The sequence below is a fragment of the Vigna unguiculata genome, chromosome 1 (genome assembly GCF_037176805.1).
Source record: "Vigna unguiculata cultivar grain cowpea cultivar isolate G323 ecotype 2 chromosome 1, ASM3717680v1, whole genome shotgun sequence".
In the NCBI taxonomy this organism is placed as follows: domain Eukaryota; kingdom Viridiplantae; phylum Streptophyta; class Magnoliopsida; order Fabales; family Fabaceae; genus Vigna; species Vigna unguiculata.
The window spans coordinates 29,084,191-29,156,279 of NC_140792.1; the positions used below are offsets into that span (position 1 = coordinate 29,084,191).

Consider the following 72,089-nt stretch of genomic DNA (forward strand, 5'->3'; position numbering starts at 1 on the left):
TAGAGTAACTGAAATTTTGTATGACAAGAATTTACTAAAGTAGAAAGAAGAAAGTGAGTGAATCTCTAGAATTAGAAGTTACAAATTATGTTAGTGGTAAGAATGCAAAACCATATATAAGTCATTATAAGAAACGTGAAACTAAAAAAAAAACTTGAATTTTTCAAAATATAAAATATGTCAGTAAGTATAAAAATTGAACGAAAATTATTGATAATTTCTTTTTTATTGATAAAATTTGTCAATAAATATCACGATTTGATTTTTTTCTTTATTCTCTTATTATTTTTTTCTTCTTTCTCTTCTTTCATTTTTTTTCTTCTTTTTCCTCTTCCGCCACTATTTAATTATCGACGAATTTAATTGAAGATTTTACGTCCATTTTACCAACAAAATTGTCTAACAAAAATATCCATTGGTAATAAAAACTACACATTAGCGATGATTTTTATTGACAAATCTATTATCAATAAAGCTATTCTAAAATTTGTAATAAAATTCATCACCAAATTCTATTTTATGAACAACTATTTCTATCAAGAAAACTCATTAGTAAATATTATTTTGTTAATGAATTCTTTTCATCAATAAAATTTTGTCGATAATATTATATTATTTTGGTAGTGTGATAAACTATTGGTTAAGAGATTACAATGTTTAAACCTGTTAGGAAATCATGGAATTTGTTAGGACAATATCAAACATTAATGAAGACACTTCACATAATTACCTCCACTAGATAAACCTCTTGAATGATCAAGTAATTTACTCCAAAAAGTAAGTAATTTTTGAGTTACCAGATTTTGCTTTGATATCAATTTGAACTACATAGAAGTGGGATGGAATATTATTCAAGTGATTAGCCATGTTCTTGCCCCCGATAAGAATTGAATTATTTTCCATGTTAGATTCTGGAAACATTAATTTAGAAAAATGTTGAGCATTCATGAACCACAATTAATTCTAGAATTTTTTTTCTATAAGTTGATTTTTCCAGAAGAGAAACGTTCCACTAATTACATTTGAACAAGTAATTTTTGAAAGTTTTGCTACGTACTTGTTTGACTTTAAATTTGAGTTACACATAAGCTATTTTTATAACTAGTGGCATAGTGGTTATGGAATGAATGGAAGTATTTGAGTATTTAGATACATTGGATAATAAAATCATTTTAGGAATATTTATATATACATAAATTGGTCTGCCTATAAAAAAATAAAATAAATTGGTCAAAACTAGTTCATACCTTTTCAAAAATTTTGGTAAAATAATAACGGATGAGATCTCATTTCTCATTCATTGAATATATTTGTATTAACATTAATCTTTAAATACATAACTATGGTGATATCTCTTCTTTATTCAATCACTACCACAAATTCAAAAGAGTGAATAACTTTTATCCTTCTCTTTGTGTTATGGCATCATCATCATCATCATTATCATTACACAATTTGGAAGAATGTTCTTTTGAAGGCTCTAGTATCTCTGTCCCCTCCCAAGACATTTTTCACAAACCAAGTGTTGAAGAACAAAAGAATGAAGAAGTAACAACAATGGAGGAGAAGGTTGACAAATCTAAACAAGATCAAGCTTCCAATTCTAAATCCTATATGGTAGTGGATTATCTTAAACTTTTGAATGATGAACCAGTTCGTGAGTCAAAGGTATTTGATTTTTTCAATGTGATAAACACAGGGAATTCATCTTCTTCTAGGGAAAATTACACCACCAAAAGAAAATATGAGAATAACAATGAAGTGAAACCATCAAAGACTAAGACTTTTTCTTGTAATTTTTGTAAGAAAGAGTTTTCTTCTTCACAAGCTTTGGGAGGGCATCAAAATGCCCATAAACAAGAACGTGCCCTTGCAAAGGGTCATCAAGGGATTGAAGTTGGTACTTTTGGATACCCTCATTTTCTCTACTATCCTTATCTCACAAACTCCTTTTATGGATCTTATAGTAGAACACTTGGGGTTCGAATGGAATCTATGATTCATAAGCCTTCGTACCTTTCATTCTCGTTAGGGTTTAGGTTTGGTCATTCTTCTCTTGATGGATTGAGGAAGAAAGATTTGAATGCAAATAATGAAATTGTGAGTATGGAAAATGACAAAACTTTGAGAAAACAAGGTCATAATCTTACTATTAGACCAAACACTCATTTTCTTAGTAAATCCTATACAAATGTTGCAACCAAATCAAACCCAACCTTGTCTCCTCCGTTCAATACTGTGAACTTTGGTGGTCAATCCAAACAAGAAGGAACCTCTAATCCTAATTCTTCATTTGGGATTGATTTATCACTTAAGCTTTAGTTTTTTATTTGTTTTAATTTAAATAATTATCAATGTTATTATTTGATTGCTTGCTACTTTCTTTGTTTTAGTTATTGGGGATTTGATATTTTTAGTGTAAAATTATATTTTTTTAATTAATAATTATTGTTGCCGATTGAGTTTTGTTTTTAAATTCAAATTGAGTTTATTAGCTCGTTAGATATGATTTTTTGTATTCTCCAAATAACTAAGAAGGTGAACACTCTCCATTAATTTAATGGTTAAGAAAGCGTTATAAGCTGAATTGTTCATTAATAATTTTGCTGTCAATGTTTCGTTATATTATTTATCCCAACCCCTAATATTCTTTTCAAATAATAGTTTGAGAGTTCAAATAAATAGTTTAAGTATTGTGAATCTATATTAAATAAAGATAAAAAAGTGAACCCCTACGAAGAAAGACTTGTAAAAATTGTTAAAGAACAAACATGATTACTAATCTTCTAACATTGAAAATAGTTAAATGTAACCTTTTGTTGAACCAGACAAAAAGAAAGATAAATGTTTGAGTATTTCCTGAACATATTTTTATCGAAATGCCATGATATAAAATACTCCTTTTTAATTCAATAGTTTGTTAATTTAAAGAACGGAATAGTATTTTAAGAGTTAAATGTCATGTGTTGTAGTATAGTATTTTAAGTACGTAAATATCTATCTCACTTTTGTTCTAATTCCTATCATTTTAAAATTTATATAATTATAATTTTTCATTATAATTTGACATTAAGAAAATAAAATATGTGTTCTGAAAACATTGAATTATTAATATTATAATTTTTTAATACTTGTTATAAAAAAAATATTTTATACATATTTTGTATATCTATATTTAACATAAATATAAATATGAGTCACAAATTTTATACTCATTATATATCAAGGACAACAACAAGATTGAGTTTTCATTTTAAAAACAAGAATAAGTACAATTAAAGATTAAGTTTTCATTTTGGAAACAAGAATAAGTACAATTAAGCCTAAATCTATCTCTGATTGTTATCCCTATATATAAAATAATCAATTTAAATAATCTTAAATATATAACTTTTGTAATTCTTAAATATGTCAGATTTTTATTTATCCATTGTTCAAATGTTATTAGACTACAATTCCATATTTATATTTAGTATATTCTATAACCAGAAATATTTCGCCTTTTGAATATGTATTGAGATGAATGGTTATTAAATAAATTAATTCTCAGTTTCTAAACAGATAAGTATATAATCAGTAATTTCTATTGTAAATCAAAATTTTCAGGATATAAACATTTTTTATAAAAATGATTTCAAAAATATTATACGTACAAAAGAAGAATAAATAATATGAGTTAAGTTTTAAGGTTATAAAATAGAAAGTTCAACTATTTTATTATATATCTATAACAATATATAAAAGAGGATCTTTCTTTTGTATCCACATTTTAAAATTCTAATTTTATCTTTCAAAATATAATTATTTATTAAATTTTTAAACATTGACCGTTATTTTTACAAACTTTTTATAAAATTGTCTATCTCTGTTTTTTCTCTTTTTTCCTACTTATCAACAACTATTCTCTCATCTTTATTCATATATTTCACTTTATTTTTAATTTATAACAATATATAAAGAGGATTCCCTCTTTTGTGTCCACATTTTAAAATTCCAATTTCACCCTTCAAAATATAATTATTTATTAAATTTTTAAAAATTGACCGTTATTTTTACAAGTTTTCTATAAAATTGTCTATCTATGATTTTTCTCTTTTTTCCTATTTATCAACAATTATTCTCTCATCTTTATTGATATATTTCACTTTATTTTTAATAAATATAGTTTTATTTTATATATTAACTTAATAACATTACAATATCATCACCTACTAATATAATATCATGCATGTTTAAAAAATACATACACACATGCGCGGTAGCGTCTGTGTTCGCGCTAGTTATCTTTAATAATCATTCTTCTAAAACTACTTTCATTTTATTTTTTTAGGTCTTTTATAGAATTAGTAGGTTTTACTTTTCCACTTGTATAAATATTATTTTTCTTAGCAAGGATGAGAAAGATGAGGAATGATTTCACTATCCCACATTCATTCTTAGAGAAAAAAAAAAGTATCACATTTCTCATATCCAAATTTAACTGCTATCAAATTTTTGTCTCATCTATGTCTCTACCAGTTAATAGGTATATGTTTGTACCCATACTCATACTCATTCTCTTACTATTTGAATATCAATTAATTAATTTTTATATAATAATAAAAAATTATAAAAAAACATAATATTATTAAATATTTAATATCAAAAAGGAAAAAGTTCTCGTTTTTTCAATGTCAAATATTTAGAAAGAAATTATAATTGTATACTTTCAAATTAGAATACCAAATAAAATTTTCTGAGAACCAAAACATGTATTAAATTTGAAAACATTGATGTAACCTAGTTGATAAAATTTAAAAATATTTATAAAAGGAAAACAAATATTTAAATTAAAAAAATATTTTAAATGTCTCTTTAATTCAATTTTTTTGAATTTTAATGATTTTTTTTATACACTAATAAAGAGTATTATACATCACTTGATCAAAATCATCCAAAGAACAAAGATTAAACAAATAATAATTGAAATTTAACATAGATATTTCATCTTTTGAACTTCAATATATGGTGGGTGATGATAAAAAAGATTCATGGTAATTATATTAAATTATTATATTATAGTAAATAAAATTTATTTATATAATTATAGTGATAAAATTACACTTATGATAATGAGTTAGAAAATAAAAATAATTATATAAAAAATATCAAAATAGTATTCTACATTATAAAAATAAACAACAAATAAAAATATTGAAAAAAATCAAATATGTGTCTTAGAAACAATGTGATAAACCATTGAATAAAATCACATAAAAGAAAAACAAATGTGTAATTAAGGATAATATAAGATGAAAAATACCTTAGAAATCTAAGAAGACTTTTTAAATATCAACCTAATCGAACGGTTGAGAGATAACAAAAAAAAATTTAGTGAAAGAAAAGAATTCTTCAAATGAAACAAAAATTAATAATAAGATAATAAAGAAGATAAGTTATATATATATATTACCTAGTAAATGAAAATCACATAAAAGAAAAACAAATATATAATTAAGGGTATGATAAGATAAAAAATACATTAGAGATCTAAGAAGACTTTGCAAATATCAACCTAGTCGAACAATTGAGAGATAACGAAAATTGTTTTAGTAAAACAAAATAATTTTTCAAATGAAACAAAAATAAATAATATGATAATAAAGAAGATAAGTTTTTGTATACTACCTAGTAAATGAAAGATTTATGTTATTGAATACTTAAATTGAGAGTTAAACATTCTAGATAAAAAAATATTAGAAAAGAGTATAAATATTCAAATTTGAGACTTTAAAAATATTTAATTGACATACATCATTTAAACGTAATTGCACAAATGTTGTAATAAGAAAAATATCTTGAAGATATGAATGCCTTTCACGAGAGGTCAAAAAACTAGAAGAAATAAACAAATAGAAACTGTGTAGTGTGTGTGTGTGTGTGTATATATATATATATATATATATATATATATATATATATATATATATATATATATATATATATAAAAGGTTACTAATTAGATTATGAATGTTTAATAATGGGTTAAATATGTTTTTGGTCCTTTAACTTTAAGTGATAGTCCCTCTTCGAAACTTTGACCAAATTTTGTCTCCCAACATCAAAACTACGTGAATTTAGTTCATTTAACCAAATTTTGTTAAGTTTAATTGAAGTTTCAAATGTGTTTCATGATAGTTTCTTAGCTAAAATTGAAGCAAAAATGTGTGAAACAATATAAGTAACTCAAATGCTATCATGAAATGCGTTTGAAATGTTAAATAAACTTAACAAAATTTGGTTAAAAGGATTAAATCCATGCAGCTCTAAAGTTGGGGGACTAAATTGTGCCAAAGTTTTGAAGAATGACTAATTCCAATTTTCGCCGAAAGTTAAGGGACCCAAAACATATTTAACCCTTTAATAATTTAAACGAGGACGAGGATGAGAGTGAGGATGAATATTATGACGAGTATAGAAATGGGGATGAGGCGAATTTGTATATACTCATCCCCATTGAAAAAATCGGGTATTACTTATACCCTTACCCTGTCAATGTGGGGATTCTTCGTAAAAAAGAGAACGAGTTCAAACAATACCTACATGGGCGAGTTTATTTGTTATCCCTACTTTATAGGCTTCACATACAGGACTTTTAAACTTGGTATGTCTAATCAGGGGAGGAATATAGAATCTTCATTACTCTAGATTTGTCTAGGATGTCAATGATAGTTAACAAAATACTACTACTTAACTATGTTATCCTCGTCTTAAAAACGTAACTAAAACTTTATTTATTAAATATATTGAAACATCAAAACTTAATATTCTTAACCTGAAATCAATTATAAAATAAGAAGCTCACTTTTAAATTACAACTACTAAAGTAATGAAAGACTCTCCCTAACATATTGTTGTAAAAGTTGACAAAAACACGAACTAGATGGACTTCCTGAGGCGTGTAGATTCATCGTCCTTAATGATTTATTCGTAGTGTATTGCGCAAGTCCTCCATAATACAATAGGAACTTCTTGAATTTTCCGAGGACCTCAGAACTAGCAAAGTACTTTAAAAAGAGTAAATGATCAAACCCAGGATAATAAAACAAAGAGAGGAGAAAAAAATATTGAGAGAAAAAGGTGAAAGAGATTGAAGCACACTTGAAGATGATTTTGGAGAGGCATAAGAACACCTATTTATAGGTGATGGATGAAGTTAGAAACCTATCACGCGTAGCCAAAAAACACGAGCAGAAAAATAACATAACTGAGTTAGGTGGAGAAGATCTCGGAGGCCTAAACATGCAGAAGAGGAAACTAATTATTCCGTTGATGAAGCCCACCTTTTGCGGATTGAAGAGTTGTTAAAGCTCCACGCATCCACAACAACATTAAATCCCTGTTAAATCTAACCACACTCCCTCAACCAAGATTCTAACCACACTCGTGATCATATTCTACTGTTCATAACACATGTTATCTTACACAATAGCTCAAAACACATTATCAAAGCAACAATGCAACCACTCACGATCTTACACACTAGGTCAACACACAAATAAACTCAAACACCAATTAAAAATACAAGTGAACTCAAACACCAATTCAACATACAAATGGTCTTAGTGTAAAGTGTTGACTCATACAAAACCACCTGATAAACTACTTTCACACTCTCTTATAGAGTTTCTATCCTTTCGCTCTCCAAGAACTAAGCAAATATCAGGTTCTCAACTGCAATTCACACACGTAGCTTATGAGTCATTCACTCACCATTGGAGCTAAAACTCCTCACTACTCTAGATTTATATCTTAAAGTAGATTATTTGTAGATTAAGTTAGGACTAAGTATATTTTTAGTCCTTGTACTTACATGCAAAATTGAAATATGTCCTTCTCTCAAAGTTCATATCAAATTCATCTTTATATTTTGGCAATGCATGGAATACGTCCTCCAAAACCAACAACGTTAGCTTTTAGGTGATGTGTTTAATGACTATGTTGACCAAATTAAAAGGTCCGAATACATGAATTTATATATATATATATATATATATATATATATATATATATATATATATATATATATATATATATAGGGATGTCAACGGGGCAGGTAGGGTACGGGTAGTAGCTCTCCCATATCCTACCCACTGGATAAATATTCGCCTCGCCTATTTTTTTCATATCCGCGGGTATCCACGGGTACCCGCAAATATTTACAAAAATATTTTAAAAAATATATATTTAACCATAACTAGTGTTTAGATCAACAAACACACTCTCTCCAATTGATTTCTGAAAAACAAACAAATAAAAAATCACTAACAATTTATATTGTAGTTTATTTTTGAATGAAATATTAAAGAAATTATTAACTTCATCAATGTCCACCTCTTGCAACATTGTATAAAGTTTCATGTTGTCCAATTTTAATCTAAAAGAGCCTGAAAACATAAGAAGTTCATTAAAAAATTCTAACAATCACTTAATTAAAATATCTAAGTAAAAATGTTAATTTCATTACCTTCCATGTTGGTCTATAACCAGTCTTGGAGACACATCAATGCCTCTACATTATCTTGAAGTAATCTACTTTGATGTGGGATCCGAGCACCATTACTGAATAAAGAATCAAAATATTTTTTACTAATATATATATATATATATATATATATATATATATATATATTAGGAGAAAATAATATAAATGAAATAAAATTTTCCATGAGTTAACATTAAACATAAATTAGTTTGTAAAATTTTTCTCATAAATTTTTCTAAATTCTTACATTTAACTTGTACATAAACTAATTATAATTTGTTGAAAATATTGGTTATTGATTTATTTTCTTGGGGATAAGCTAGTCCATAATAAATTTGACACATATATTTCACTTTCACAATTTTCCAACAAAACACATTAAACAAAAAAAAAATGAGGTAGATTTTTTGAGAAATGTACTAGTGGTGACTCCATGATTTAACAAGGAGATTCGAAGACACATGGACAAAAAACAAAGTTGGAACGTTGCTAAGTTGGGAAGCAAGTTAGGGGACCATTGTTTTGAACTTTCGTTCGGGGTCCATTCTTGGAAAATTATATATGTCTTGTTCTCTTCTGTTATTTGTTTCTTCCTATTATTGTCCCATTGAACTTCCTCACTCCATATTTAAAGCCAATGCCACAATTTCAGTGGAAAATAGGTGCAGGGTCCCACTATTCCATGTTAGGTGATCAACTCAAGAATCAAAATCTCTTCATTCTCACATTTTTAAATGCAAAACCTATACCGTTATGAACGCTCCTTTTTGAAAAATTTAAAGTTGCAAAAGCAATAGTTAGCGCTATTAAGGTTTGAATTTGGTGTGGGGTGGCACGTATTCATGCTCTCTTTATAAATAACATGAAGCAACCGTTAGGGCCATAGATTTGACACAACACTATGTAAGTAACTTTGTGCTTCTCAATTATTTTGGGTATATGGTTAGTAAACCACCGTTTCTAGTTAAGCACAAAGTGTACAATTCACGTTTTCTTCTCCATCATTGTTAAAATCACTTTTGTTTCGATATGTGGGGTTTAATGTTTGGTTAACATTCATTTAAAGCCAATGTTAACATTACAAGTTATTTATTAATCAGGCTTATTTAAGTTTCATTTCTATGATAAATTTGATATTTTTAAATTGAGTTTATTTGAGTCCAATGTTAGATCTTCTTCCTTTGGAGTATTTAAAATTTTATACTTTTTAATTTAGTTTTTGTTATTTAGCTTTTTTTGTTAATTGATGACTTATATGTTATATTGTTTCACGTCTTGTTTATTTGTTTTCATATTTTAATACATATGATGTTTTTCTGTTAATATCAAAATGGTACTAGTGGAGTTAATATAAAATGATAAGTGATTTTTATTGTTTTAATTGAAAACATGTTGGATGATGAAATTATCATGATTTATGACAATCAAGACATTGTTCTCCTAACTACCATTAATCAAATCAATGTTATCATCTAACAAATTTTCAATGAAAATAATACAAATTGTGTGATAATATCATTTTATATTAATCACATAATCTCATAATTTTTTAACATAAATAGATAAATAAGCAAGATGACGAGATATAATAATATCTATGTCACCCAATTAGAAAAAAAAGAATTGATCGACAAAGAATTGGATAAAGAATTCATTAAAAATACTCAAAATCATCAAACTTAGTTATCTCTATAAATTATGGTATTCTTAGTTTAAGTCATCGTACAAACTTTTCATGACGAGAAGATTGGTTGGGAAAAGTACTTTGGCAAATGAGCCAATGTCAATTTAGTGATAATATTATAAAATATTATAAAATAAATAAGAACATTTCTTGAAGATGGCAATGGATAATATGGAAATCACAAATTCTCTTTCTCTTCTCTAGTGTCTATAAGTGTGAAGTTCAAGACTACATTTCCTTGCTAATGATACATTTGCTTTTGTGAAACAACTAATAATTACTAATTACTTCATAGTATTCTTAGTATTACACGAAATTGGTTTCTTTCCATAATTTGTTTTCTTAAAAAATTCATATTTTAGACATCAAATTGCTAATACACGCTTAAAGAACAAATTATTCTGCGTTGATAAAACATATTTTGAATTTAAATGAGTTATATGGTCCATATGGAGATGATCGATTCAATCATTAGATGTATTTTTGAATACTCAAATGAGTAGATAAACACAAAGCACACTCAGGATATTCAGAAGTAAAATAATTTATTTGAGTTTGAGAAAAGTGAGAAAAGAAGAAAAATATTACCTAAAAAATAGAGCAAGATGTTGATGTTATGAGGCTCACCCATAGAATTATGATGGGTATTCATTCGTACAAGGGTAAGGGAAATGGTGAATGTGAGGTTCTTATGCAACTCTCATTTAGAGGTGTACAATGCAATGCCATTAATGATGCATATACAAAATATCTCTCTCATCATTTTATCATTTTATTTATACCCCTTTGTCTCTAAAATGAATAACTACTAAATAAATTATATATTATATACACACACTTTTCAATAGATGTTTTTTTTTTTTTAAATAAAGATTTGAGTTGTATTACATTATTGAACATTTTCTTTATTACAATTGTAGTATTAGGTTTTTAACCACTGTATTTATTTTCTGATAATTACCAATTTTTCCATAATTTTGAAGAGTTTAATTTCTCAAAAATTTATAAACAACTAAACTATGCATTACACTGTAAACATGATTAACAAAAATTTGATTCTAGAAAATATACCTCATCCGTTTAATACTATATTAAAATGCTTAGAAGTGATATAATATTATTTTTTAGAAAAAAAGCTAATGTGTTTTTAGAAAGAACATTTACGATAATGATGAACACATGGGTTGAGAGAATAAGTTAATTAATCTGTTGACTTCGAAATAATCAATGTCCAAATCATAACATACACAACCAAATATTCCATTGTTTCTTTCAAATTTTGATTACTACCTCTCCAAATAGAGTGTGAACAAATCAGACTATTTAAAAATTACTAACCCTTAATTTGTTAATTAATTAATTAATTATATATATATATATATATATATATATATATATATAATATGAAAGATAAATATGTTATATGTTATTGGTATGTTACTAGATTTGTTTAAATTCAAGAATAGTTTATTTATTGTATTTGTGAAAAACCATACCTTCTTTTAAATATTCTAAAACAATAGTATTATAAAATAAAATTATATTTCCATGATTTTCATTTATTCCCACGTGTTTTCAAAGAGATACCATCACATTTTTTGCAAAAATAGAATTATTTCTAACATATATGCAAAAGAATACTAAACTAATGAGATTAGTTATAACTATTACAACGAATAAATCTTAATAATTATAGTACATACAACTCATGCTATTATCCCTCCTCAAGTTAAAGCATAGCTATTTATTATGCTCAACATGTTGATTGCACAGAAAAATAATACATTTATTGAAACAACTATTATAAGTCTATTAACTAGTTGACATTTGACCAAAAAGAAGTTACATAATCCTTTTCTTAAATTCTCCTAATACAATGAATACCAACTTCATAGTTTTGATACTTTATTTACATTATTACCCCCAAACTTCTACTAGAAATGGTGGCCAACCACAACCACAAAGCGAATTTTAAAAAAGTAGCATAATTTTTTAATGTGTAAAAAGAAAAAATCAATTTAATTTTTTATTATTTTATATAAAAAAAGTTAGCCCCACAAACCGTTGGCGACAGCTGTATCGCAGCGAGAAATCGAATGGAGACACTCTGTCCAACAAACCGGGCAGGTGCGGCTGCCCGCAACCTCGAACCTGTCGCCAGCAAGAAAGTGTGGGCAGCTGCCCGTCTTTTTTCGCTGCCCGCATCTATATAAGACCACCCAATCCCCCACCATGTTTTCCAACTGCCACTCCATAACCTTCTTTTCCACTTGCAACAAACAAAAGAAGAGAACACAAAAAAAGGTAACAACTTTGAGCAATGGAGGCACTGAAGATGAAGGTTTTTTTGACTTTGGTTATTGCCATGTTGGTGATGGCAGCAACTAGGGTTTCAGCTGCTGATGCACCTGCCCCAGGTCCTTCATCTGATGCTACAACAACTATTTCCACCGTCTTTTCTTCTCTCTTTGTTCTTGCATTTGCTCTTCTCTTCTGATTCTCCGACAATTGTTACATGTGTGGAGTTGAGGTGGTTGTGTTTCGTGTTTTCTTCTCTCTTTTTTTCCAATCTTCTTCGGTCGTGTTTGGTCACTGTACTCTTCTGTGACTAAGGTTTTTTGTTTTCTTGGGATATGCATGGGTGGGGTGACTTGGAGTGAGGGAGAAGAGAATATCAAATATTTAGATTTTTTTTTTATCATCATTCTTATTCTTATGTAACAAATTCATTGTTCCTCACTGTACTTTTTTATGGGTTGTTGTGACAATGTAATCTTACTGTGATTTGTTTGGTTCCCCTCCTTTGACTTGGAACTGTTTTTTTTTTTTTTTCTCTGTGGGTAATCATTATTGCTTGTTGAACTGATATTAATTATTACGTGACACATTATTAATTCGATAAGTTAAAATTAAAACAATCGTGGTTATTTTTAAATTAGTTGGTTAATGCCATTATTTATTTTTGCTCAAAGTAATGGAAGAGAATGTGAATCTAAGTTTTTTTGGGAGATAATCTAATTATTGATTAATGCAAAAATTCATGGTTAAACTTAATTTAAACATATATTTGAATTACATCAACCATTTCAAATCATGTTTATCAAAATTAATTGTACTAATGTTTAAGAAAATTTTTACTTTTGAAAAGTGTCGGCAAGTCTATCAAATGAATAGAAAAGGTATTAAGGGAACAAAAGTTCAGTTTTTGTCCTCTTCATCATTCATAGTAGTTTTCCGGGCCTTGCACTTTCAGGATTAGAATTTAGTTTATTTAATAATTTTAAATTTCATTGTATTTTAAATAATTTTGTCCGCATTAAGCACAACGGCAAAAAAAATGTTATTATTTTGAAATAAGATTGAAGGAATATAATTTACAGGTTAATATATAATATCGTTTCAATAGACACTTATACTATTTAGATTTAATTATGTTTTGTATTTTTGATAAATTTAAAATTTTTAATTGAATTTTATTAAATTTTTGTAATTTATTAAATTTTTAAATTTTTAAAATTTTTTAATTGAATATTTATTGTTAATATTTTTCATTTAAATATCATCACATCATAAATTATCATAATAACAAATTCTATCTCGAGAATTTATTGTTGTATATACTTAAAATTAATCCTGAAGCTAATAAAAGTTATAAATTTATAAAATTTAAAATTTAAAAATTTAAAAAATATAATATTACGAAAAAATATAAATTATAAAATTATGAAATATAAAATATGAATATAAATTTTATGATTTTAAAAATTTATAATTTTTTAAATTTATAGTTTAATAATTTTATAATTTAATATTTTTTAATTTTTTAATTTTATGACTTATAATCATATCATTTTATAATTTTATACTTTATAAAATTATAAAGTTATAAATTTTTTAAATATTTTATAAAAATTATATTTTTACATAAAGTACAAAAATTATATTTAACATTTTTATATATTTTATTAAATATAAATTATATAATTAATTTTACTGTATTAAACAAAAACACTAAATTATTTATAATAATAATTGAACTGTATTAAAAAAAAAGTTCAATTTTGAAAAGTTAAACTCCTAACAAGTTTGTCATTGATGTGAAAGAAAAAACCAAGGCAAAGTATCAAGTTATATTAGAATTAGCATTAAATGTTAAGGTCATGGGTACCAGTGGCAAAACAAGTTGGGTTTAACATATCAGTCCGTTAGTCCATGTTAAAAGGAATTGATTGGATTAAAATTTCAACCCGTCAATCTGTTCTGATCTATTTTGTCCAGTCCGTCAATTTGACGAGCCAAAGTACAGGCCAGTTCGTCTTGATCCGTTGATCCGTTTCAAAAAAATAAAATAAAAATAATTAAAAAGATTAATTTTTGATATTATATATTTTAAATGTATAAATATATAATAATATTGTAATTTAAATCATTAACACCTACAAATTAAGTTTGAATTATTAGTTATAATTGAATAATTTAATATGAAAATTTAATAACTATTTTAAGTTTAATATGATTAAATATGAATTTAATAATAATTTATATGTATATATAAACAAAATTTAAAAAAATTTAAAAAATTTGAAAACAAATTAAAAAACTTTTAAAAAATTAAAAAAAAGAAAAAAAAAACTAGATGGGCCAGCCTGACACGGCCCGTTAGCCCATTCTATATTGGAAATATTGTGATTATTGACCCGTTTTTGTTTGATAGGCCAGCTCGGCCCAACTCTTTTTTGACAGGCCATATACGGGTAGGGCCAAAACGTGAGCTGACCCGTTTTGCCACCCATAGTCATGAGTTTTGTGTTTTACATTCTGCTTTTTCGTTCAAAAGTCTTTCTTTTTCTTCTTTTTTTGTTTTAACTTTTTTTTTTATTTTTTTATTTTCTTTATTTTCTTTTCACAATAAATATAAATATTTATATTTAATTTATTAAAAGAAATTATAAATTCATGTAGATTTTATTTTATTTTGAATGAATTTTATTACCTAATTTTATGTTTATGTTATAATTTTAAAAAATCGATTTAGCAGTTAAGTTTTGTGACCAATAACTAACATTTTTATAATTTTTTATTTTTGTTAAAGTTTTCTATAACTTAAAAAGTAATTAAAATATTGAAATTAATATAATAAATATAAATATTTCTGTTAGCATATTTTATTTTAATATCTTATGTAATGTTATTTTTTCAAATTTTTTTAAGGAGAATTTGTTTAAAAAAATTTTAATATTGTTTTTACATTTATATTCAGAAATGATATTTTCTTTAAAATATTTTGAAACGTTTTAGAAATCTTATGAAGTTTTAAAATATATTTTGGAAAACATTGAACCAATAATATTTTGCTAAGAGGATAGAAATGTGTATCTACGATGAGTTAAATTAGTTTAAAATTTATGAAGTGTTTTAATTCAAAATTGAATGTCATTGTTTTTGAAGTGTTTGGTATCATGTCAATTGAATAACTGAATAAATAATTTGCTTTGTACGGTAAATATAAATTAATCTCTAAATTTTGTTGCTCAATGTCAATATATTTATAAAAATACATTTTAATCTTAATTATGCAGAACACATAATTGTTTCATTTTTACGTGTTCAACAACTAAATTAGAGTAAAGTTTAGTTCTATTTTATAATGCAACTTATATTTCAAGATATATTTTTAATAGAGACACCTTTATTATCTACTTTGTTTTCTGCCTTTTTATTTAGTTTAAGAGAAACTTATATTATGAATGAAGTGGGTAATACTATCTTTTCAGGTATTTTAATTGAAATGCAATTAAATAATTCAGTTAAATAATTCAAAAACAGTTTACATTTAGTTCAATTTATAAATATTGCAGTTTAATTTAAAATAGTCCAGTTTGGTTTAAAAATAGTATAATTTGAAAAAAATGTCAGTTCATATAAGTTTAGTTTAATTCATATTACAATTCAATTCAGTTTATTAGAATAAAAATAGTTCAATTTATTAGAACAAAAAATAGTTCAGTTAAGTTTGTCTGAACCATTTTTCAGTCTAGTTCAAACAAACTAGTTTCCAGTTCACTATAGTTTTTAATATCAATGTAGTTTAGTAAACTATGTTCAATCCTACATCTAACTATATAAGTAAAATTAATCAATATCAATAAAAATAAATTTAACTAATATTATTGACTCAGCTATTATGATTCATTTGCTAAAATTAAATCAAGACTTCTAAATTAAGAACAAATACTAAATGGATATCTTTAATGGATATTAACGAATAATAGTATGGAGTATATAATTACCGACTTGTTAATAGGATAAGTACAAGTATCATAATATCCAATTTGCAGATGGTCATTACCCTCTAATAATTATTAATAAATTTTATTTGAGTATTTTTTTTTTATATTCAATTGACCAAAATAAAATTATTAGTGAAAGAATTATTAATCATGAAATAATCATTTAAAATTTGACTTCATATATTTTTATGTTTTTTATTTAGACATAAGAAATAGGAATTATTTTACAAGAGATTCATTTTTTAAAAATTATATTTTGCTACAATTTATTTAAATTTATTTTTTAATTAGACCAAATTTATAAGTATTAATATATTAATTAGTAATATGATTTAACTTTCCTTAAAAATTATTTTTTTCATCATAACTTATATTTTAAAGATTTATTTTGAAATAGTTTTATCTAAATTTAAAAAAAAAATAAAAATAATATATGTGAATATCCCTGAATATCCAATGAAAAATGAAATGATTTTTTTAGACAAAATAGATACTAAATAAACAATATTTATATTCCAATAGATCTAATGATGACATCCTAAAGAATTAATGGATTGAAAATGTTTTTTTAACAAAGTTGACAAAGTTACAAGATAGAGTAATTTTTTACTTTTTTTTTATAGAAGTTACAAAGTTAAAGTATAAAGTTTTAGTTTTTTTTTTTACCAAAATGGTGTTTTGTCAAAGTTTATCAAAGTATCACTTTTTTTACATCTCATTTAATAAAGAATTCTAATAAATAAAACATCACATATTATAAAAAAATAGAGCACGCGACATAAAGTATATGAGGATTTACCATATAGTTATCTCAAAATATACTAAAAAAAGAATACCAAAGGCACAAAACAATGCTTTAAACATATCTTAAAATGTAAAACTGTTTATCAAAAGATTTGCCCAACCGAGCCAAAAATTACATAAGATCAGTTTGTTCCAAAGGTGCTAAAAAAAGAAATAACTAAAACATACTATAAACAACATCATCTCCACCATCTGGGCGATCACCATGAGTCTCCTCATTTGTTCACACCAACATTGGTGATCATCGCGAAAAGAAAAACACCAGAAGAAAACACAACACAAACAAGAAAAAGGTAAGCTAGAGAAAAATAATTTTTGACATATAAATAAGCAAGTAAATTATTAAACACAAGTAACATGTGATAACAAACCATGACAGAGTCATTGCCAATGAGTTTCACCCTACCACATACAAGGTTAGTCCATGATCATCTACAATCATTATCTTGCCAGAGACTAGGACCTCCTACTATTCCCTCCACACGAACAATCTACTATATGTGAGTCTAATTGATTCTTTAGAGTGTCAGGATGTAACCTTACTTGAATTCTTAAGTCACTACACACACTACTTTATCATCAAAAGGAATTTCTCCATGAAATTCCAACATATAATCCACATGTTATCTCAAAACATTATCATCTCATGCCAAACATATGAAATACAGTCCCAAGTACTACATCATATATCATAACATTAAGGAATAAAACAACCAATCATAAAAGAGAGCAAGTAATGAAACCTGTCCCTGCACCAGTCTCGCATAAGCTAAAAGACTTCACTTAAGCGACAAAAGTTCTCTCACTTAAGCTAGTCATTCTCGCCAGCTCGCATAGTGGGCACTGTGAGGTTCTGCGGGTTCTCGCTTAAGCGAGACCTTTCGCCTGAGCGAGATTTCTCGTTGCTCAAAACTGAAGCTTCTCGTCTGAGTGACAACTCGAGCAGAAGTTTGGGTGAGTTTTCTGCTATTCTTTCTTAGGCGAGGGTTGCTCACTTGAGCGAGAACAATAGGTTTCTCACTTGCTCACACATGCAAACCTAGAAATCCATATCAAACCACAAACAATTCATTCTCATATAAACACAAACATCATCCAAGCATAAAAGCATGATCACATGGATGAAAATAAGGCTCTAATGAAGATCCCAAGATTGAACCAAAGACAACCAAATTGGAAAAAAGAGAAAGAAATAGATATTTGGAATTCACTTACATGAACGGAACGAAAGTTCTGCTTGTTTCGACAAGAACTCCACTACAATCTCAATCTTAACCTATGTTTGAATGAGTGGAAGCAACTGTGTTAAAGAGGGAAAAAACAGAAGCTGTGAAGAATAAAGAAAGTTGGGAGAAGAAAACTAAAGTGGAAAAGGATTTATGAAAATGAGAAAACAAGTGGCTGGCTTGGACGCTTTAATAAAATGGGCCTAAAACTTTAAAATAGAAAGAGTCCTTTACAATTTTCCTTCATGAATATAACTATGATATTATATTTGTCAATTTTAACAGGTTATCACCCCAACTTCTCTGCATACAAAAACACGAGAGCCATAATGTTCCTCACAAAACCAAAATCAGTAAGACAAAATGACATTATTAGGAATAATCAACCAATCTTGGATCTGCACTAAAGGAGTCAATAGAAACACTAATTCGTATGCATCATCATATTGAAACATTCTCAAACATTTCCTCAATATTGGGACTTGGCCACCTCATAAAACATAAGAACAAATCAGGGTTATGATTCCGAATAATGTATCATGTGTCTTATACATGAAACAATGAATCACTTGTGTTGTATACAAAGAACAAATCAGGCTTTGTGACTGTGAACAAGTTCATACGTACATGCCAGGTTCACGATTTAAGAAAGAAACTCTTTAATCTTGAAACCCATTCATAATCCTCAATCATTATAGGTTGGAAAAGAAAACCAACAAATCAAGGAAAAAAAGTGAATGAGAAAATAGAAAAACAAGTGAAGAATATAAAACACGTGAAAGTATTGAGGAAGCAATTTAAGAAAGATAAAGATTCTCTCATACAATGTTCCAAACTAAATTATTTTGTTTATCCATATGTTTTGAATGTTGAATTATTGGAATCCTTGGCCATCCCACACGTCATGAACCACATGACAAAAACCCTTCAACATGGGTTGAATTAGTTGCTGTGGTTCCCTCCTTTCATTTCCAAACGTAGCAATCACATTATTTAGTTTCTCTTATTCGTGTAAACCACACCACATCACACAAAATAAACACTGCCTCTTTTTGTGCTCCTTCCGACTCTCATTTTTCAATCTGTCACTTTCTCTCTTTGCACCCTCATAATCATAACATAAATATCTTAACTGGAGAAACCTCATCCTTTTGGTCATTTCACACTTTAAGGTAGCCATAAGAAACACGAATAACCAACTTTATTAGATATTATTATTCTATTAAAATAAGTTTCTACAAATATTTTAAAATTTTTAAAAACTAATTATTCTATTAAAAAAGTACTTTTTTCTTATAGACTATGAGGGTATAGAGAACTAAGAAGTAGTTCAAACTCTCAAAGATCATCCAAGAACTCTGCATAATAAATTTGGAAACCTGCATAAACTAAATGCTTTTCCCTCGGAACATAAAATGAAAAGATGTGCATCACTGTTTTGATTCAAATATTCAGAAACATTGAATTTGTCCAAAAGTGTCTGTCATCACAAAATAGAGGAGGGATTGTTTGTAAGAGTAAAAACCCCTGTATGTTTATGAATGTGTCAAAGAATAGGTTTCTGAGAAAACACAAAGGGCTTGATATCATGATTACGAAAGCTACAACCTTCATCATGATGCCAGATGAAGAATAGAAACTCAAATGAAGAAGATAAGCTCAGAAGGTCAGGAACAATAGCTTAGAAAGTTGGTCCCTCAACCAGAATTTTGGCACATCACTGGTTTATTGAACCCTGAAGATCTCTGACAGGAGCCTTTAAACAAACATTTTGGAGTCATGACACACCTCAAAATGGAGGAACCAAAGTATCTACACAAGAAGAATCATTTGAAGCTCTAAGATTTACTTTCTGAATGAATTTGAGACCATCTCATCATCCAAAGAAGTTTGTTTGGAGTTAAAAAGAACATGTGAATGAAAATACGATTTTTACCAAGCAACACATGTGACAATTAGAAAGAATAATCATAACGTTTCTTGAATCCTTGGTCAAAAGGAACCTTGAAAAGTTAATAGGATTTCATAATTGAACAATTTTTTGGTTTCTGGCGGAAGAAATGAAGTCCTCAAAGGGCTTTCATATCAGTGTTTCAGCAACAATTAGAAGGAGGAACACCAAATCCTCAAAAAGTGTAAGTTTTGTGAGTAACCAATACTAGAAATAACTTTACAACTGAAAACTCAAAATTCAAATTTTAAATCCAAGTCACCTTCAATCCTCAAGAAAAATTCTTTGCCTATGCAATTACACGCTAAAATGAAGTTACTCATTGTGAGATTGAAGAATTTGATCTCAAGAGTTCATTTTCCTCGGCTACTTTTGTTTTCTAACCTTATACATCTTTGTCCTTGTTATCCTAGTATTCGTATTTGAATCCCTCTTAGGGGGTGTCCCCAAAATAAGAACAAAATCTGTTAAATTAGTTTTCTTATACGGTTTTATGCGTATCATTTTTAATTTCTTTTAGTTTCTACGCTATTTTTTGTTTTTCTTAAATTTCTCTCTCATGAATTAAAAATGTTAAGAAAAATTATATACGTAGAAACTAAAAAAGATATTTTTCAAATATATTAACTAAAAGAAACGTAAATTAATAATTAAACTAAAAGATATTCAATTTCTTATAACTAGCATCCCAAATGCTAACTATTAATTAAATACTTAATTTTGCAAACAAAATACTTATTGTCAAAACATAAAACAAACTTCACAAACTTTATATAACATCTCTCATAATATATTCTTTCTATGTAATTTCTTCAATTTCCAACATTATTTACTCAAATGGTGTTATAATAAAACAATAACTATATATAATATTTAATTATATTTTTAATATATATGAAACTCAATCATAACAACCAAACTATAAAACAAAATATATTAAAGATAAATTAACATAACAAAAACAAGAATATGAGATATACAATGTGGAGTTTATATATTTATAAACCCATTCATTGTTTTAACAAAAAATTGTAGTCACATAAACATTTTCAAATACATTTATTACTTTAGTGAGATTACCAAAGAATCATAAGACATGAAAACTTTCTAATGATTAGTATTGATTAAGTTTACATGAGATTAATACTTGACTTATAATCAAAGCTTATTTAAAATCAATGGTAACTCATATGGTGTGAAACCTTAATCTACACAACTTATGTTGACAGAGGATTATCTCAAGATTCAATACAAGAAGAACTTAAAGATGAACCTTTACAATTTAAAGGACCTATGACAAGGATAAGGAGAAAGAGATAGGAAGATCAAATATATTCAAGACTCTTGATGCTATATACAATTGGAAATTCAAAGGATATGAAGATCATGGATTAGAGCACATTTGAAGGATAATTTTTAGAAAAATTAGTTTATGTTTTTAGACATTGAGTTTTCTTTTAGAAATTAGTTATGTTTTATGTTTTTGGACTTTGGGACTTTCCTTTATAAATTAGTTTATGTTTTTATGTTTTTGAGCTTGGGCCTTCTTGTAAGGTTCTCAGATTTTCTTAAACTTATGTACCTATATATAGAGGTGCCAAAACCTACTTTGAGTCATATATTGAATTTGATTTAATTAAAGAAAGGATTCTCTTTCTTCTTGGCTTAAACATCTGGTTCTTACCAAAGATTAATATTTGTGACGAATCTTCACTTGACTTATCAATCTGCTAGATTGTGGCGTCATCCATCTCTGTCTTATTCTACATTCTTCTAAAAATAGTCTAGTCCATACAATCTTGCTCAATCTTGATAAGATGATCCTCTTTTTTTTATCATAACAATAACAATAAGTTTTGATTACCTAAACAAATCATTATACAACCATTTGCTCACTAAAATGTCAAACATTAGACCACATGCATTTCAACCAGCCTCAGACAATTGTTTCATAAGAAGCTTCATGAATTGAAGTCTCAAATTTAACTTGAATTTATTATACCATATAGTGTGAACAAAAGTTAACTCATGAATCCCAATGAAGATGTTGACGCAAAAGACCAATTTTTTTTCTTTCTAAAATTGTATGCTAAAATTATTTTTTTCAATACAAAAAAAAGGATGTGGAGAATAAAATGTACTTTATGACTAACAATTTGGATACCACAAATTATGTTGTCGACTAACAGACTACCAACCCTTGTTAAAGTTCTAGCATAAGAAAAAAAAATATCTGAACATAATCTTCAATGGCCTTATTCAAAACATTTATAAATATAAATTTCACCATGTAGAAACAACTAAAGATCTTATGTAGACTCACAATGTGTTACACATGTGGTATTGCTTCTCAATTTTTTAAGTGCTAGGTTAGTAGAACATCTGATCGATGAAAAACCAAGAGTGTACTATACTTGTAAATCCTTCACATTTTTTTAAGTTCTCTTTAGAAGGAGTGTTCATATTTCATATTCTTTCTTGGAGAGTTTTCCATGTATCTTTAAAGAACTTTTTTTTTTTGTAGACAATAAAGTACTTGAGAAAGCCAAAAGTGATTTAAGGAAAAAAAATCATTGCCTTCTTTATCTCAATGAGAGATGAGTTTAGAAATGAATTTGCCTAAACCCTATCAATAACTTTTAACTATGGTAGAACATTTTAAGAGTTTCATAAAGGAGAACTAGAAATAACTCAAATTGGAGTGGATCAATATATATAATAAAGAAAGCCTTATTCTTGAAGTTCCTTTTCTCTTTCTCCATTAGATTCTTTTTTTCAATCATATTTACATCACATTGCATGTTTCCATGTATCTATAAACAATTTCTTTCTTTGTTGTAGTCAACAATGATAGTAATAAAATACTTAAGAAAATCCAAAGTGGCTTAGTGAAAATATTACTTATGTATTTTTTATTTGAAGGGAAGATGAAAGGAATAGCTAAGAGCGACTTTGTGTACTCGTGTAAGTCAGAAGTGACAATGAAAAATACATGTGTAATCTTTTGATTATAGTAAAACCCTTCAAGAGTTTCTTATGGAGAGTTGGAAGTAACTCAATTACATCAAATGGTATAAAAAAAGCAAGTTTCACGCCCTTTTTTATTACATGCTTATCTATGTCATATTATAATTTTACAAATTTTATGAAAACATCTCGAACTTTGTTTTTTCGAATAATAAACAATTTCATTAGATTGACTACTCATAACTTATTTTGAAAAACTTTCAAAAAACATTTGAAGTTATATTCAACTTTTATCAATCACTAACTTGTCCTTTTTCAATATTAATCAATTTAGTCTAAATATATCATAATTAAAATTATTTCATGTACCTGCCAAGGATCCGACGTTGGAAGGACGAGGGGAATAGGATGGTTAGCATCGTTTAAAAGTCGACCAAATACTGAAGTTGTCTAGGTAAGAAGATTAATATTGTATCAAAGTTGATCAAATGTTGAAGGTGCACCAGGAAGGGGATTGACATCGTCTTAAAGTCGATTAGTATATGGGAAGATTGGGGTTGCCATGGAGCCGACATGAGGCTAAAGGGGTATTAGTTTCTTGTAATATTGACTTAATATCTCAGGTGCGTGGGAAGGAAGAAGGTGAGGAGCAACTATTGTCTCCGTATAACCGAGGTTATTACAGTAGGATAGATGTTGGTGATGTATCGTGTGTCGTCTGTGGACCGACTTATCAGTATTAATTTGTATTTGGATGAACAAAAGCACGGAGAAATAGAATTTTTTATTATGATAGGTGGTTATGAGATGTATAATGTCAAGTATTATTTAAGAAAATATTCTAGTTATTATTTAGGAGGACATTTTGGATTATCTTTAATGTTGTTATCATGCATTAACTGATTATGTATATTTATTAAATATTTGTAACTGATTTACGATTTACTCTATTATAAATAAGAATGTTATTCCCATGGTCAAGAAACAAATTTTTTTGACCTAACCACATCCTAAACTAAGGTTAAAGATATTTCCTTCTTTTTGTTTTTGGTTAAAAATTATTCGGCACTTTTCTTGACCAGAACATTTCATTCAATATTTATTATTATGTTTTTACATCAAAGTTATAGTGAAGTCATATAACAATTCATTACTTAAACACATATCAACATTACTTAAGTAAGATATCCTTGCTTAAACAACATTCTTCTAGAAGAAGAGAACTAATTATTAATTACTCCTCTTTAAGTGAATATACTCTAGAGGGAGAATTAATTTGTCTCTTCCTCACTTAAACTATTGATTATCACTTGAGCATTGAACAATATGGCTTAAGTGATGTTTGAACACTTGAATAAAGAACTTTTAGCACACAATTAAATGTTCATCACTTCAATATCAATTGAACAACCAACTCATTTTTGAGTGATATATGCATATATCAATAAACTATAAACAAGTTTTGTACCAAAAATCACTATTTCAATTCAAAATATTTTTTTATCATTTTGATTCAAAAGTAAACTTGTTTTAGTATAATTTGATTTTGATTCTAAAAATTCTTAAAACATGGAGAACTAGCTTCATATCATTAAGACCATTTATGATCTGTACATCTTCATCTATTTGAATTTCTACAAATCTTATGATGGTTAACATTTAATCTACAAAAAAGGTTCATCAACTCCATATAAGATCAATCATTCAATCGAAACCAAACAATCTAACTACAATTCATATGAATTCACTTTATATTTACCCAAAATTTTGGTTAGCAGTAAATTAAATTCTCTCTTAGAAAATCTAAACTAGGGTCAATACTCACCAATTCCCATTACAATTTAAAAATAAATGAAACTTAATAACTCAAGTTATTCCTTTACTTGAAGTAGCCTTGATTCCCAAATCCAAACCCTATAAAAAAGGACGAATTATGGATACTGAAAAACCTTTTAAATAGGTCTTAGAAAGTTAAACCTAACAAGCAAAAGTATCATAAAAAAACTCATGTCACAAAAATACTTCTCTCAACATATTTGTATGCATTCCAAAAAATGGGAGTTCTCTTCAAATTCCACATACAAAGAGAACAGAGTAGAAAAGGTTAAAATTTGAAGACAAATAAAAAACTTAATCGAAGTTTTCATGAAAACTCTCACATAGATAATAAAGATAAATCAGATGATTTAATTTTAAAGAGATAATAGTTTTTAAAGAAATAAAAAAAAATATTTAAGTTTGTATAATAACCATAAAACTTTTTAACCTCAAATATTATTACTATTTTTCTTTACTTTTAAAACCTTCTCGTCTTAAACTTTTAAAAATTCATTCTTACATCATAGTTATGTTTTTTTCTTTTTTCCTAAGCTAGTGGGGTGGTTGAATTAATGTGAGAGTATTTTATATTGTCATGTGCTATAAGTTGGAATCACTATTATAGAAAATAAAGTACCTTGGAGTTGCTATAATTAAGGGTGAGCATAAGCTGAAGTTCGACTCATATTCAAACAATATAATAGGAGGAAAATGGAGTTTTGGGTGGATTTGGAAGAGTTTTTAAATTTAATCTGGGATTAAAAATAGTTTATCACAATCTATTTGGATATATTCGATTTTTAATTTTTTAAGTGTACCCAAAACGTTGAGATAAAAGCCCTGATTGGTAAATGTGTTTTGAGATGAAATTAAAAAAATAAAACAATTGTAAACGATAATATTTAAAGAGTTAAATATGTTGTTGGTCCTTAACTTTTACTAAAAATTGGAATTAGTCAATCTTCGAAATTTTATCCGAATTTAGTTCTTCAACTTTAGAAATTCATGAATTTAGTCATTTTAATCATGAATTTAGTCTTTTTAACTAATTTTTGTTAAGTTGATTTAACATTTCAAACACGTTTCTCAGCTAACATTGAAACAAAAATGTGTCAAACAGTATAAACAACTCAAATATTATCATGAAACACGTTTGAAACGTCAAATCAACTTAACAAAATTTGGTTAAAATGACTAAATACATATATTTCTATAGTTAGAGGATTAAATTGGACAAAATTTTTAAAATGGAATTAATTTCAATTTTGACTGAAACATAATAAATAAAAACATATTTAATCCCTATTTAAATACATACACTCACACATCATCCATAATATATTCAAGTAAAATTTTATCTTTTACAAATATAAAAATTTATTTTGTTCTATGACTATTTTACTTTGTCGATGTTAAATAGTCATGAAATAATATTAAATAATTTGTTTTCTTTTAAAAATGAATTTTCATTTTAATCATGAAAAAAGTTAATTTGACATTACTATTCACAAATAACTATCAACACCAAATTTTCTTAATAAAATATTATTATTTAAATAAAATATTAATTTATTCGAATGAAATCGGTATCAAATTATCACCGACCATTTAAAACTTTTGTTAGTCAAATTTAAAGAGTGAATTATTTGGATAAAAGTAAGTAATAAGATAAATGAATGAATTGCCACAAAAAGGAGTTGAACACGAAAAGCAAATAGAAGAAATGAATGGATATATTTATTTTTAAAGTTTAAAGATAAAAATATATCAAAATTTTAACAAATTTTAATTTTTGTTCAAATTTTTTGAACTAGAAATATATTTACCAATTTTTTTACATCCATTTTCATTCAATATGCATTGGAATTGAAACTTTGAGCAACTTGGAATAATTTTCTTGGGAGCAAGCGTGCGACCACCATTGTCTCTGCTATTTGGGAAGTCTTCAACTACCTCCACTATACTTTTTTGTTGCTTTTGAAGCATTATCATCCTCTATTTCAACTTTTGTAGAATTTTTTTTTTTTTCATTTTTTTAGTTTAATTGTGTACATACTCACTTCGAGTATTCATAGTCGTTTTTTCATAAAATTCTAATTACAAATTCAAAGTTTTTCAAGACCAATAAGAGAAATTGTTATGGTGTTCAAAATAGATCAATCCTTTTCAAAGTTGATTCAATTATTGATTGAAAATTAATAAATCTTAAGTTCTTTCACAAATTCAAATTAATAAAGCATTAATTAATTCTAAAAAATCATGTAAAAAGTTAAGAATTTTGTATAAATTTTAATATCTTATTTTTAGCGAAATCTTGAATGTAACTCAAAAGAAAGCAAATTAAATAAAGTATGAATCTTTTATTAAGAATATAATAGAATTAAATTAAGCAAATACTTAACTTTTAGATAAAAACATAAATTTCAAGAAATTAAGAAATGGTATAAAGAAAGAATCTAAATTATTATTGCATCAGAACTTTAAAAATCATTATGAATTATACTAGAGATCAGTCCATATTCAATATTCAATGTTGGATGAAAAAAAAACACTAAAATTGTAAAGGAAGAAGAAGGAAATGGAAAAGAGAAAAGGAGATAAAGCAAATAATTTTTCAAATATTAAAATTGTGAAAAGAACAATGAGAGAGTTGTTTCTGAAAGAGAAATTACCCCTATTTACATGAATCCATAATTGATCAAATGCAAAATGATTCTTGGGCTTGATCAACTAGTATCAAACCCAAACCCAATAGTACAAATCTGAAAAAAAAAAGAGAGTTGTATGTGAGTTAAATTTTGTAGTACAAATTCAATTTTTAAATATTCATGATTCTATCATGAAAATAGTATCGTGTAATATATCAAATTAAAATCTTAGATCTTAGCTTTAAATGTCGTTGGAATCACCAAAAGCTTCCACCTACAACTCCAGGTATACAAAAACAAGATGAATAAGTCAATATGCTTAAAATCTAAAATTAAACCATTATTACAATTAAAATCTGAATAATCCAATTAGGTTAATATAATGGATTTCATCATGAATACTGTAAAATAAACCTAAGGTTAAATATGTTAAATGTAAATAAAAATATGCGAAAATATAAATCGCATTGATTAAAGAACAAAAATAATTAAGGTACAAATATATATTTTAACTAATATATTCAATTTCTGATTTTTACACATTAATTAAGAACAATAGTTTTTTTTATTAAGAAAAATAGTAAACATATTTTTTATATTTATTTTACTATGATAGTTTTATTGTTGGATCTCTAAAAGTCTCGATGCCTTCTCAATTCCTTCTTACTATTGTTCGTGACTCAAGCAACAAGAGAAATTGCTTTGAATTATAAAGAAATTAATTCTACTAATTAATTATAAAGAAATTTGATTTTACTTATGGAACAATGGTTGAATGTTATTAATATCAAAATCGTGCATTGGATTAATTTAAATTAAGTAAATATTATGACAAATATAATTAGCATAAATTTTGTGATGATAAAATTGATATATATATATATATATATATATATATATATATATATATATATATATTTCAATGAAGATGAATAAAAGATAAATATTATGATCTACAGACATTTTTAGAGATGTTTAAGTTCGTGTAAGTATGAACTTCATAGATGTGGGGAACTAAATATAAATATGTGTATATGTAATTTTTGCATATAATTTTATAAGTTCAACGTTAGTCTGTATTGTATCAAGCAATCTATATTTAAAGTTGGAATATTACAGATTTAATTCATAAATTATAAATATTAAAAGGGCATATAATAAAAACAAGAAGAAGGAGGTTTGTTGTACCCACGTCTTAAAAGACACAGCTGATAAGCATTAACAATGGTGATTGAGTTTCATGAAAGAAAAGAAATGTTTTCTAATGACTTCACTTTAATTCCCAAAAGTTTATAATTGCTGTCACTCATAGTTCTGCCCACTTATGCCAAGATTTGTGCCAACATGCCTAAAGTTTCTATACTTATTCTCACCCTGTCCCACTATTTAAAACTTCTTTTCAACCAATTCTTCCCCTACTTGAGCCACCTTCCAAATCAAACAGATATAATAATCATAATATTAATATAATCTGTAGCTTAATGTACAAGACAAGACAGATACCTAGTTATTTTATTTACACAGAAAAAAAAGAAAAGAAAAGAGAAGCTATAGGATAGATCTTGAACAGAAGATTTTGGCAATATCTTCCATGTCGTTGACTCATTGTAGTATCTCAAATTTCCTTAATCAATGCCTAAATCAAAGAGCATCATAAAAACCACCACAAGTTATGCGAGCTTTGCACAGAGGAACACCACTCATGGCTGATAATGCTGCTTCATTCAACTTGGTTGCATGCTCAACCATCTGCTTAATCCTCTGCAATCACAATTAAGGGTCATTTCAACACTTCAATATTCAAATATCTAAGACACTTCTCAACAACTGTAAAACTGCATAATTTTGCAAAAGTAAACAAAGACATAGTCCTCAAAATGTCACAAAAAGAATGACTCTTGCATCACAATCCTACACTAAAATATGCATCAGAACTGTAGCTATTTTGTTTTCATTTGGAAATGTTAAACCAACAAAAAAATGGACATTTGCTGACCTTGTCATCAGTGTAGATCTGGAACCGAATCTTCTGATCCTGGTGGAACTTGTTCCTTTGGTTGCTGCCAAAGATCAGAACACAGATTGTGGCAGCAGCAACCCCAAATGAACAGATAGCTCCAACACCATTCAAGCTCCACTTCCAAAAGTTAAAACCATCACCACAGTCCTCCACTTCTTTGCTAGACTCCATAACAGTCAAATCTCTATCAATCTTCATTCTGGGGGAGACCATCATCTCCTGTGCCTCCCTACCTATCTCCTCAAATTTCAAACCACCCATCTCAGGTTTAAGGAACAATCCCATACCAAGGGACTTTGGGGATTCAATTTCCCTGATCTTGGACAAAAGATGTGGCACAGTGTCTTGATCAGCTTCCACAACCACTCCTTTGATTTTCTCAGTGGCAGCAATAGGTGATGATGGCACAAGAGTGACCTCAACATGTTCCTTTGCGGTTTCTTCCACTAATCCTTCATCTGGGGCCTCCCCAATTCTTGATTCCAATCGAATTGGAATATTGACGGACTCTTTGGGAACCATCGGATGAAAATTCCTTGAATCCTCAGAGGTTTTCTTGAATTTTGGCGAGGTGCAGAAGTAATAGTCATCCACATCAAAAACACTTTTTGAATCCAAGTTTCTTTTCCCCAAAAACACCTGTTTCTCAACACAATCTTCATTGACATCAAAAAGACTGTCATCAGAAAGAACTACCCAGTCATTGGTGTCCATCTTCGCACCAGATCAAGGAGTATTCAAAGGGAAAGTTGGAATATATAAGAAAAAGAAAGAAGGGAAAACAAAATGGGATTTTGAGAATTGGGTGTTGATTTGTTGAATCAAAGAAGGTGGCTTTTGTGGAGTTTTGTGTGGAATTTCATCATCAGAAGCACACAAGAGTAAGCGCCACCATTAGAGTGTCTTGTTGCTCTTGAAAATATAAAGGGTGAGCTCACAAGCCATTTACACTTGAATTGAGTGTGTGTTTATCCATCTTGAAAATGACAATTTGGGGAATGGTGCAGTGGCCCCACCAAGCAGATTAGCCACTACGCTAGGAATTAGGATTCTTCTCCTTGTTTCTTTCTTTTCAGTTTTTCTATTGGTAACTAGAATTATTAAATGGTTAATTATGTTTGTTAAGCTGTTAACTTTAGATAAAGGAGAATTCGGAACGGTAAGGCACAAAATAATGAGTAATTTAAAACCTTTAAATTATAATTATCTTAATATTAGTGGTTTGTTAAGGTGATTTATGCAGCAAAGAGGTGGTTTTTTTTTCTTATCTCATTCTTAAAGAAAAGAAGAGATTCTTTGTTTCTCTTCAATGATGTTGAGGGAAAATGTGGGTTGCTTGTTGGAGTGAGATGATACTGATGTGTTGAGAGATTCTGGAAATGCAAAGAGAATAAAAGACAATCTTCAAAGTACAGGTGTCCACATACTCTTTGGTATTATTCAGTATCTCATTTATGGCTAAAAGAAATATAAGAGTTTTATGAGCCTTGTTCATATCATCGTGACACAACAATTTTAGATTGGTAACAATAATTCAATAAAAAAATATTGTCAATTTGTTATTAGTTTGATAAATTACGACCGTACAAGCAAAGTAACCATTAGACAGAAGAAAAGCAAAATAATTAAGGAAGAAATGACAATTAGAGCATTTCACCTAAAAAAATATAAAATGGCTACAAGATTCTATAGTTTGTCTTTTAGTGGTATTTTAAGAAAATATTGGAAGCAATAAAGGACATCAACATGATATGAAAATGGAAAAAATTAATTTGATATATTCTTACACTTGACACATTATTTTTCAATCTTTCATCACGAAAAGCATGTCAAATATCAACCTACTATTGCCCTATGAGATTTATGTGAACATGTTAAAAAATGCGGTTTAGTTAAAATTATGATGTTGGTGTCTAACTGAATAAAATATTACTATATTCTTATATAAAATTCATTCGCATAGATATTAATAAAAATGGTTTGATAATCCAACACATTACTTTTACAACATTCACATGTTTATATTACTGGCTATATACCAGAATGAGTTTTTAAAAAAGTTCCAAACATGAATAACTTAGAATTGTAATTCTTCGAAAATAAAGTTTGTGAGACCCAATAAATACACAGAATCTGAAAACAGGAGCCACGTTGGATGTTAGGTATTATATGCATTGATTGGCAATGGTTTTGAAAGTGCGTGATTGTTAAGATTGAGTGTGCAGAGTGTGACACTGCATTGGTGTTTGCTGTCTTCGTGCAAGCTACGTATTTTTATTACCTTCTCAGACTATGACTTCAAATTTGGAGTTCAAATGGTTTGGTTCACTTGTTTTGTTTCTATGTATTTGCCAGCTGTCCAACAATCTATAAATGTGTTACCCATGTTAAAATGGACAATGAAAATTTTTTAAAAAAATCTTGGGAGTTTAATTTCTTCTAAGATGATGATTAAGATTGTGTTCTCTACGAGGTTGCAAATGTTTACTTTTTATTTATTTTTTTTATCAAAGATGATCTTGTTTCAACTCCATGAGATTAATATGTACAATAATAAAATAATAAAATAGTTATATATTCAACTTAAAACTATAAATTGTTTTTATAGGAATGAAGAGAGTCCTCTAAATAATTTCTAATAGGTGATATATTATGACACGATAGACTGTTTAATCCTCACAAACCCTTAGACGATCTGAGATCAGGTTCTGATCATCCGGTGATTATAGGTAAAACATACTTTAAATGTTTTAAATGATATGTTCTTTATATTATGTGAACATTTTAATGTGTAAATTAATATATTTGTAGGAGCAAACAACTTTGCTTTGGACATATTTTAACATAACAAATTTATTTCATTGAGTATTATATTAATGGAAATCACTTGAATTTGCGTGTAATCATTGTAAAATATGTCATTAATGTTCAATTACGAGTTTATTCTATTATACCAAAAGTAATTACAAATATTCTTTTCCCTTACCACTGTGCCACCTTTTAATAACAAGTATTATTAATTAATTCACAGGTGTAAAAATATTAAGATGTGTGAGACCAAACATTCGTTCCATTTATAAAAGTTGTAGACTATACTTTTTTCTAGCAATAAATCAAGTAAAACCAAATTCTGATATACTAATGAATAACTTTTATTAAAAAAAATCTTAATTTAAGAAGAGGAGAAATCTTGGACGAAATACAATTCAAACTTGGCAAAACAAGCAAATAAGGAATATTATAGATTGCTACATGTTTTTTATTTTACATTAGAAACTCTTAAGTTTCGTTATTACATGTATTAGCACACAACCAGTATGTGGTAATGTTGAAGCGGGTAGGGGTGGGAAAAAGAAAATTTCAAGATCGAATCCACTTTTTCTCTGGTCCAATCCATTTTATTAAAAATCTAATTCATTTAAAATCTATTTTATTAGATATGAATTTCAATCTGATCTACAATTTATATATTTTATGGATTGAATATTCATTTTCTAAATTTAAATTTTCAAAATGGATAATCCAAAATATCCAATCCAAATTTTCAATTTATATTTTTGGTTAGATTAGGCTAAAGGTTGAGACGGGCTAGCCCAAAATTTAGTCGTATTTGACTGAGTCGGCATGACCCTATACGAAATTTGGCCGAATTTAATCAAGTCAGTCTTGATCGAAATTTGTCGGTCCTGGACCAAAATTCGGTAGAATTCACCCAAGTCAAGCTCGACCAAAATTCGGTCGGCACCGACTGAAAGTCAGCTGAGTCCGTCCCATGCTGAAATTTGACCTCGTTGGCCCCTACAAAAATCTGTCAAATTCTATGACATCGGTCCTATGGATACAAGTTTTAGAAAATTCAATTTAAATTTATTTTATGAAAAATAGATTTTGGATTTGAACTTGATCCAAATATTTGAGTTTGAATTTAAACTTGATCCAAATATTTGGATGTAGATTTTAAAAAAATTCAATCTACTTTTTCTGAAAAAATGAATTTGGATCGAAAATTTAATCCAATTATTTGGATCCAAAATGAATGTGGATTGAATCATTAAAAATCCAATCCATAATCACCCCTTGGGAATCAATGATTCGGCATTCTGATGTTTTGTTTGGCTGGTTAAGCACTAATGCAATAGCTTAACAAAATTTTGGCATATGCCTCTTTAAGTTTCATTTGCACCACAATTAGATGTTGTGCAAGTCTCAAATACTATTATCATGAAAGTGTTGGAAGAATTCACACCTAAATGCACACTTTTGAGGCAGCAGAGAATTCAGACCCTTGCTTCAAAGATAAATCTTTTCCATAAATCCAATGCAAAGTTAAAAGTAGAAAGGGTTATAAGAAAAGGGTAAAAAAAGCAAGAGAAATATCTGAATCAGTTTTAGTATCAATCACCTCTAAAAGAATTAGAAGACAGAAAAATAAAAGAACATCACATTAAACTCAGATAATGTGTATTTACATTCAAAATTTACAAAGGAAAGTTACTGATAAAACCTTCACTACCCTCTAAACTACTGGAACAACTTGTCAACATTGTTAGTTCATACATTGAGATTTGAAACCATCACATAGCTGATGAATCACCAAGGGAAACAGAAGTCAGAGATGAGGCCAAAACTCTGGCACTCCTTGCCCTCTCATGAAAGCTCCTGCTCTTGCAGAGTTCTAGCTTGGTCCAAATCCTCTTCAAATCCATTACATGAAGAACACGTTCCATCACTTGGCCAAGCTTTTGAAAGCTCAGATGATTAACATAGGATGACCAAAATGCTTTGAGATGAGACATAACCGTGGGAAATACAGAGAGAATAATTCTCAGACATAGAAACAATATTGATAATGCCAAGTAAGGTTCCCTTCTTGAAATCTCTCCAAGGGAAAAGCCCTTTATAGTTGAATGTTCATCACTCATCAAGTTGCTTAGTTGACCAACAACAACCTTGTCCCTGGCTTCAAATCCTGGCAACACACATGCTAAGGTTCATTATCATTTATCACTCATTGAAGTTTGGAACACTCAATGCAAATGACTCTACTTTTCAACACATCATGAACAACAGGAAATTCCACCCAAAATTATAGATAAGATTTCGGACATGCTTACCTGTGTTTCTCGAATAAAATTCCATAAGGGAGTCAAGATTCTTTGGACCATGATACCTCACTCTAGATGTCTGGTTCACCAGTAATATTGCAGGTAAGCTATGGATTCCATTTTTTGAATACAAGCTGGAGGGTAAAAAAACACATGAGCATTAGACATTTATAAACTTTGACAAATTGATTATGCCATGTTCTTCAAATTATGTACAAATTACCGAGTAGCACACAACATAACAAACAACCTACTTCAACATTATTGGCATAGCTTACCTGAGGCACTACTAAGCAAAGAATAAACCTAACTTCTGCAAATTGTATAAATGTATACAGAAAATGAAATAAATTTCATAATTATCTTGATAAAAGAAAGTAGGGATGGCTTCAAACCTTGGCAAAGCCAATGACTGCTCAAGTGCTACATGTTCTACATGAGGAAACATAGAGCTAAGAATTTCAAATTCAGGAAGTATTCTGTGAGAAAAAGGACACCAGGAAGCATAGAAGAGCACAGAAACGTATCCAACCCTCTTTCTGGTATACAAAACCCCTTCTATGAAGTTCCCATCCACCTGAACAAATCAAAACAATGAATAAAACACGTCACCTTATTGTACATATTGATACAACCTCCAACACTCTCCCTCACATAGAGAACTAGACATTTTGATCTCATAGCAGATTGCCCAATAGGCCAAACAATAATGGTTATGATAAATTCTATTACCATTTCAAAATTTATGTTAAGATATAACTTAATTCTACAAAATTGACTAGTAAGATTAGAGTTGTTATTGTGGATATAATATAACTACAAAACATGATAATGAAGAAAGACACCTTAGAAGTTAGTACTGAGGGCCAATAGCTAGGAAGAGCAGTTCCCAATTCCTTGATTCAGATATATCAATGAAGATTGAGTCAAAGGTTGAGAATTATCAATCAAGAGGGGTTCAATCACAATTTGCTCATTCCATGACCCTTACTCAAGTTCAGTACTAGTAATTGATGAAAAACTCCCAATCACAACCTTGCCACAATCCTTCCACATCTTCTGCTACCCCTGAGAACAATGCTTTTTCAGGTGCTGTCTCACCAAATCCCAATCCTGTCCCAATACCCAATCATATTTAGATTATTGATTCGAGTACCAATAGTCGTATAGCTTGTTCCTTAAGGAACTTCATTTCCCTCAAACGTGATCTTCATAAAATTATTTCCCACCGTAATAAAAATGTCATGTTTGTTCATTATGTTCGAACTGTCAATTTGAATAATGATCTCATATTGGAAAATGTTTTATATATTCCTAATTTCCATGTCAACCTCATAAGTGAGTTTCTCTATTACTCAATACAAAAATTTTTGTTCATTTTAGTGTTGACTCCTTTTTATTTCAGGACCACAAAACCTTGAAGACGATTGGGATGGGTGACTTGGTTCAAGGATTATGTTTGTACAATGCATCTGAAGTTTTGTTTAGTGCATCTACTTGCTCTAGTTCTTTATAAAATCCTATTACTCATGACTGTAATCCTGTTTCTTCTGCCATTTGACATGCTAGACTATGTCATATATCTTCCAAATGTATGGAACTCAATAATAAAGAATTCAATTTTGAATCTAATAATAATGACTTCTTTTCTGACATATGTCCTGTAGCTAGGCCAAGAAGATTATCTTTCGTTGAAGTAATTGTTTTGCAAATTCTTTCGATTTGATACATTATGAGATTGGGACCTTACTATACTCCCACTTATGATCATAAAAATGTATTTCCTAACTTTAGTTGATGATCATGGCAGGTTCACATGGATTTATCTGCTCAAACAGAAATCAGAGACACCTATCATCCAGCAGCAGCTTTGCCTCGGTAGAGACCTAATTTCAATCACAGAGCAAGCAATTTAGATCTGACAAATCAGAAGAGTTGGCTTTAATCTTCTTCCAAAGGAACTTAAACAGAGATCAACTACCCTCAATCTTAAAAACAAAAATTCCTTATCAAATTCTCTTTAAAAGAGACCCTTCTTATCAAGATCTTAGAGTTTTTGGTTGTTTCGTTTTTGCTTCAAAATTAACCTTAGATATAAATTCAGTTCAAGTGCCACAACTTGTGTTTTTATGGTTTATCCAGTAGGCTACAAGGGATACATGCTTTACAACTCTTAAAGTCAACCTTTAGGATTTCCAAGGACGTTCAATTTCAAGAAAATATACTTCCCTTTAACTCTATCTACAAACATCAAACTTCAGATGATCTTTTCCTAATACTGTGAACCCTCAACCTGCTTCAGACTCCATCAATCTACCCTTCTTGCACCTATTAGTTATGACATCAACACGTAGTCTCATACTGCACTTCAAATTCCAATCATCACAATTCAACTTATATTCTTAGAAGATCAACCAAAACCCTCAAACTCCCTACTCGTTTCAAAGTAGTGAGTCTACATACTACCATCAAGCTGTCAAATTTCCTGAAGGGAGGAAAGCAATGCAAGATGAATTAGATGTCATAGAAGCCAATGGGGATGACAGATTGCTTCCCTACCTACTGATAAGCAAATTATGGTGCAAAGGTCAAAACCAAGGCAAATGCCCCTCTTCATAAACTAAAAGTTAGATTGGTGGAAAAATGGAACTACCTATAGGATACAAGCCTTTGGGTGAGAACTCAAATCATGGGGAGAAGTTAGTGTGCTGATTTAATAAACCCATTTATGGCCTCAAACAAGCCTTTAAGGCAATGGTTTTAGAAGTTTTCTTCTAATCTTATTAACTCTCGTTTTTCTCAATCTTAAAGTGATTATGCTGTTTTCATTCAAGGACAAAATGAGGATTTTGTTGCTCTATTAGTATATGTTGATGAGATATAGTTGCAGGACCATATCCAGGCATTCTTACCAAAGTTCAACAGCAATTGCAAAAAAATATTCAACTTGAAAATCATTGGGGATCTCAAATATTTTTTGGGTTTGGAACTTGCTTATTCCAATATGTGATCTCATTTAAAGACGCTAGATACTTGGACTATAAACCAAGTAATTTACCTATGGATCCTCAATTCAAGCTCAATATCAAAGACGGAGACCCTCTTCTTGATCCTTCCCTATATAGAAGACTCATTGGAACACTCTTATATTTGACTATATCCAGGCCAGTGATATGCGTTACTGTAAATAGACTTAGTCAATTCATATCCAATCCTAGAAGACCACACTTGGCCGCTATTCATCCTCAGTGGAGGTATTTAAAAGCTACAGCCAGCCAAGGCCTTATTTTTTTTCCAGAATCTCTACTCTTTGCTTAAGGCATGTGCTGGTGCTGATTGGGAAAATTGTGATGATTATAGACAATCTACCACAGGATATTGTACATTTTGTGAAATTTTCTAATCTCATAGAAATCCAACAAACAAACATACTGTTTCGAGGTCTTCAGCAAAGTCAGAATACAGAGCTATGGCAAATGCTTGGAATGAAATCATGTGGTTTACTTACCTTATAGCAGAATAGGTCGGTGAATGTCATATGATATAAAGTAACAAATATTAACAAAAAAAAACCCGTTCATTATTGACATTCACTGACCTTAAGAAAAACATAAGCATATCATAATACGGTAATTTTTAAAAATTCCGGGTACTATAATAATATTCAGAATAAAGTTAGAAGCTTAATATCAAATTATTAATATAAGTCTAATGTTAACTTCGGTCTAGTAAAGAGCCTATCTTCTTGAACCCAATTATAAAGGCCACTCATTATTGGAAAGCGATTACTATAGTATAAATTTCTCTTCCTTTCTTTGTTCTAATATTGTAGATGGGAAAAACATAGCTGAAAGGGAAAACTCTACTAAAGGTGACTGGCCGAGACTTTTAATGGAGATTAGTGCAAAGTTTACGAAAACCCCATACCACTAACATAGTTACGAAAAAAGAAAGTTTTCTTACTAACATCATTCTTTTCAACAATTAAAAGAAATGTTTTTTCTTATTCTTTTCAACAAGTTGGATTTTACATTATCTTAGAAAGTAATTATAAGTATAACTCAACCTTACAAAATTAGTTTATAAAGTGAAGTTTAACCTACTTATGTATCATAATTTGGTCATATGGAAATTCCAATACAAGCCAACAAACTTTTCTAAGGTAGGCTCCGATACCATCCTATATCGTATTTGACACTATCTCTAGTCAATACGTGATATCTAACACATTACAAGTACAAGGTTATAAGGTCTTTCCATTCTCAATATTTTAGTTTTCATAACCAACAACAGTGTCAGCAGAGCAGACTAGAAAAGCAAAATATGCTGTTTCATATATGAAAATCTCAGATCAAGGAGAAAGATTGAATGAAATGATAACCAGTGAATGAGCAATTATAATCCTGTTAAAAGGGAAATCGAAGTCCACAGTGATCCAGGTTCTCGGCTGAAGCATATTTACTCTTAACAACAAACATAATCTCCAAGGACAAAGGCTTTTAATAATCAGTTTGGTTACCTGAGCTTCTCTTGATAAACTTAATAAATAATGAGCGATGGGAAAACTATAGGAATGGACTTTGAATTACATCTTAGTATAACTACAACATTATCAGTTATTGTTGCATGTGACATCAATTGTTCTGTGACGGAGGCCAAGTGGGTCGAATCATAATCGAATCGTAACGCTCGAACAGTGTTACACTCTTAAGTAAAAAGAGTTGCGTCCTGACTAACAACTATAACTTTTGACCTAGTGGTAAGCGCTCGATCCTAACAGTTATAACTTATCGCTATTCAAAACATATAGGCCCTGGAAATGAAAACTTTGTTGAGATACAGTGAATTTATCAACAATGTCAGATCCTTTCCCTCAAAAGTTAGAATCAGGGAAAAAAAAAAATCAAAATATCATTTATTTTCTTAACTGTAAACGGCACACTGTTTTGCTATCAGATTATGAAACAAAAAGCTCAACAACAGGAGAAACTAATTTGAGACATTATTAGGGCGTGTCTGCAGTTGCAGTGTAAATGACTTGTTTGAAATAATCAAAATGTCATCTATTTCACGAGGAAAGCAATTATTTTTATTCAAAAGATTTCACTAGGATTTAATTTTTCCTACAAGAGATTTTAAGTATAAGTGTATCATTCTCCATTTAGAAGATCTTCAAGGAGATAACATAATAGTACTTGCTAGGTTACAAAATGCATTACATGACATATCATGTGTTAAACAATGCAATGTTAAAACTGAGCATTTTTTGCAATTTCCTCATCAACGCTATAATTTGTGCCCTGTTTGGTTTAAACTGTGTACTTAAAGGAAAGTAAGCTAAAATCAGACTATGCATCTCAGTTTGTGGAGAAGTTGAATGCAAACAACTATAGAAGTCTAATACATAAGTTGATTTCAACTCACGCTAGAAGCTCAATTCACTCTTATATTTTGAAGAAATTCATCCTAACATTTAACACAAAACAAGTAAAAATGACATTAGAAAAGTAAAATCACATGGATGCATATTAGAAGTAAAATCAATCAATTACACCTCAGTTTTCAATCTGTCAAACAATATAGTCTTATTTGTTTGTCTCGACGCCTGTGATTGGACCACAGAACAGTTCCTACGAAGGAATCGATTAGACCCCAATCTTAATCTCACAGAAATTACTTCTCTAACTAACCATCATGCTTATATGTATCAATATGGTCAAAAGCAAAAATAAACAAGAATTAATTCTGTCCACATATATCGTTGCTTTTCCTTCTCTAATCGATGTTTTCTAGGACCATGACATCACAATGAATTGGAAAAAGCACTTCTAACAAACATACGCAACACACTATCCTTCAATGTTACCTTCAACTTTCCTCCATAATCACAAATTTCCCAAAATGATTCCCACATAGTTTGGTATAAGATGGCAGCCAACCCAACACCTAATATTCCGATTCCCCATTTTCAAATTATCAAAGCAGAACCTTATTCTTCAAAAGAGGACACCCATGAATCCAAACACCATTAATCACACCAAAGCAAGAAGCCATAAAATCAAAGACATCACATAAACGAATAAAAGCAAATTCCCACAATGAGAATCACACCAAAGAACAAATGAACATGCCAAGAAAGAAAATTTAGAAGAGGCAGTGACATTCGGATAGAGAGAGGCACCTGAAGAGGAGGATTAGGGAAGACGGTGAGGGAGCATTGTGATTGAAGATCATAGAGAAAGGAAGCAAAAGGTAGAGAAGGAGAGGAATAAGAGTATGGCAGAAGAGAGAAACAAGTGATGAAGAAAAGAAGTGAAGTGGCCATTGAAAGTTGAAGAAGCTAAGAAAGGTGTGTTATTTATGATGTGTAGAGTGAAAAGAACAGTGTAAGAACAGAAACCAACGGGTCTAAAGGGAAAAAGAAAGTAAGAAACGTGTTATGTTGTGTTTGTTTGTGGTATGTTGTTGGTGTTGTTGATACCTCTTCTCATGTCTCTATCTATGGATTCAATAGTATGTTGGGTTAAGGTGAAGTTGGATAGTAGCGTTGTAGCTGGTAAAGAAATGGTTCAGTTGGGTTTGGTTTGGTTTGGTACGCTGATTCTAACAAGGAGTCCAAGAAAGTTGGAACCTACTTTTCCTACTACATTTCACTGAAGGGTCTTTTTTTCTTTCCCTGTTTTATCAAAAAACCAAATTTTGATAATGTTTTGCCACCTTTCTTATTAAGATAAAAGCTTCACACTCATTATTCTCACGGTCGGAAATGGTACTGAGTTACTTTTCTTTGAATAATTTCTAAAAAAATTTAATCAAATATGAGAAAATGCATTATTAGAACCTTTTAAAAGAAAATACCCATGATTTGATTGATATTCGCTGTGTTAATAATTTTTTTTTCATGTTCTCTCTTCATTTTTGTTTCTCACATTTACCACAACTACATCCAGGTTCAAGGATTAAATTCAATTGAATTTTTAATTATTAATAGTCGAAATTAAGTTTATATATTCGATTGAATTTTTATTATGAAAGATATTATTAATAATAATTTTGCAATAATGAAATTGAAATCCATACATGTGAAAGTAGATTTAGAAATAAGAATAGAGTTTACTTAAACTTTCGAAATTAAGATGATTTGTTCTCTGGTTTTTACCTAATTAAAAAAATATTCGTAGTGTTGTTTTAATTCTTTTTTCTTTCAACTTTGTGATAGTATGGAATGTGTAATCATGAATTTGATTGATGACAAATAAATAAGACTAAAAGAGCATAAAGTCAAATAAATTAATTATAAGGTATTTGACAACTCCTTGAGTACAAGATATTTGACATTTTACTAAATTATTTAAAATTAAATATAATATGTGTTGAGTGTTCGAATTGAATGAAAACTTTAAAAATATTAAATTTGTATAACTCATTTCCTTTATCTTAAAATTCTTTTTTGTGAAAAAAAAAACCCTCACCTTCCTCTCCACTTTTCCCTCTATATAGTTTTTGCTCTTCCTTGTCCTAACTCAATTATTAGTACTCTTTCAAGCAAAAACGGGAACTGAGTCAGTTGTAGAATTCTCGAGAGATCAAATTGAAGGATTCTTCCCTCCATGTAAGTTGAACTTCAAATTTCTGTCTTTCTTCTTGGGATCTTCCTTAGAGCCTCATTTTTGTTCACATGTTTTTTAGTTTCTTAGTCTGTGTTGGGGTTGTGGCGTTCCTCTCCACCTAGGACTCTCTCTCCCCATCAAGAGTAGTATTAGTTTCAAGACAAGGGGAGTTAGAGTTTTAAAGCTTTTTAAGTGTCTTACATGTTTTTGGTCTTGAATCGTGCTTAAAATGCTGGTTTGATGTTTGTGATTGTATGAATATGAATTGCATGTTGTTTCTAGTTGGATTTTTGGGTTTGCATGCGTGAGCAGGTGAGAAATATGTTGTTCTCACCCAAGTGAGCCGTCATCACCTCATCTAAGCAAGAATAGCAAAAAACTCACCCTTGCCTCTGTTCGATCTGTCGCTTAGGCAAGAAGCTTTAATTCTGAGCGAAGAGCAATCTCGCTCACGCGAGAAGGTCTAGCTTAAGCGAGAACTCACAAAACCTCATAATGTCCACTTTTCAAGCTCTCGCCCAGATGAGAATGCATAGCTTAAGCAAAGGCTTCTAGCTTGAGCAAGATTGGTGCATGAAAGTGTGTTAAATGGCTTGATTTCATATGTGGTTGGCTGGATTTTTTGAGAAAGCACGAAGTATGTGATTAAATATGTATTATGGGATATTTTGAACTGTAATTCCCGTGTTTAATTTGAGATGATGATTATCATGAGATAACATATGAATTATGCAAGGGTTTCATGGAGAAATCCCTTTTGATGATAAGGTAGTGTGTGTAATGACTTCAAGATTCAAGAAATGTTGCATTTTGACACTTTAATGAATCAGTCAGACTCACATGGAGCAGAATGGTTCATGTGGTGAAAGTAACATGAGGTCATAGTCTTTGGCAAGATAATGACCTTAGATGATCATGAACTAACTTTATGTGTGGTAGGGTGAAATCCATTGGCAATGACTATGTAGAGCAGTAGAGACCACCACAAACCAGTAGTAAATCTAATTTCATTATAGATATCCAGATAATCGAGTTAAAGAATCTTTAACTATTTACTATCACAATGTTATTTGTTGTTCATAAAATTTACATTTATTTAATTTTTTATGAAATTTGTTGTTTTTTCTTATTCCACATAATCTGCTCAACATATGAGAATTTTGGCTAATAAATTTCAATCTAATAATAATTTACTAATCTTTTATTTAAATCCACCGAAAAAAAATCTTTGCTACATAACCTATTAGTAAAAGGATATACTTTCTTTACCAATATTCTAAATCACATATTAAGTAAAACTCAAACAAAATTGTAGACAGGAGATTATATCATTCAAATTTTTGCAATTATACTAAAAACTAAAATAAAAAATACTTGTTCTAGAAATAAATAAATAAATATATATATATATATATATATATATAATAAATCACACGTCAATAATTGTTTAATTGCTAAATATTTTATTATTCTTGCAGCTAGATTATGTCAGCCCTCTCGGAAGGATAAAATAAACAAAGAGAAAATAATAAAAAATAAAAGTGAAAATAAAGGTTATTGGTTAAGAAAAAAAATGAATAAAGTATTTTACTATAATGTTATTTTATTTTAATTGTTATTATTTATATATTAATAATATTTTTATATTAAAAACTAATTTTTGAAAAAAAAATCAATCTTCATCCACAAAAAGAATTATGGGTGGTTTTTAAAATTTAAAATCACACAAACACAATGTTCAGGAAGAAAGAAAAAACATATTATCTCATTAGTTTCTCAGGTCACTCGACTAAAGTAAACATTTGTTTAACTCGGTTTTTGATTTTGAGAATTTGATGTGAACTTAATTGGATGCGATTTTATGAAATTTTATGAGACATATTACAATATAAAATATTAGGGTTCATATAATTAAAATTTGAACTATTATGAGTGTTAAATATTTGTAAAAATTGTAAAAATATGAGATATAAGAGATATGTTAAAAAAAGAGTTGTTATTTTATTTTACTCATATATATATATATATATATATATATATATATATATATATATATATATATGTAACATTTTTTATAAAAAATAAAGTCACAAAATTATTAATCCGATTTTCAAATATGGATCTAGACGGGATGCGAATTTAAATAAATGCGAACCTAAATGAATGTTTACTATATGATACAATGGGCTTACTCTCATCGTCCTATTTACATTTTTTTTTATTTTATTTTTACATTACGTTGTAAAATATTAAAATCGAGTTATTAAATTAAAAATAAAAAACTATAATTTAAAATATTATAATCTTTTTTTATTATATTGTTTTAAGGATACACGTATTATTTTAATTTAAATCACGAATATTATAAATTAAGTCCATCTGTTGAATGTAATTAAGTAATTTAACATATAAAAGTATAAATTATCTAAATTAATTAATTAATTAAAAAATAATAAATATTCATGTATTTTTAAGAAATTATATTTGAAACAAATTCTTAAATTTGGTGAACCAATGAACATGTCGCTAGCTTGATTGTCTTTGACCAGAATGGTCAAGACTTTTGACTTATGGTAGCTATGATATGCAAACTAAGTGAAATAACATTAATTGCATGATGTAAAATTGATTTTCTAATGCAAAATTAATATGTATTTGATTTTTAAAATTAATTAAATAGAAAAGAATTCACGTTAAATATTAGTTGTTTCTGTGTGGAAGAATAGATTCAATTGAAATCAATTTTTCAACCGAAAGAAACACATATTAACTCTACGATGTGCTCAATTAATGGTGAAGTAGATTTCTAACTAAACAGTATTTTTATAACTAATACAGAAATATTTATAAGTATAGGTATATTTGTGTTACACCTTTGGTATGCTTTTCAATAAAACTAGTTGCTTAGTAGAAACGTTAGTACTTGATATTTGTATGTTTTAGTTGTTAGACACATAACATGTTCATTTTGTGAGAATTTTTCTCAAAAATAGGTTTTTGATCAGATGATTATCTATGTGCTATGAGTTTTTGATTCATATATAATCATCTTATCTTATGAGGCTTGTTTAGGGTAGAAATTACACTTTCTTGAGTATATAGTGTGTTTCATTTTAAGCTACTTTTCTTTGTCATATAAAATCTAATATTTTCTTTTTAACAACATTAGTGCTCAAAATTTGTGTATATATGTTAGCATTAAAACACTGACACATGGATTATTATAGGAAAATTGTTTTTGGACTTCTCTAATTTCTTTTATGTTTTTGAAACAATTTTCTAAAGAACACATGAATTAAAAGAGTGAGGGAAAATTATTTAATTAGTAAAATTTATTTTGCAATAAAAGATGCGGTTGATAAAAAAATTAGAATTTTCTTTTGGATTGAACCTTGGGTTAGATACCTATTGAACAACTAGATGATATTGATTGATTTTTATTGAGAAAATATTATTGATTGATTTTTATTGAGAAAATATTATTGATTGAAATGCTAGGAAGGTGAAAATTAACTGTGCTAAGTATATCAAATTGAAAAATATTTTGTTTATTTATTTAAATCCTTAGGTTTTCCGTGAGATGTGTTTGATTAGATTTAATTAACTTTTTTTTTTCTATATGTGAACAAACGAATTTTTCTCCAATAGACACATATCTCACTCCAATGTTCATTAATGTACCATCAAACACTATAAATGAACTGGGCCCAAATATTTCAAATGCATGCCTAATATTTTTTTTTTCTCAAATACCGTGTCCATGCATGCTACCATTTGTTTTTTGTTATGGATTTCCTCGCACGTGTCCAAACACGTATTATGAAAAAAGTTACTAAAAAAATATTTATTATTTGAAAGATATTAATTAACTAATTAAAAATTTAAAAATATTTATATGATTAAATATGTTTATATATATATATATATATATATATAAACAAAATTTAAAAATAAAATTAAAAAAAATGGCATGGAAGATCACGAACTATACAAGATCTTGTCAATATGATCACAAGTATCATAATATTTTCCAAAAAAATAAGCTCATTTAATATGATTTGAAACGTATTAAATACATACATTTTATGTTCTTTTTTTCCCTTCATATTATAAAAGCCTATACTACCAAGTAAGCATGTTAATGTGTTGTAAGGATGCACCAACATATCCTTGGCTCCCTTGAATGTTTGTACATTTGAGTACTTTTCTTCTACTAGGACACACATAAGGCATTATAAGGTTTGAATATATTTATCATTCTAGACTATGTCAATCATATTTATGTGACCTGTTTCCAAGAAGATTATTATTCTTTATTTTCAATAGTTGAATTTCTAACCTTTAAGAAAATGTAGTAATACTCTGTCATTTATTTTCCATTGCAATATTTGGATCTACTTATACTTGTGAAAACAAGCAGATTACATAAAAGAAATGATCGTGCATTTAAACTTTTGAAATTTTTTCAAATTGGTGTTTGATATAAAGTTTTAATGTGATAGACACCTATCAAGCAAATTTTATAAGAGTAAGGTTAGAGAAAAATCTACACTAGATGATTCTAAAAATTCAAATCATGTTTAATTTTTGATCAACACAATCAAGATCGACTAGCAAACTAATGCTACAAGTTGTCAAATGAGCATTCTTTAAACTCTATCACACTTAGTTAAACATAGAGTATTCTTTGCACCGTAGTTAGGAGTGACTAAACATTGAGTATTATTTAAACACATATTCACTCTTGGCTTTGGACCCAACCACTTCTGACTAAACATTGAGTTTATACAAAGGGTGTGATCTAAATGATCACAAGTTCGCTAACAAAATAGAGTGACTTCTTAAGATTGGTACAAGATTAAGAATACTTTTCTAGGTTACTAACAAACACAAAATTATTCTTATTCACAAACTAAGGCTTGAGGATTACTTGTTGAAAATATTACTTAATATTTTTTTATTTAAATTAGTTTTTAGAAAATATTTCAGTTTTAAATATATGTTTCAGTTTTAGGAAATTAGTTATTATTTTATATTAGGACTGAGATATTATAAGTATTTTATACTTCATATTTTGTTACCTTTTACTCTATATATAGGGTATATCAATCAAATACAACAATATGTTCCTCTGTATAACATATCACATATATATCTTATATTTTCAAAAGCCCTAAAAATTCCAATAAGTGATATCAAGAGCCATTGTTCTTACTACCAATAGAATGGAAGGAAATATGTCACACGTCGTTATTCCACTCTTTGATGATGAAAGCTATGATCTATGGGCGGTAAGGATGCAAACATATCTAGAGGGGCTAGATCTATGGGAAGTCGTGGAGGAAGATGATGTTCCCTTGTCTGAAAATCCCACTGTGGCTCAAATAAAAGCGCATAAAGACAAGAAAATGAGAAAGGCAAAGGCGAAATCATGCTTGCTTGTAGGTGTTTCGCAAATGATTATGACCAGGATCACAACTCTAAAGTCTTCCAAAGAAATTTGGGAATACTTGAAAGCAGAATATGAAGGGAACGAGAAGATTCGAGGCATGAAAGTTTTGAATTTGATAAGGGAGTTCGAGATGCAAAGAATGAAAGAGTCAGAGACGATTAAAGAATACTCAAACAAATATTTGGGTATTGCCAACAAGATAAAATTGTTGGGAAAGGAGTTTTCAGATTACAGACTCATTGAGAAAATTCTGGTGACGGTGCCAAAAAGATATGAGGCATCTATTGCTTCTTTAAAAAACAAAAAAGATTTGTCTACAATTACCTTGACAGAGGTGATACATGCCTTGCAAGCATAATAACAACAAAGATTGATGAGAGAAGATCATGAGACGGTTGAAGGTAATTTAAATTACACTGAAGAGAATGCTCTCATAGTCAAGAAAAATAGAAGGAGCAAATACAACAACATACATGATTTTCCATCTTGTCCCCATTACAAGAGAAAAGGTCATCAACCCAACTGGTGTTGGTGGAGGCCAGATGTCAAATGTCACACATGCGGTCAATTGGGACATGTGGAAAAGGTATGCAAATCTAAAGATTCTCAAGAAATGTTCAGATTATGGAGAATAAATCAGATGAGGATCGACTTCTTACAACATCATGTGTCACAACCAACAAATCTACAAAGATTAGATTATAGATAGTGGTTGCACAAACCACATGACTCATGATAGAGAAATTTTCAAGGAGCTCAATAAATCAAATATTTCCAAGGTAATAATTGGGAATGGAGAGCAACTTGCTGTGAAAGGTACAAAAATAGTTTCAATTAAAACTCATTCAGGTATCAAATTAATTTTTGATGTCTTATATGTTCTTGAGATTACCAAGAATTTGTTAAGTGTTGCTCAATTGTTAGAGAAAGGTTATAAGGTCTCCTTTGAAAATAAAGTATGTGTGATAAAAAATGCTAACAACATAGAGGTATTCAAAGTCCACATGAAAGACAAAAGATTTGCGCAGGATTTTATGAAGGGGGAATTTGCTACAAATAAAGTGAATATGAAAGAAGGATCAAAATCAGAAGATAAATATCTCTGGAAGAAAGTAGATGTCTAGGTGAAGAAAGTAGATGGATGTTCACATTCTAATATTCACAAAAGGTCCAATGCCATTACAATGAAATCCACACCAGACAAAGAAAGAGAAGATGATGATGATGATGATATAAGAAGAAATATAAAGGATGATGCTAAATTGAAGAAAGATGTGATACCACGGAAGAGAGAGAAAAACAAATATTATAAGCACAAAAAGAGGAGAAAATCAAGCATCAAAAGATGGAGAATCAAATCTGAATATATAATATTTAAATAAACAGATATTAAGAAAGGAGGAATGTTGAAAATATTACTTAATATCTTTTTTATTTAAATTAGTTTTTAGAAAATATTTCAGTTTTAAATATATGTTTCAGTTTTAGGAAATTAGTTATTATTTTATATTAGGAGTGAGATATTATAAGTATTTTATACTTGATATTTTGTTACATTTTATTCTATATATAGGGTATATCAATCAAATACAACAATATGTTCTTCCGTATAACATATCACATATATTTCTCATATATCTCATATCTCTCATATTTTAAAAAACCCTAAAAATCCCAACATTACTAAAGATTGTAAGTGCTTTGATATCATTCTCGTCATTGTTATTTTTGTCAATCATTCTTCTTTATTAGATCTTCTATATATAAATATTGAGAAGAAAAGAATTGTTGCAAATTTTTTTAGCCATTATAAGGTCTTATGAAGTTCTTCTTCTTTATTTTTCATGTGTCCACATTCAAGATTAAAAAAACATTTTGTTATTTATACAACATTAAACATGTATATCTTTTTTACGCAAATCTATGCTAAGTAGAATGGCTTATTTGTCTTAAGTCAAATAATTTTTTTCCAAACTTGAGTAAAATATAAGACATATCAATGTTCACTATTTTTGCATTAATAACATATTGTCTTTTTGAAAAGGTTGTTTTGTGTAAAACAATTTCAGGCACATTCTTCAAAATATCTTTGGTGTAGACACTTCTTTATGAGATTCTTTTGTAAGAAACAATGAGACGAATGATAACATTAATTTGTACATATTTTGTGTATTTACCTCCATTAATAAAATCAACTTTTTCTTAACTTATATCTTGTTTAATCCTCTAGTTTATCTTATTTTTGTATCTTTTGTATCTTTTAGTTATTTTATGTATGTTTTATCTCTAAGTGTGTGAAATAAGTGAAGAGGAAGCAATTATGGAGGAGGAAAACAAGTTGGACTTCAAGGAAGCATGAGTGGACAACAAAAGATGAATTTTTAGGCAAATACATGTGTCGTGTGACACAGGAGTCGCACTTAGTGCCACAAAGTCAGAAAGCAAATTCAGTTGCAAAGTTGCTTCTCACTAGGCGACCTAAAAGCTCGTTGGGCAAGAAACCACTTGGAGTAGGGGTGTCAGGCGCGGGTTCATCGCCGTTGGGCGGTGGCTTTTGGCATCGAGTGGTGGTCAGCGATGTTGGGCGATAGTCTGGCAGAGGTTTTGAGATGGCGCCTAGTGGTAGCGACATTGAGTTGTAAAAATTGGGTATTTATTCATGTCTTCTGTGAGAAATTGGCTCATTCTCTCACTCACACACTTTCTCTCCACCTTGTGGAACTTGGAAAGGTCGTTGGAGGTTGCTAGAAGTGTTGGGAAGCTCTTCCTTCTCCTTATTGGGTCTCAATCTTCATTCATGGTGTTTTCCCTCTTTTGGGGTTGAATAGGGAGAAGATCTACAAATTGGAGATATGGATGCGAATAGGGATGACAACGGGGTGGGGACAGGTTTCGCTATCCCATACCTATCCCCAGAGACAAAAATCATCCCCATCCCCATACCCAAACCCAATGGGTATTAAAGTTTTGTCTCATCCTTATCCCCACGGGATAACAGGTATATACTTGTACTTATACCCATATCCATTTTTTTTACTATTTCAATATTGATTAATTAATTTTTATAAAATAACAAAAAATTACAACAAAGAAATATAATATTATCAAATATTCAATAACAATAGGAGGGTATTCTCATTTCTTCAATATCAAATATTTAGAAAGAAATTATAGTTGTATAAATTTCAAATTAGAATACCAAATAAAATTTCATGAGAACCAAAACATTTATTCAATTTACAAACATTAGTTAAACCTAGTTGATAAAATTTAAAAATATTTTAAAAAATATAAAAGGAAAAAAATATTAATGTTAAAAAATATTTTAAATGTCTCTTTACTTTCAATTTTTAAAATTCTAATAATTTTTTTATACACTAATAAAAATTATGATACATCACTTGATCAAAATCACACCATAGAACAAAGATTAAATTAATAATAATTAAAATTTCACATAGATATTTCATCCTTTAAACTTTAATATATGTTCGATGGTAATAAAAAAATATTTATGCCAGTTAAATTAAATTATTATGTTATAGTAAATAAAATTTATTTATACAATTATAATGATAAAATTAAACTTATGATAAAGAGTTAGAAAATAAAGATAATTATATAAAAAATATCAAAACAATATTCTACACGATAAAAGTAAACAACAAATAAAAATATTATAAAAATGATCAAATGTGTATTGTCTTAGAAACAATTTCATAGACCATTGAATAAACTCGCATTGGAAAACAAAAGTATAATTAAGGGTATAATAAGATCAAAAATATCTTAGAGATTTGAAAAAACTTTTCAAATATTATTCTAGTTGAACTGTAGAGATAACGAAAATTATTTTAACGAACAAAAGAGTTATTCAAATGAAACATAAATTAATAATAAGAGAATAAAAAAGATAAATTGTTATATTATCTAGTAAATGAAATGTTTATGTTATTGAACACTTAAATTGAGAGTTAAATATTCTCAGGTTAAAAACAATACAAAATAAATAAAAATATTAATAAATATAGTAAAAATATTCAAATGTGAGATATAAAAAATATTTGATTGACATACATCATTTGAACATAATTACATAAAGATTGTAATAAGAGGAAAAAATCTTGAAGATGTGAATGAATTTCATGACATACCAAATAATTAGAAGAAATAAAAAATAGAAAGTATTATATACAATGTTACTTAATAGACTATGAGTATTTTAATAATTTGAAAGGGGCCAAGTATGATGGTAGGAATGAGTATTATAGAGGATAGAAACACGGACGAGACAAATATCTTATGTTATGTCATTGTGACACTTCATAAGTATATGTTATTTTTTTAGCTAACATCCTCAACTTGTCATGTGAGATAACTTCTTTAAAATTCCTTCCTAATATTGACAACACCAAATTAAGCATGCAATCATGCAACTATGAGAGAATATTTGTTCAATGTTATATTCATTTCAATGAATGACAAATGAGTAGTAAAGTCCCTAAATATACCAAAAGTCAATCTATTCTTATAATCAAACAAGGTTATAAATTGTATAATCCTAAGAAAGAGATTGTTTATTTTCTTTAAACAAACAAGGATTTTTTATATTGAAAAGATAATTATTTCTAATATTTTTTCAAGCTCCTTTATCATCTTTTAGTAATTATTCTTCCTTGATGATTATTGTATTCTTCTTCATTTGCATGCTATTTTCATGCTCACGTCAGGGCAGTGATGATGTTGGGTTATAAGTGCCATGAGAAGTGGAGTTGTAGGCGTTGCAAATGGTCAATGGTGCTGGTTTTGGGATGGTTAGTTTGGTGGTGATGATTAAAATGTAAAATGTGTATCTCATAATATCTTATTGCTAAAGCTTTATTAAAATTATTGACCATAAACATTAAAAATTTATTACACATTGTTGGAGTTTAAATATGAAGATAAAAGTCTGCATTAAGTGAAAATGGATCCGGGTACAAAATGATAAAACTTTATAATTCAGATATTTTAAAATTCTGGACCAAGCATGATATCAAATTTACTCAAGATTTTTTACTGATTTTTTTAGTATTGTCCTCTACTGTATCTATAAAATACATTGATGAAATACTTTAAAAAACATTTTAATATATTTTAAAATATTTAAATAAGTGTCTATGAATGTATTTTAAAGCCATAACATATAACCAATACAGAAAAACAAAACAAAGGATTCAAATTCATCAAATTTACATATATAATTAAAACATAACATAAATGTCTAACCATTGGTCAAGGTATCTGAGTGCTAATTCCCAAAACCTTCAATCAGCAATGCATTTAATAGAGTGGATCTCATCCTATACTTTCCCCTAATAAGAAAGAAAATATAAATGTGTTTGAACTTATATAACAAAATTAAATTCAAGCACTAAATTCTTGCTACTCCTCTTCCACCTAGGGTGATGGAGGATGAAAGCTTGATTCCTCCTTTCATGCTTCAAATATATGTGGCAGTGAATAGTCACAGTTGAAGTTGCAAACCGATCATAAAGAGTTCTTCTCTGCACAATGTTCTAGGCAAAGTTTGCTGGCCCACATCAAAGTACATAATTGCACATGGATACAGAGCTTCTTCATTAGCTTTGCTTAGTCTTTCTACTGAACATTCTCAGATAACACTACATTTTCTTATCATTCATATTCTGCTATAACACTGATTTTGGTAGCAACTGTAACTGTACCATGTACCCTACCATGGACCCATCTTGTCGCATACCATAACTAATGCATAAACATCATGGTGTACAAATAGAAATTAAATCTTCACTAAATGACTAGTTATCTTCATCACTAAACATAAGAAGTTATTAATTAAGCACTCAATTATTATCATCCAGCACGTGGTGCTTTTGTAATAAAAAATCTGTTCATTACACAAAAATATCTTTCTCGACCACTTGAATAGAAACATGGAGGAGCAACGTCAACAGCTGTGTAACTGTACCAGCCAGCCCCAATGGAAAAAGATGTGTCACAAATAGAGATGGATACTGCATAACAGATATAGATATTTTCAGAATATATATGGTACTACTTATATCAACCAGAATATGAAGAATTTTACAGTGTCATTTTTTATGACAAATTACAATTAGATTTATTAAATTTTATAATAACTGTGTTAAAATGCAACAATTATAATTGTTGACTAGTTCACACAGTAAAAACTTTAATTTTCTGCAGTAGTTTTCTAGTGATGCCTGCTTTAAACCAATATGAAATAACAGCAAAGAGGACAAGGACTTGTGTGTGTCCCATTAGATAAGTTGGAAAACCGACCAAAAGCATGGACCCCTTCAACCCCCACTGTGCAGTTATTTATCTCCAAATGAAGGTCCCCTATTCTTTCATTATTACAAAAGACTCACTCCAATAATTTAAGATATTCATCAATTCTTATAATTTCTACCCACTTGACTTTTTTCTCCATCCTTCACATGTGTTTATGTGTCAAGCTGTTCTAACAACAAAGAGATAAAACAAATATCAAGGAATCTTCTTTGCTTTCTCTCCTTGCAGTGTGCTCCTCCTTGTGATTTTTGTTTGCATCACAGAGAGAAGCTGATAATACCCAGAAGATGAGAGAGATCATTAGCATTCATATCGGACAAGCTGGAATTCAGGTGGGAAATTCATGTTGGGAGTTGTATTGCCTTGAGCATGGAATTAACCCTGATGGCACCATGCCTAGGTACCCTGCTTCTTTCTATGATCATTACTGTTTCATGTGTTGTTTACATCAATTCTGCATAGGGTAGGTTTTATCTTCATGAAAGTGTTGATCCTTTAGGTATTTTCACTGTGGTGTACTTTTTCACTCAATTGTCGCCTTGAATATACCAGAAAGCTTAATTTCATCTATTTTCAACTTGGCTTACTCGATCAGTTAGATGCAATCCATAAACTTCGCATGTTTTCGCAAGTGATTATTGGTAGTTTACCTTTTTTGTTGCTTTTGTTGAGGGTCTTCTGTTAGATGTGGTTTAAATCATAATGTTAAGCTTGATCATGTCGTATTTATGGCATGTCTGTTGAGAAACATATTAATATCAAAAAATGATTCAGTTTATATTACGCTATTGTAACTGTGACAAGGAAAGGAATAAATGTAGTACTGCCTTTCCTGAAGACGAGAATTCCTTCTTTTACATAAAAGGTCCATTATGTAGCACTCTTCAATTTGGATCAACGCATTACAACTCCAATCTACAGTTACGTTTTAAATGTAATTTGGAATCTTATAATTTAATTTGCTAATGTTGTTTCTATTTTTGTTTCCCATGATTTGGTCGAGATATTGTGAGGTCTTGGTGGGGGGTGTTAAGAGTCTAAAACCATTTGGAGACCAAATACATATTGAATGAATTTGATCACTTTCTAAGCTTCTAATTTCTCACTACCCTGAATCTGAAACTTGACTTTTGTTTTGACGAATCCATTCTGATTATTTTTCCCTTTTCATTTGGTAAAAATAATTGTCAAATCTATCTTCTTGCAGTGATACCTCGGTTGGGATTGCACATGATGCTTTCAACACCTTCTTCAGCGAAACTGGATCTGGCAAGCATGTTCCAAGGGCTTTATTTGTTGATCTGGAACCTAGTGTTATTGATGAAGTAAGAAGTGGTCCTTACAGACAACTATTTCACCCTGAGCAATTAATTTCAGGCAAGGAAGATGCTGCTAATAACTTTGCAAGGGGACACTACACTGGTAAGTCAAATTCTGATGCAGCTCAAAATTGACTATTCACTTCCTTGTTTAGCTAGAAAATGCAACTTATTGAGTACTTATGGTGCAGTTGGAAGAGAAATTGTTGAACTGTGCCTTGATCGTATCAGAAAATTAGCAGACAATTGCACTGGTTTGCAAGGATTCTTGGTTTTTAATGCGGTTGGGGGTGGTACTGGTTCTGGTTTGGGATCATTACTGTTGGAACGTCTGTCTGTGGATTATGGAAAGAAATCTAAACTTGGTTTTACCATCTACCCTTCTCCTCAGGTATTTTCTTAAACTCGTCGGAAAAAAAATGGAAGTAAAAGTATCTGTTTGTAGTGCATCATCAAACATTCCTTAACATCATTTTGTCTTCTGATTTTGTATTCTTTGGTTCAGGACAGTGTTCCTGTAAGGAACATATTTCTATCCTAACTAATCAAATTCTAATTAATTGTTTTTGGTATATTATTGTTGATTATCCATGTGGAATGCCCATATGATAGTACTGTTTACCATACAGGTTTCTACTGCAGTTGTTGAACCTTACAACAGTGTCCTTTCCACACATTCTCTTCTTGAGCACACTGATGTGGTTGTGCTTTTGGACAATGAAGCAATATATGATATCTGCAGAAAATCGTTAGATATAGAAAGGCCAACTTACACTAACCTGAACCGTTTGATATCTCAAATTATCTCTTCCTTGACCACTTCCTTGAGATTTGATGGTGCAATTAACGTGGACATTACTGAGTTCCAGACTAATCTTGTGCCATATCCCCGTATCCATTTCATGCTTTCATCTTATGCCCCTGTAATATCTGCAGCAAAGGCATACCATGAGCAGCTATCTGTTCCTGAGATCACCAGTGCTGTTTTTGAGCCTTCAAGTATGATGGCTAAGTGTGATCCAAGACATGGCAAGTACATGGCATGCTGCCTCATGTATCGTGGTGACGTCGTTCCCAAAGATGTAAATGCATCCGTTTCAAATATCAAGGCAAAGAGAACGGTTCAGTTTGTTGACTGGTAATTATACTTCCTTGGAATGCCATTGTTCAGAATGTGTTCTTTTTAACTAATGTTAGCTAGTTTTGAGACATGTTCTTTGGAGTTTTTCATTTTTCTTGGTGGAAAATTTTAGGTGCCCTACCGGTTTCAAGTGTGGTATCAACTACCAGCCTCCAACAGTAGTACCAGGAGGTGATCTTGCCAAGGTGCAGCGAGCGGTTTGCATGATAAGTAACAACACAGCTGTTGCTGAGGTTTTCTCGAGAATTGATTACAAATTTGACCTCATGTATGCTAAGAGGGCCTTTGTCCACTGGTATGTGGGTGAAGGGATGGAAGAAGGTGAATTCTCTGAAGCCCGGGAAGATCTTGCTGCTCTTGAAAAGGACTATGAAGAGGTTGGAGCAGAAGGAGAAGAAGAAGAACCTGAGGATGCTTATTGAAATCTTCATCATCACTATCTACTGTCTGTCCTTTGTTCATTGTTTTTTAAGCATCATTGTGTTGTGTACCAGCTCTGTTCTTACTGTTTTTTCATATTGAAGTGTTGAGTGAGACAATTGTTCTTCTCACAAGCATCAGCGATGCATTTTCCATTCTGAAATACTTGTATTGTCTGTTTCAGTCAAAGTAAATGACAGGATAGGAATGCTGCAATTTCCATTATTTAAAATAAACCAGATGTTTATATTTTGCGGAGGTGTTTACAATATAGCAAAAGAAAATGAGGACTGCAATTTCCATCAACTTGGTGTAAGTTGTATCTCTTCTCAAATTTCTGATAATTACCTGGTGGGAAAATGAAGAGGTGAAAAAGGGTAGTGTATTTGGCGCAATAATGATGCAATATCATTTCCTACATTCGTATTCTCTCCACCCATCTCAACCTCCTACAGTGAATCCAGAGAACAAATTATCTTGATATGGAGAAATTCTGTAATGCAAAAACAACTGTTTGAGGAAGGAAACAATTTCAAGATCTGTGGTTCCACTTCTACACTTCAATGATATAAAACATTGGTGGATAATATTGTTCCATGATTAAAGAGAAAAATAAGAAATGTGATGAAAAGAAGTTCCTACCATCTGTATTAGTGGAAGACTTGAAGTCCACCATGCCATGAATATTATAATGGTGATGTTACACAGCATGAAACAAGCCTTTGTTATTTACCAAGTCACTTGTTTGGTCAAAAAAAACTTGACTTTATGCCTTTGTAGGATCCGCACAAGCAATTTCTTTTTCACTTAAGAGACTATGACCATACCTATGACCACCAGGTTCAGACGTGATTTGTCTCCTCTCATGTTCTGTAGTGTCAGATTTGACATCTTCAACAAAATAAATGTCACCACCCTATCCTTATCAATAAATATTTTTATTCCTTTTCTTTTCTAAACATTTGCTGAACTATTCCTTCTAAGCATGCCTATAAGAATGGTTCTTTATTCCTTGCTGGTCTCTTATGCTGACGAGTTTTGGTCTAAAATTTTTCATCTGTTTTATACCCATAACATAACATGGAGTTTGTCTCTTCTTGCAGCTCATTAGACCAACAGAAAATACTCCTAGATACAAACAAATCACTGTAGTTTTTTCCATTATTTCAGAGTTTAGCTATTGGTAATATCTACTTGGTTGTTTTAGAGTGTTGTTCTTGATTGCTAAGTCTCAATGCAGTCTTCACAAGCCAAATGGAAGAGAAGAGAGGATAAGGATTAAGAAAGTAGAGTAGAGTACTAATAAAGGGGAATTCTGGGGCTACAGGACCAAGTAAGATGTTGTTACCTTATCCTCGGATGTGATGTGTAATTTGATTTCAGTCCTATCACTTAAATCTCCAAAGTTATAAAATAAAGTTTCTGAAGTTAAATCATTTCTCTGATGGTTCACCCGCTAATGTTTGGGACAAGAGAATGAGACAAATTCTGTATCTATAATTGATTGGGGTAAATAAGCAATAGCCAAAGCAAATGACCAAAAGGCATGAGTTATGAAAAAGCAATTGGACCAAAATCTGAGAAGATACGGAAGCATATTTTCCATTAATTACTAACAAAGAAAACATAGTACTTGTCCCTGTCATGTATAGAGGAAATTAATGTGATTCTACTGTTTAACCATGTAAATCAACGTGAATAGTCATTTTGATTTTGGCTATAAGATCCAAGATTCTAATTTTCTTACTTTGCCCTCCAAAGTCTGGTTTTCACACTGCATATTCCAAGAAAGGAGACTTTGGTAGAAAACTTTTAAGATTCAATTTTGACATTTAGGATGTGAAAAGAAGAACTTAAATGCTTAAACTTTTTACACAATAATAATGGAAAATGAGCTTTCACAAGCGGCTAATGCAACTCATTGATCTTCCTGCTCACATTAAGAACAAAATTATATCTCACCAATGTTATTGCAACATTTCAATCAATGCTCCGATCCCACACTCCTCCCTCGAGTTTTCAATAAATTAAAATAAACAAGACTAATGACATTGAGATGGAACAATTGCAGGATCTTTTAGACCTTCAAGTTTAGCAGAACAATGAGCATAAAGGTGGAAGATCCCAGAGAGTTTCACTGGAGTCCTGAACAGTTTCCATGTACTCTTGCACCCCATTAATTGCATAGAGTGAAGCTGATATCTGTCTTTCAACTTTCATTCTTTCAAATTCAGAAAGCTCCAAGTCAGCTACATCAGTGAGGCAATCATCAATCTTTGGTACATCCAATATTTGAGCAATGGGAAAACGATCAAAGACAGGTCCAAAACCCCATGAAGTATTGGATTGATGACCTGACCCAAAATCCTCCCTGCAATTGCTCAAATCTGGTTTATAAGCATCATCAAACAGATTTGAACTTTGAGGTGTCATGGTAGAAAGAGACTTCTCATTGTTGCCACTGCCATTGTTTGGATTACTATCAGTAGTTGTAGTAGTAGAAGTACTACTAGTGCTGGCAGTGCTAGTGCTGCTTAATCTTGGAGCTGCTGCATTATTAGCATTAGCATTAGCATCTTCCTGTTTCTTTATCCCTTTTTTGTTGTTAAGAAGATTCCGAATTCGAGAAGCAAGAGGGGAATCCAAGGACACATGAGTGATGAAGTTGGTGCGAGTGTTTGATCCACGAAGAAGGCATGCAGCTTCATCATAGGCTCTGGCTGCTTCCTCGGCTGTTTCAAATGTGCCAAGCCACATTCTTATCTTCTGAGTTGTGTCTTTGATCTCAGCCACCCATCTCCCTGAAGGCCTTTGTCTCACCCCAACAAATTTGTTGGTGTTGTTGTTTCTGCTTCTCCCTTTCAACTTTCCTCCTCTGCTGACTGCAATGCCTGATTTCTGATGCTGCAGGTTTGGTTGTTGGAACTGAATTTCCATAACAAATAATATTATCAAACAGATGGTGTACTTGAATGGTAGAACTTGTGATGAAGATGTATCAAGAAACAAGACAAGAAGATCAGAAGTTGTTTATAGCTCTCACAATGTTGATGGAAAGCTAGCTATTACTTAATTTTCCTGTTGTTGTTTGCAAGCTGTGAGAATATATATATATATACACACACACATAGGATTGAAAAAGGTGCCTAACTTTTGATGAAGCAAGTGGGATTAATATATAACATGCACATCATGGGATTTGTTAATTGTTTAACTTTTTGAAAGCATATTTAAAATTTGACATGATGAAGACAGGGTATCCTCTTCAAATTCAATATATCACCCTTTACTTTTCAACCGCCCCTGTGTATGTACGTATGTCTTTTTCTGGGCATTGCCTTACCGAAAGAGTCAAGCCTCAGTTTGAAAAAATGCGTCTGAAAGAGAATCAATTTGATGTAGTTTTAGTCACACCACTAATCATCTTTTTTTCTCAATAACAAAATTAAGTTAACTCAGTCCTAACAATACATCTCCCAACCCCCTAAAATGGCAAAAATTTTATTTAGTTCTAGAATTTTCTCATAACCTACCTACACCACGCAATTTTATCATCAAGTATTGTTTCACAACTATCAAATAAATCCCATATATGTGTGAAATTCCATCAATTTTTTAGAGAAAAAAGACTAATTACTATATAATGTTACAGACAATTTCACAAATAGATTGTGCTGTTCTTTAATCAAAATTAGACTTCGAAAAATTAATCTTTTGATTCAAATATTGATTTAATCGACTCAATGGTAGAAACAAGGGTAACCTTAGTTTTTCCGATCCTATAGTTAGATTCACTATTTTCAAAGTTAATTTTTGGATTAAATAGGTTTTTAGTCCCTTAACTTTATAAATGTATGAGTTTAGACATTTTAACCAAATTTTGTTAAATTTATTTAATGTTTCAACTGCGTTTCTTGACTAATATTGAAATATAGATTTGTTAAATGATGTAAATAACTTAAATACTAACAGCAAATCAACTTAACAAAATTTAGTTAAAATAAAAAAATTCACACATTTTAAAAATTTGAAGATTAAATTGGACTAAAATTTTAAAAAAGAATTAATTCAAAATTTTACTAAAAATTAAGGGATAAAAATATATTTAACCCTTAATTTTTCACAAGAGTCACAATCTATATTATTGATACGTATAATTATTTCATTTCATTTATTCAATTTAAAAGTAAGACGAGTTTATCCACAGTACCTTGTGACTAGTAAAGAATAGATTCTTATAGTTTTACATAAATATTAAACGTTAAAATTAGGGTTTTGGTTGATACAATTGTTTGTTTAAAGCAAAAGAAAAACTTAAAAAGAATGAAAGTTTTGTATTATTATTATTATTATTATTATTACTTTCCCACATCTTGAAACGGTCATAAAAGCATGGGTTTGGGTCAACGCCGAGTTTGGTAAACTCTCCGAAGGGCTACAACATAGATAAAAACCAAGTCTTTGTCTTCACTCTTCCCCACATTTTGCTAAGTCAAACAGTTGAAAGTATAGTAGTGAATGCATGAATGGGTGCCACGTGGAGGCCCCAAAATCATCCTTCATAAACAAACACATCATTAGAGCCATGCTTCCCACTACACATAACAACAACAATCTTTTCTTCATAATAATTAATACATTAAAGATTCACAAACATGCACACATATCTTATCGTGCGTGCTGCGTTTGTTGTAAGTTGAACCCCTCTTCTCACGTCACCAAGGACATTTTCTTCCCTCTAACATCTTTTATTCCTAGATTCTTCTTCATCATCTTTCAACCAATTCCAAGGTTTTTCGATATGTGTCACGTTGTCTTTCTCTTCTTTTCTTAATTCGTTGAGGACACAATTACCTAACCTAAAACAACTATTCACTTTAACTTAACCCTCCTACTATTTTTCCCTTTTCTTTTTTCTTCTTTTGCTTGGTTTTCAATTATGAAATGAAATTTGTGTCATTAAATATTGCATGCCACTAGAAGTTTGCAACGGATCTCACGCTAGACAAGAACGAAGATATGGGGAAAAAGACACAAGTTTATTTTACTAAATAAATTAGCAATCCAACATGGTAATGTTATCTTGGAAAATCTTTCCCATGTCGAGTTTTGGAAAATCCTCAATCATGTTGTCAATAATTTCATCCTTTAACATTGGTACTAAAAGTTGATTCAACAAGGTTAAGCTTCATTGATTTGTGTTAGATTTTTTTTAGAGAGGATAAGTCCAACCACATAAGAAATTAACACCACTCTTAACCCAAAATCTTAAGACAATAAGTTTATAGGCCTTGATTCTTATATAATACTCAACTTTCTCATTTTTACTCAATGTAAGACTTAAACTCACACTTAGGTTCTCAACAATTTAGATGAATAATATTATGGTAATATTGGTACTTATTTGAATATTGTAGATATATAAAAAAATATGAGATATATTTTTTATATATCTCATATTACCACAACCGTTAAAACACCCAACAAAATCTAAATTAAAATGTAAGTTCCCAAATGTTAGTGTAGAATTTTTAAAGCAAAAAAGGGGAAAAAGATGAACAAGAAAGAGTTAAAGTGTCCTTGTGTTCCTTTAATGGAAAATAGTTTTAAATTTTGAATAAAGAAGATAAGATTGAGGGAGATGCTTGATGTTAGATGCTTCAACTACTAATGAGGTAAAGGGGACCTTTAGATTTTGAATGAGAATCTTTCACAAAGAAAAACAAATAACTCAAACCCTCCCTCTCTAGTTTTCTATGCATCATTATCCTTTAGCTTCTTGGTACCTTATCAAATGCAACCTTTTGATGACTTTTAAAGTTATTATACTTCATTTAAAACTCATTTAGATTATTTTAAGGACCAAAACATAATCCCTTATTTAAAGTCAATGATGCATGCTCATGCCTTTTTTATGCATAAAATATAACATTTGGCACCCATATGTGATACCTACTACAACTACTTCAACTCTGAGTTCATACAAATTCAAATCAGTAATACTTAACCTTAACTAATTATGTACATGAATCATAATTAATATAGCCCCTCTGGTATGATTAGAGTCAAAATAGTTATCATTTTTCCCCAAAAACATACCAATATACCAACAAAATATAATATTTGGTTTGATCCATTGACAGTGATATTATATATATAAAAATATAAAGATAGATAGAGTGATTAAACTGTTCATCAAATTAAACTCTAAACTATAGAGTAAACTTTCTTGTCCAGTGAAAGAAAAAAGATAATAATCATTTCATTTCTTTTTTTTGCTGGGAAAGAGAAAAGAATCTACATGTTAATGAATGAGTGCGAATTTTTTTATGTGGTGGGTGAGAAACTGAGGAAATGGAGAAGTTAGTAGGCTTTTACTACCTGTACTCCCAAAATTTCTTCACGCACTCCTCAAATTTTTGAAATGACTATTTTACTTCTTTTTTTTAAATGATTTCTAGGTTACATGCTACAAATCTGGAACAAGTTTTTTAAAATTTCTCTAAAATTTCTGAAATAGGACAGTAATATTTTGACAATTTCTTTTTAACAAAATTTATTTTAAATGCAAACCAAACTTTTTTTTTCCCTTTTCAAGTTAGGACAAACTTTTATTTCATTTATTGAGATACTGTCACGTGTGTATTGTCAAAAATTTATCAACAAAATTTTGTTAAAAAATAATTTTCCTTTCTTTAATGCATCAAAATTCATTGAAATACAAGGTTATCGAAATGAAATTTCTAGAACAATTTTTCAAAGTACATATAATATCTCTCCAAACAAATTTTTTAAAATATTTGACATTAAATATCTTAAACCATCAAATGACTTTATTTCGTTGAATAGTTGAACTAAATTTTGTCTTAACTCTAAAATGGTTGTTAGAATGAAATTTTGTTGCTTGAGACTTACAACTGAATACAATGAAAATATGCCACTCAAGCTTGTTTTCAAGTTAAACAAAAGGTTGTACTGTTTGAGTATGAAATCAACATTTGAGCAACTTACGATTAAGTTATTTTATTTACGAGAATAGTTCAAATACTTAGATAAACAAATAAAACTTCATCACTTAAGTGACTAATCGTTAATTGAACAATCAAATGTTGCAAGATATGCAGAAACATCAAATTCAACAAAAGGGTCAGAAACAAATAAGTCGATTTAATCACTTTTTTTAATTGATCAAACAAATAATGAGTTCAAACTAGTAGATAAAAGAACTTAGATTTCTAAAGCTGGAAGGCATTTACTCAAAATTAAAATATGTATAAAAAATTATACAAGACAAGTCAGCCACTACGCAATAAAATTTGACTTTATAGAAGAGCTTAAAAACAGTTAGAAATTGAGAGAGAATAGTAAAAGAAAAAAAGACATGGACTTAAATCCGAGGTCTTGCATTAGATAGTTATTTATGCATCCCAACAATTTCGAAATTTATTTTCCAAAACGGATTTAGTTTTGGAAGTCAAACATTCCGGAAATCATTTTCCGGAAGCGCTAGGGTGGAGAAGAAATTTGATGAGTTGGAGAAAGCAATTGCCCTTACATTATAACTGGCAAACTAGGTAACAAACTAGTCTTATTTTCTATGCGAGATTTTACACATAAAGAGGATTGAATAGAGTTCTTTATTGAATGGACTGTCATTTAAAAAGACCTTAAACAATAATAGTCCAATTCTTCTACAACTAAAATATTTTTTGCTCATAAAAATTCCTTAATTTGTATTTTATACTTATCATAAATTTTATTTTTAAAATTTATAATTAATATGGTAATTTTAAATAAAACAAAGATAAGTAATATTTATTAAAAATATAAAAAAACGACTATTTATATAAAAATTAGAAGAAATTGAATGTTGTTTGTCCCGATTTCGGATATGTAGATGCAATTTTCTCAATATGGAACGAATATAATAAAATAAATAGCAAATATCTTATCAAATAAATTTTGACATAGTGGTTACGAGTAAAACTCATTTATGATGTAACAATCTCTTTCCAGATTATATTCTTAATTGAAAGAAATAGCGTTATAATTGTTTATCAGCACTCAACTCGCATAGATGCTGATTTCATGAATTTATCGGAAAACAAATTCTGTGTAATACAATGAATTCATTTATAAAATTGGATAAAAATTCTTGGTTTTCAAAAGAAAAAATGTAATATTCCTCTTCGAATACGCAATTTTGTCTAATTCATATTTTTTCCAGTTTTTAAAATAGAAATCAGTTAAACTCCATTGAATCGAACAATCGAATAAACTACAGAAGAAAAAACGAACACAAACTGTGAACTACTCTCCACCAGTTTTTCCGTAAAAGTGTAAGATAAAGATGGCGTTGTTTTCATAAACAAAAGTTACCCTTCGCTTCTTTCACTTTGCTACATGTGAATGAAATCTTTATACTTTTTTTTTCTTATTATTTTATGCAACCAAACGAATGAAGAATACTTTGAAAAAATCCTCTTTTTTCTACCCTATCAGAATATAGTAAGTGAAGATGAAAGGGGTAAGCGAAAAAGGAAAGACGCATGCAGATATACAAATAAATTAAACTATGACAAACTGTTTCCAACCTCCAAAGAAAACGACCCATCAAAACTGTTACAACTCAAAATAAACAAAAGAATGCTATGCGATTTTTCTGGTCATGCCCCACCCCATCATCCAGACAGGATGTAGTCACTGTTCATTTGAGAACTCCTTCTGACTGTAACACAGTATACACATTCCAAACCAAAACTGTTTCCCATCCAACCAACTCAACACTGCTCTGCCTCTGCGACAAACCCATACCTCACACGAATCAGACGCAGCTGCTTGTCTAAGAAAAACACTCCAATTATGACCTCACAATGCAGCTTCTGAAAAGGCAACAATGACATCACATCACAATAGAGGTGGCATCTTCTGAAGGTGACCATATAAAATAACTAGGATGAGAGGATGGACTGAAGTGCAAGTTGCTGCTGAGGCTGCAAGGATGACCAGGTGGAAGCAAGGGTTGAAGGTGGCAAAGTCTGTTGTAGCTGCCTCAATAGATTAATCATCCGACTTACAGTTTGTTCAGTTGCCAGATCAGTTCCCGCACATAAAACCTGCACCACAGTTGATGCACAAAAAACAAAACACATTTTAGTATGGAAAAGTGGGGCCAGAATCTAACACCAACTAAAAGAACTGGCACTATAATACCTCAGCGAAAACTGCGACAATTTTGGGAAGATATTGATTGTTGGGACCTATGAGTTCTCTATCAGATCTGAAATTCAAAGGAAGTGCGTATCAATATATATATATATATATAACAAATACCAAAGTCAACAACCAACAAAAAATAAGAGGCAGCATATATATCGGTAAATAGAAATCAATCAAAACATGTTTTGGATTAGAATTCCACCTTTCAACCATTGAACAAAGTTGGTCGTGCACAACCTTAGCCTCGATTAAATCACCTTTTATAGGCAAGCAACTCAGCCAGGCAGGAACAACCTGATACAAAGCAATAAACGGTTAGGTTAGAAATAAATCCACAACCAGAGGAGGGCTTTAGTCTAATCTATCATTTTACTCAAGGATTCAAAATGAGTGTCAGGACCTAATACCCATCTTATCCTAAACCAGGGTTTTCGGCCTAAAATGTTCAGAGAACCCACCAAATAAATGATAAAGAACAAATTATGATTAGAAAATTCTTCCACAATTGTGTGGAAGTCCTCTTCAGAAAAGCATCAATTACTGATAGAAGCAGAGTTTTCCTGATGTGAATGACTCGGACAAAGTCCTCTCTAAGTCTCAAGAATTTTGAACCGTATGCAAAATTAAATACCTTAATCATCTAGCTCAGGGACTGACTCAATTAGACACAGTAAACATATTATTAGGTTTGTCCGTGTCTATCCAGAAACCACAGGTTTTCCAGCATTACTAGAAAAAACATGCCAAAGGAATCCAGGGAGTAAATTCAGCAAAAGCTGAAAGACTCTCCTTATCAGGATCTGGATGAAGCCAAAAGACTTGACCATTACTCCAATGATAAAAAATCACCGTTATCATATGGCACAAATACTAAGCCAAGCAACATGACTACGTACCAACTTACAATTTTTCAAATGACATCAGGATCACAAGCAATATCAAGTAAACAGCAGCGTTTTAAAAGACAGCAGAGACATGGAGCACCAAAATGTAATATACCTGTGTCGCATTTATGCTATCACGGTGAAACTGGCATATCTTTCCAAGAGCTGAAACAGCATTGTCATATGCCATTACGTTATCAGGAAGTTGTGCACTTGGATGCCTTATCACAGCATCTAACCTTGAGAGTGCCTCTACAGTAGAGTAGATAAAAAATAAAATAAAAAAGATATATAGTTGGCCACGGCAAAACAGTCAAATGGTATTGGGCAACTAACCTCCAACAAGGGGTTTGAAAACAGATCCACCAAACTCAGCACAAACACCAACACCATAAACAGCAGCCTGCAAAGACATTTAATTATTTTGAGATTATTATTATCTCAAATTATATCAATATACAGTAACCGAGGAAATGAAGTTAACCTGTCGAACATCTGGATATTCATCATTGCAAGCTTCTAGTAAGAATGGAAGGAAAGAATCATAATATCTGTGCAACACAAAGAAACATGTAAAAATATAGAACAAAATCATTCCGAGTAAAGGGGATAAAATAATTTTGTGCTGGGAAATGTAGAAAATCCACACAAGAACGAAAGACAGGGGACTCCCACAAGGAGGAAGAACTTACTTGAGAGCAGTTTCACGACAGTGCTCAGCAACATCATCAAATATACAGATGGCAATTCTCCTTTCCTCTGAAGTTTTATCTTTACCCTGATATTGATTATCAATAGCAGAGGGACGGAATGGGATCAGAAAACAGAATGGCACACATTTCTAAGCTCGTAATTTGTGCAAATTTTAAAATGTGCACATTCACAAATATTGGCAAGTAGTTCAGTAGTAAATTAGTAATTGACATAATCTAAGTTATTTTACATGTGCTCTGGGAAGGGGGATCAGAACATTAGCATGTTCCCTTAATAAAACCCAAATTTCATACAAAAGCGTTTAAGGAGGTTGCATTGTTAGGATAGGCTAGTTCACATGGTATTCTCCACTTTTTTCACTAACTACATGGCCTTTTTTCCCCAATAAAAAAGGGTATACATAACAAACAGGACAAATGAATATCAACTTAGGAAAGAAAAATAATAGCTAGACAAGATTTTTTTTTTTTCAAATTAATTGCCATATGGAAAAATATTTCACAAAAAACAAAAAGGAAACGCCATGAGAGGAAAGAGACTAAAAAACAACTTACAAAGCAAGAACGCCAAAAATTCAAGAATAATTCGAGGTAGAAAATTAGTTCTATGTCAGTTTGACGCAAAACCAAACATGCACTCTAGCATCAAAGATTATTAGATAGACAGAAAAAAACTTACAAACATAGGGGTTATGTATGAGGACAGCTCATCAAAGAACGGCAAGAAGGATGTCTTGAATGTTTTTATCAAAGTTCCCAAGCAATCACCAACCTAGAACATAATGATTAAAATAATTGTTAGAACAGCACATAAAAAAGAATTAAACTAAATGACTCAGATCACAAAAACAGATTACTGAACATACTTGGTCAAAAAGATCCTCTTCTTGCTCATTTTCTTCCTTGAGTAGTTCTCTTTCTTCAGCATCAAAGTCCTCTTCTTTGGCCCTCTCTGCTCTTTCATGTTTTCTTGTTGAGCTGGCTGTAAGGACTTGTTTAATCTCATCAACAATACTCCGTACTTGCTTTTCATCTAGATGTGGTCCCGAGACCTGAGAGAAACAAATCCAATCCAACTTCAGTTTTAAAAAGCAGATTAGAGACAATAAAAAAAATCACTTGAGATTTTAGAACACCACAAAATAGCCTCAAATCCATGTCCAACCATGAGCACAGATGCAGAATTATATGGCAACATATAATGATTTGATTGCAGTTTCCTGTTACAAATCCACCCCATTTCCAAAACACAGGTAGAATAAACAATAACAAACAAGTAGTAAACAATTGGATAATACTAAAAAACAAAACAAGTATACTTCAAATTGTCATTCTACAGTTGAAAAATTCATCTGTGGCACACTTTCTTCTTTCCTGCAATGGTGTTTATCCCCTCCATCATTACACTTCTTCCACACCTTTTTCGTTTGTTGCATTAACACGGTGGTTCTACTTACCCCCACCCCATCTGGCTCACCACGTATAGGGAAAGCCTTGCTGTCCTATTTTTGCCTTCAAATTTTGTCCTGTCATTAGTTAAGAACTATGTAGTTCGTATTTTCTTAGGATGTGTGACTTATGATCATAAATTATATTTCTAATTTGAAGAGGAATGAATAAACTGTATTTTTACGGAGTTTGTAGGCACTGTCTACAATGAGTAAGAATAGCTGAAAAGGTAGTCATCCCACTAATGCTATTTCCCTTTATATTTAAAAAATGTTCCCAAATTATTCAATCCAAATATGCCATATCTAGTAATATACAAATTCTACTCTATGTAACATTCTTTCAAGGTATATTGTTACTTAAGTACCAGAACACACATCATGGACAAAATTGTCTCTCCCATAAACTATTTTGGGTATCAAGTTCACTCAAATAATTATGACAGACTGTAAATAAGATTGTACGCATCAAAACTGTTACATTTCAGATATAAAGATGACTTTAAAAATCTTCCATCATGATAGAGGGATGTTACAAACCTGTATACATTCATTCAATGCGTCCAACATGCTTGCACAAATTTCTACTTCTGGCTCCTGGAAAACAAAATATATATTGATACAAGCACACCAAAAAACTGCAGTGTGGATTCCAAATTACCAGAATAATAGATGGGCAGGATTTTAACCTTGTGTAAAGCCTCCACCAAATTTGGTATGATATAATCAGACAACTGCTTTATGTAAGTCTCATCACGACCTTGTGATTGTCCCTTCTCTACAGCTGATTTCGCTGAGGTTAGCAGTTCTGGCATGGCTACATTAAAAAACAGGCAAGTGACATTTAAAACAATCATTAAGGGTACTGGAGGATATAAATAAATAAATAAAAGATCAAGAAAATACCTGAAACTGCTGCCTTCCTAACTTCTTCATGGAAGTAAAATTTAAGAAGTGGAACCAATGTGAAAGCAACCTAGATGATTTCACAAAGTTAGCCAATAAAATATCCAGGACTGGAAAATGCCAAATAAAATATAAAACAAAATAAACCTGGTCAATCCAAGGAAAAAATCCTTCCTTCAACTCGTCAGCATAGCAACATAGCATGTTACAAGCAGTAGCCTTCTCCTCCAAGACACTAGTCTTAATGCCTATCCTTTTATCCCCAAGTGTAATTGTCTCGATGCTACAAGAACAACAGCCAGATACAAAAGTATTTAAAACAGAATCAATGCATCCATACATAAAGGTCTAATACATGGAAGTCTAGGAAATTATTTTTTCATACAAATGGAAATTAATAAAAGAAAATATCATATGTAGCTCACATTATCATAAATAGATAAAAATGTCTTCAAAATAAAGACTGATGTAGAAGCTCAAATACAGGGAAGGGCATCCCGAGGAAATGAAATGAAGAATGAATTGCATATCACATCATACTAAAACCATAGTTGTCATTCCTAGATAGCAGAGTGGAGCACCCAAGCCTAAAAGTGAGATAGTGGGGCAATGGATAGCCGAATGACCACCATTCTAATATTTTTATGAAATTTATATACACATTATTTTAGATGTTTACATGTATACTGATTGTCTTATCTAACAATATATGTATATATACTGCTTAGTAATATTTATATTATTTTTTATCTGTCACATATATTGTGCATATTTCCTATTATTACTATATTTTTTATTATTTAGCTTATTATATTATATGGTAAGTTTGATTTAGTTTTTATCAGTACAATTAGTTAGTTTATATATCCATTACTACTTATTTGTATTACACTATATAATATATAATTATATAATATTCTACTCTTTATTGAGTTTACTAGATTATGTGATAATGTAATTATTTAAAAGATTAAATATATTTTTTATATTTTATTAATACTATTGCATTTATTATTTTTTGGTTTATTATATTACACTGTATGTCCACATATTATAAGTTTATAAGCAACCGACCTAAAAATATGATGCTGGACCCAAATTGAGGACCAAAGCCCAACAGAGGAGAAATGAGAATACTAAATCATGAAACCCTAATGACCCACGACCCACAAGTTAACATAAGAAATGGAAGGTTGACAGCAGCAAAATGGAGGTCATGAACTGCAGTTTTTAGTACGGCTTCAAATCCACAATGCAACAAAACACTCCAGAAGCCCCAATGTGGCCACCCAACCACAGCTCCAAAACATATCACAAGCCTCACCACCATTCCACCTTGCTATACCACTATCGCTAACACAGGCTAAAATAAGGTATCAATAATTTATGAACAAGAACCGAAAACGCACCTGTCATCATCTTCGTCAAATTCAGTATCAGAATCCGCAGATGTAATGGTCACATCAGGCTTAAGTTGTGCAGACTGGATCAGAGGAGGCATCACAAAACCCATATATGGGAGAAAATCCTGTCCAAGGCACTTGCAAAGCCGTGCCCATGCCTGAATGCATGGAAGCCAAGTGAAAATTTGAGATTTATAAGAA

General features: G+C 29.9%; 7 protein-coding genes across 7 annotated transcripts in view; 3 read left to right on the forward strand and 4 right to left on the reverse strand.

Annotated features, from left to right (window-relative positions):
• Positions 1–1,419: 1,419 nt before the first annotated feature.
• Positions 1,420–2,322, forward strand: LOC114190118 (uncharacterized). The gene has a single exon (XM_028078891.2). The coding sequence runs from the start codon at positions 1,420–1,422 to the stop codon at positions 2,320–2,322; it is 903 nt and encodes a 300-aa protein (XP_027934692.2).
• Positions 2,323–12,438: 10,116 nt separating this feature from the next.
• On the forward strand, positions 12,439–13,005 carry LOC114177315 (arabinogalactan protein 14-like). Its single transcript, XM_028062607.2, has one exon. It carries the CDS (start codon positions 12,529–12,531, stop codon positions 12,703–12,705), a length of 177 nt encoding a protein of 58 aa, XP_027918408.2. The 5' UTR covers positions 12,439–12,528; the 3' UTR covers positions 12,706–13,005.
• A 16,336-nt stretch (positions 13,006–29,341) lies between these two features.
• LOC114162265 (uncharacterized) lies at positions 29,342–30,857 on the reverse strand. Its single transcript, XM_028046093.2, has 2 exons — positions 29,909–30,857; positions 29,342–29,673 (listed from the first exon to the last, which is right to left on the reverse strand). The coding sequence occupies exons 1-2, from the start codon at positions 30,644–30,646 to the stop codon at positions 29,554–29,556; spliced, it is 858 nt and encodes a 285-aa protein (XP_027901894.2). The 5' UTR covers positions 30,647–30,857; the 3' UTR covers positions 29,342–29,553.
• Positions 30,858–34,345: 3,488 nt separating this feature from the next.
• On the reverse strand, positions 34,346–41,632 carry LOC114178566 (5'-adenylylsulfate reductase-like 5). The gene is made up of 4 exons (XM_028064563.2): positions 41,219–41,632; positions 35,433–35,614; positions 35,047–35,171; positions 34,346–34,901 (listed from the first exon to the last, which is right to left on the reverse strand). Exons 1-4 carry the CDS (start codon positions 41,360–41,362, stop codon positions 34,507–34,509), a joined length of 846 nt encoding a protein of 281 aa, XP_027920364.2. The 5' UTR covers positions 41,363–41,632; the 3' UTR covers positions 34,346–34,506.
• A 12,880-nt stretch (positions 41,633–54,512) lies between these two features.
• LOC114181014 (tubulin alpha-1 chain-like) lies at positions 54,513–57,567 on the forward strand. The gene is made up of 5 exons (XM_028067332.2): positions 54,513–54,835; positions 55,643–55,857; positions 55,946–56,145; positions 56,384–56,892; positions 57,008–57,567. Exons 1-5 carry the CDS (start codon positions 54,723–54,725, stop codon positions 57,315–57,317), a joined length of 1,347 nt encoding a protein of 448 aa, XP_027923133.1. The 5' UTR covers positions 54,513–54,722; the 3' UTR covers positions 57,318–57,567.
• Positions 57,568–59,196: 1,629 nt separating this feature from the next.
• Positions 59,197–60,403, reverse strand: LOC114181024 (ethylene-responsive transcription factor ERN1-like). Its single transcript, XM_028067343.2, has one exon. It carries the CDS (start codon positions 60,250–60,252, stop codon positions 59,407–59,409), a length of 846 nt encoding a protein of 281 aa, XP_027923144.2. The 5' UTR covers positions 60,253–60,403; the 3' UTR covers positions 59,197–59,406.
• A 5,468-nt stretch (positions 60,404–65,871) lies between these two features.
• Positions 65,872–72,089, reverse strand: part of LOC114180696 (uncharacterized) — a 10,202-nt gene continuing 3,984 nt past the window's right edge. Inside the window, exons 7-20 of the mRNA XM_028067000.2 lie at positions 71,895–72,046; positions 70,633–70,768; positions 70,486–70,555; positions 70,269–70,396; positions 70,120–70,176; positions 68,998–69,183; positions 68,811–68,903; positions 68,111–68,196; positions 67,903–67,969; positions 67,755–67,821; positions 67,534–67,670; positions 66,737–66,828; positions 66,529–66,595; positions 65,872–66,431 (exon numbers count right to left, since the gene is read on the reverse strand). Of these exons, the coding sequence (XP_027922801.2) occupies positions 66,267–66,431; positions 66,529–66,595; positions 66,737–66,828; positions 67,534–67,670; positions 67,755–67,821; positions 67,903–67,969; positions 68,111–68,196; positions 68,811–68,903; positions 68,998–69,183; positions 70,120–70,176; positions 70,269–70,396; positions 70,486–70,555; positions 70,633–70,768; positions 71,895–72,046 (1,503 nt within the window). The 3' untranslated portion in view covers positions 65,872–66,266. The remainder of the gene's footprint in view (positions 66,432–66,528; positions 66,596–66,736; positions 66,829–67,533; positions 67,671–67,754; positions 67,822–67,902; positions 67,970–68,110; positions 68,197–68,810; positions 68,904–68,997; positions 69,184–70,119; positions 70,177–70,268; positions 70,397–70,485; positions 70,556–70,632; positions 70,769–71,894; positions 72,047–72,089) is intronic.

What these genes read in the sequence shown, in the direction of transcription:
- LOC114162265 (XM_028046093.2), bottom strand. Translation starts at nt 30,646, where the DNA reads ATGGACACCAATGACTGGGTAGTTCTTTCTGATGACAGTCTTTTTGAT. An exon ending in AGATCTACACTGATGACAAG is followed by an intron (nt 29,674 to 29,908) that starts GTCAGCAAATGT and finishes TTGTGATTGCAG; the next exon opens with AGGATTAAGCAGATGGTTGA.
- LOC114177315 (XM_028062607.2), top strand. Translation starts at nt 12,529, where the DNA reads ATGGAGGCACTGAAGATGAAGGTTTTTTTGACTTTGGTTATTGCCATG.
- LOC114181024 (XM_028067343.2), bottom strand. Translation starts at nt 60,252, where the DNA reads ATGGAAATTCAGTTCCAACAACCAAACCTGCAGCATCAGAAATCAGGC.
- LOC114181014 (XM_028067332.2), top strand. Translation starts at nt 54,723, where the DNA reads ATGAGAGAGATCATTAGCATTCATATCGGACAAGCTGGAATTCAGGTG. An exon ending in TGCAAGGGGACACTACACTG is followed by an intron (nt 55,858 to 55,945) that starts GTAAGTCAAATT and finishes CTTATGGTGCAG; the next exon opens with TTGGAAGAGAAATTGTTGAA. An exon ending in CCATCTACCCTTCTCCTCAG is followed by an intron (nt 56,146 to 56,383) that starts GTATTTTCTTAA and finishes TTTACCATACAG; the next exon opens with GTTTCTACTGCAGTTGTTGA.
- LOC114190118 (XM_028078891.2), top strand. Translation starts at nt 1,420, where the DNA reads ATGGCATCATCATCATCATCATTATCATTACACAATTTGGAAGAATGT.
- LOC114178566 (XM_028064563.2), bottom strand. Translation starts at nt 41,362, where the DNA reads ATGGCCACTTCACTTCTTTTCTTCATCACTTGTTTCTCTCTTCTGCCA. An exon ending in TCCCTAATCCTCCTCTTCAG is followed by an intron (nt 35,615 to 41,218) that starts GTGCCTCTCTCT and finishes TGATTTGTTCAG; the next exon opens with GTGGATGGGAACTTCATAGA. An exon ending in CAGTCATTGGCTTTGCCAAG is followed by an intron (nt 35,172 to 35,432) that starts GTTTGAAGCCAT and finishes TTTACCCTCCAG; the next exon opens with CTTGTATTCAAAAAATGGAA.